The following is a 72,089-nucleotide window of genomic DNA, read 5'->3' on the forward strand; positions in this document are numbered from 1 at the left end:
GTAATAAGAATAATTTTACCTATGATCAACTCTATACTTGAAAACTATTACTCTGTATGTCTCTTAAGACATACAGAAACATCTGCATATCTTATAATGTTAAAATACAGGCTTTCTGCCAGGTTCCTCTGCCTGTCTCAAGTGCATATAAAAAGATCCATGGCAGGAGGCATAGCTCAACTGTGCTAGCTGTGAACAAGTAAGCAGACAGAATGTAAAGCCAAGTTCAAATGCCAGTCGCAGCACTTAAAAAAAAATTAGTTTTTTCTGATGTCAACATTCATAGTAGAAAATGCCTGGGTTCAGAATTCCCTTCCATCTCTGTGATATATCTATTCTCATTTGGAAGAGAGGATAAAGGGCTTGGAGTATTAGTTTATTTCTAGAGTCTTTCAGCCCTTAAAACTAGAAGTGTACAAATAAAATTTTGGAAATGCAAACATGGAGTTTTCAGCTATTTGTTTTAATTATAATCGTCACACCTACAGTCCTAGTGACCCAGGAGAATGAGATCTGAGGATCATGATTTAGAGCCAGCCTCAGGGAAACAAATCCAACACTCTCCAATTAGCCAGTAAAAAGCCAGAGTAGAGGTGTGGCTCAAGTGGCAGAGCACAGCCTTGACTGAATTTCCTACAATTCTCCTAAAGACTTGATCAGATACCTAAATATAAAGAACTATTTTCAAAGCCTTTAAATATATTCCATAGATAACAAAAAATGTAAACTAAACCATTGAAGATGCCATAGGACAATCAATTATTAGCATACTACAAACCTTACAAAACTTAAGTTCTGCTTATGCAGAAGATATATGGAGTTGCTTTGTATAAGGCATGCTTTGTTATTTCAATCATCTTTCTTCTTCCCTATTCCGTATTTCCAACTGCTTACCTCACCCACGAGCATTTCATATATAAGTACACCAAGGCCCCACCAATCTACAGCCCTTGTATATGATGTTTCTGTTAAAACTTCTGGGGCAAGGAATTCAGAAGTGCCACAAGATGTGCTTGTTCGATCTCCATATCCCATTCCTGAAAAACATAAAATTTTAATTCTGTGTTTGCAAAGTAAAACAAACTAGCATGAAAATTAGATCATACCCTTAGGAATCAGAATTAAAGTTGCTATGCCTGGTGATCAAACACAGACATACGAAAGACTTTTTAAAAGTAAGTGTAGGACAGAGGGCGGGAGCGTCTGGCGTGCTGCGCATGCGTACTGCCGGGCTGCCCCGCGTACCTAGCGTGGGGTAGGAGTTTGTGGTGACCGGGCGCGGCCATGGCGGAGGCGACGGATCTGGGCAAAGACCCCAATGGGCCCACCCACTCGTCCACTCTGTTCGTGAGGGAGGACGGCAGCCCCATGTCGTTCTACGTGCGGCCCAGCCCGGCCAAGCGCCCGCTGTCGACGCTGACACTGCACGGCGGCGGCACGGTGTGCCGGGTGCAGGAGCCCGGGGCCGTGCTGCTGGCTCAGCCCGGGGAGGCGGCGGCCGAGGCGGCGGGCGACTTCAGCTCCACGCAGTTCATCCTGGAGTGCGTGGGGCGCAACGAGAGGCTGGAGCTGGAGGCCTACCGGGTGGGCTCGAACACCAAAGCCGGGGCTGCGGCCGAGGGCGCCGCGGAGCCTGAGGAGCCGCCGCCGCAGCTCAACTGGCGGCTGGCCTTCACGGATGCGGACGACATGGCCATCTTGACCTACGTGAAGGAGAACGCCCACTCGCCCAGCCCGGTGACCGGCACCGTCTTGTGGAAAGCCTTGGAGAAGTCCGCGGTCGCGCAGCACTCGTGGCAGTCCATGAAGCACCGCTATCTGAAGCACTTGCGCGGCCAGGAGCACAAGTACCAGCTGGGGGGCGCCCCTGGGAGCCCCGAGGCGCAGAGGCTCAAGCACAAGGCCGAGCCGGACCCCGAGGTGGCCGAGAGCTGGGAACCACAGACTAAGAGGACAGCAGACTTGCCTGAAGAAGAGTGCGCAAAGGAAGGCATAAAGGAGAATGAAGAAACAGTGAAAAACATGCTTGTGGAAGCTACCCAGGGGTTTGAGGAAGCTGTGGTAGATGATACCCCTGATTTTGAAATACACATAACAATGTGTGATGACGACCCTCCTACACCCGAGGAAAACGCAGAAGCACAACCTGAGGAAGAGGAAGAAGAAAAGATTTCTACAGCAGATGTGGGAGCTGCCATTACAATCATCCGGCAATTAATGGAGACATTTAACTTGGATCTGTCAACAGTTACACAGGCCTTCTTGAAAAATAGTGGTGAGCTGGAAGCAACTTCTTCCTTTTTAGAGTCAGGTCAGAGAGCCGATGGCCTACCCCATTTGGTCCCGACAAGATGACCTAGACTTACAAAAAGATGATGAAGATACCAAGAATGCATTGGTCAAAAAATTTGGTGCTCAGAATGTAGCTCGGAGAATCGAATTCCGAAAGAAATGAAGTAAATGAAATGAGAGTAGGAGAAAGTGAGATGGACGAAGCTATGAACAGTTGTAACTATTGAACTTTGCCTTGGAAAGACACCTTCTGACCAGTGCCGCTGCTGTTCCGAGTCTCAGATGCTGTAGCCCAGTAGAGTTATGTAGCTGGCCTAAAACAAATTGGACATAGTGAGAGCTATCAGTGGCAAGAATTTGTTTTATCTTTTTTTCCTGGTGTATGTGTGTGCCTGCCAGTAGTGGGATTTGAACAAGGCTTTTTCATTCAAGACTGGCATTATACTACATGGGCCACAGCTCTGTTTCCAGCTTTTTGTTGGTTAACTGGGATAAGAGTCTCACAGACTTTCCTGCCTCTGTCATTAGATCTCAGTCTCCTGAGCAATCTGTCCCCAACCTACTATCTATTTTTAAAGGAAAATCTAGACCTTCGCTAGAGTGTGTGTTTGTTCTATTGGTGATGAGGGCCTTTTGATAAAGTCAAAGGAGACAAATTAGGAGGCATAAGTTTTGTCAGCCAGCATGAGTGAAGAATCTGTCCTTTGGCAGAAGTTGCTCTAGATTGTGGTAGATTCTAAGTTGAGAATGTAATATGGAAAGAGTTCATTGCAGGTCTTTTACTGTGGACTTTTCCAAATCATCCCATCCTGCAGTGAACTGATTTCTAGATTGCTAGAAACCCCATACTTTTTGGACTTTGTAGTTGTTGGGTGTTATATTCAAGGCCTTTTCAGTCAAATGTCCAGTATGTTTCTTTATCTACCACCTACTTTTTTTTTTTTACACATAAAACCCTATAGTCAAGAATTGTCTTATTTATCTGCTGGTATTAATGTGTTTTTAAATAATATTGAGAATAATTTTGTGCTAACATGGTGTTAGAATTAAAAGACTGGATTGATACCACATTTGTTGTGTTACTTTCATTACTGAAAATAAATATAGCTTTGTATTTGTCTTAAAAAAAAAAAGTAAGTGTAAAGGAAATTGTGTAGTAATGAATGGGAATCTTATGTTAAAAAACCAACAGTGAAGAACAATGAGATTTTAAGAAACAGAAGCATTTATAACAAAAGTGTCCAATACAGAGAAATCTACTTACAAAAAAAAATGTTAGAGGGTACAGTAATTAGGTCAGCGATCATACGTCATGCTACTGATCTTTTAACATTTTTTAAATATGGTGCCAAGCACTATGTTATGCTCTATGGGAACAAGACTGATTAAAGAGCTACTAATATAGAGAAGGAAGAGATAATGTCCCTTATAATTTATTAAATGTAAAGATGAGTAAATCTTATGTATAGCATATTGAATAGTGCGTTCCATATTAAGTACTCATAAAGAGGAAGGACTAAATTCATTTTATAGATGAAGAAATGGATGCAAGGAATCAAATCAAGTTTTTCAAAGACATACAGCAAATGAGTGGGATGGCCAATATTGAAACTTAAAAAAGATGGTTTTGTTTGTTAAGCCTATCATTTATACTTTGTTATGTGAGATATGATTCAAATTTCCTAAGTGTGTTTACTTATTTTTGAGTGTATAGAGAACACTGAGATAGTAACATCTGTACATTTTCCAATTTAAATATTAATAGCTGTAAAAAGTCAGAGAGAAGTTATTTGGCTTATGTAATTCACTCTACACAGCCACAGGAAAGTGAACAATTTGGTGCTTAAAGCTTTCTTAAAGTAGTGACAAAACTATTAGTCATAAAAAGAGAATCTTAGCCTTATGCTATGTTTTCTGAAAGCCTAACCTATTTGTATCCATAAAGTCTTGATGTGTAAATGAGCTTATAGAAACATTATATTTTAAAGAATTAAAATAAAAACACATTGTTTCCACATACAAATCTGAAAACTACCAAAGTATAAAGGAATTATACTTTATTAAAACAGAAATTTAAAACCCAATTACCTATTTTGCAAAGACCAAAATCAGCAATTTTCACAAAGCCCTCTGTATCAAGCAATAAGTTATCCAGTTTCAAATCTCTGTTCAAGATGAAAATATTAACAAACAAAAAAAATTAGATCACATAGTAAAAAAAATTTAACAGAAACCTAATTTTCTCTTTATTAAGAAAAAGCTTTCCAAGTTATAATTTGATATTTAAATATTGAATCACATCAAGTTTCATCCTTCTATCAAATTTATTGCTGTATTAATATGGTTTCTGGGGCTGGGAATGTGGCTTAATGGTAGAGTGCTTGCCCAGCATGCATGAAGCCCTGGGTTTGATTCGTCAGTACCACATAAACAGAAAAGGCCAGAAGGGGTGCTTTGGCTCAAGTAGTAGAGCTCTGACCTTGAGCAAAAAAGAAGCTCAGGGACAGTGCCTTGGCATTGAGTTCAAGTCCCAGGACTGGCAAAAACAAAACAAAAACAAAAATGGTATGATTTCTATGTAACTTTTCTGTTATGCAGAAAAAAATGTACTTTTTCTTATCTTTTTAAATATATACTTTAAAATAAAGATTTCAAATGCTTTTAACTCATCCAGTACTGATTTACTATTTGTGACCATCTGGTGTAGCCTAATGTTGCAGTTTGTCTACATACCATCATAGGAAGAATTAAGCCAACATTATAAATAGGCTATCAGGAATGAGTACCTCTCTGTGCCTCTTGGTACTGCCCAAGGCACAGGGAATGAATACAGTGCCTTGAGCTTGCCAGGAAGGCACTCCACCACTTGAGCCATGCTTCCAGTTTTCTTTCTTTTTGTATGGTTATTTTTGAGGTAGGGTCTTGATTTTTTAATGCCCAAGCTAGTCTGGGCATTGAGTCTTGCCTTTCCCCCCACTGTGTTACTGAGTATCACAGACACAGTCTAGTATATCTAGACACTGATTCAGATAAATTGTTTGGTGCCAGTCATGGGGCTTGAACTCAAGGCCTGGAGTTGTCACAGAGCTTTTGTGTTCAAGGCTAGTGCTCTACCACTTCCAACTTTTCCACTTTCCACTTTTTTGGTACTTAATTGGGGTCTCATGGATTTGCCTTCCCAGGCTAGGTTCAAACTGTGGCCCTTAGATCTCAATCTCCTGAGTAGCCAGGATTATAGGTGTGTGACACTGGTGCCCAAGCCTGGTTCATAAACTTTTGTTAATGGTCTGGCCTCAAACCACACCCATTCCCCTCTTCCCCTCCCTGCATCTCTGCCTCCTAAGTAAGCTAGGATTACAGGCAGGCTCTCTACCACTTGAGACAGCCTCCCCAACAGAGAGAAGACTTAACTTTCTAAAATAATTGGGGAGAGAAAGCTGAGTACTAATTAAGCCAGTTAAAAAGATTTTGTCCTTTAAGCTAAACCGAATCATGAGGAAATCCTAATCTTGAGAACATTATTTATTTGTACTGGTTTCCCCCTAATTTGGTTTGCCTTGCCAGTATTATTTAACCCACTATTTTGTCAAGTGTAGAGCAAGACTATTCAAAGTGTGTTAGAAACTAGTTACTGGGCTATGAACCATGTGCTATGATATGCAGTTTAATAAAGAGCTATGCCAGTATTCATTGGCTATGTCAGTAACACATTTTAAATACAAAGACAGCAAGAAGCCTTTGTGTGTCTTGGGGGAGAGGGAGGTTAAGAGCCTGGGTACGGTCTTTTAGCCTTTTCTCTCAAATCCGGTACTCCACACTTGAGTCACCCCTCCACTTCTAGCTCTTTGATGATTAACTGAGATAAGAATCTCACCAACTGGCTTCAAACTGCAATCCTGAGATCTCAGCCTCCTATGTAACTAAGATTACAAGATATTTTTGATATAGTCTGCGTGTGTGTGTGTGTGTGTGTGTGTGTGTGTGTGTGTAAACTAGAGATCAAACCACAGCAAGTGTTCTGCCACTGAGTTCTACACTTGGTTCTTGAGACTTCTTACCAAAGGAAGTATTGTGGTGGTTTGCACTCTGGCATAAGCTACTTATCACATCACAGTTACATCTCAAGTAGTATAAGAGAGATTTTTCTACAGTGGATTGGTTACATGCAAAACATTCATTAGGATATTGTTAAAGAACTCTGTCATCATAGATGAACTCATCATTTCACTTTTAAAAAAAAACTGTTTTGTTTGTTTTGTGTTTTGCTCATTCAGTTTTTGGTACTGAGGACTGAACCCAGGACATTGTACATGCTAGGCAAGTGCTTTGCAACTGAATTACATCCCAGCCAAATTTCACTACTTCTTAAAGATTTTATTATAAACATGATGCACAGAGGAGTTACAGTTTCATAATTAAGGTACATTTCTTTTTTAACAGTGTTACTTCCTCATTTTCTCCCACTTCCTTTTCACTTCCCTCCCCTCCAAGTTGTAAAACTCATTTCCAGTGAGTATCACTGTTGCATTGGTTGCATTTTGTCCCACGGTTTCTGTGATTCCCTTTCCCTTCCTCAAATCAGATAAACTTACACACAAGACAAAGGGTACAGGGGAAAAAAAAGTGACATCAGGGAATAAACGAAAGGAGGAAAAGAAAGAACTGCAAACAGTACATTTCGATAAGCATAATTTTGTATGTTCATAAACACATAGCTATTGAACTATTGTGATCCTCTGCTAAGAATATCCTAGACATATTCTAGTTATAATAAATGAGGGAAACCATGTAGCCTATTTTCCTTGGGTCTGGCTTACTTTGCTTAATATAAATTTTTCCAACTCTTTCCATTTCCTCACAAATGGGGCAATGCCATTCTTTCTAATGGAAGCATAGGATTCCACTGTGTATATATACCACATTTTCTTGATCCATTTATTTACTGAGGGACATCTGGGCTGATTCCATATCTTAGCTATCATAAATAATGCTGCAATTAACATAGTTTGTGGTCATTTGGATAAATGTCTAGTAATGGGATTGCTGGGCCATAACCCCCCAAAACAAATCACCAAAGAAACAACTCCATTAATAAGTGGGCTAAGGGCTGGGGATATAACCTAGTGGCAAGAGTGCCTGCCTCGGATACACGAGGCCCTAGGTTCGATTCCCCAGCACCACATATACAGAAAACGGCCAGAAGCGGCGCTGTGGCTCAAGTGGCAGAGTGCTAGCCTTGAGCGGGAAGAAGCCAGGGACAGTGCTCAGGCCCTGAGTCCAAGGCCCAGGACTGGCCAAAAAAAAAATAAATAAATAAATAAAAAATAAGTGGGCTAAAAGAGAGATTTCGCCAAAGAAGAAATAAGAGTGCCCAGTAGACATGTGGGAGACACAAAGAAATCTTCAACATCTCTGTCCATAAAAGAAATACAAATCAAAACAACACTTAGATTCCAATACCTTACACTAGTTAGGATCTCCATTATCAAGAAAACTAATAATAAAAGATGCTGGTGGGGATGTACACAAAAGATAAAGCAGGTCTTGCCCCATTAATGGATATGGGCAATTGGGAATGACCAAAAAAGAGTGAGTTACTGTTCACTGGCCTACGTCCACCATCTGTGCAGTAGTCCAAGGATAGGAGTCAACTTTTCTATTGCTCCCTGGATTTGGGTCTTTACCCTTAGAAATGCTTCCCTCGGTTTCCTTCAAAACTGAATAGGTAGCACCTGTACCTATTAAAAATTCAATGTCTCCCCCTTCTCCCCCCAACTCTTACCATGGGCTCTGTGGCCTCACCAACCCTTAAAGTTCAGAATGACCTTTTTAGGTCTTGTCTGTGAATGTTCCTTTCACTGTGGGCATTCTCACTCCCAATGGCCTAGTTCCCTACAGTAAGCATATAGATCTTTCTCCAAATGAATTCTAGGAAGAGTCAGCCTATCCCTAGTGTTGGAACCAAATTCTTGCCTTTTCCTCCTCCAGTAACCTTCCTGTCCCCTCTCTCTCCTTTGCCTCAATAACTGCTAGGACAGTCCTCATAATCCTCCTTTCTTGGGGCTTTTCTACCTGTCTTAATTCTTCCTTTCTCTTTTTAATCTCTACTTCCTTGCGATTTACAAAACCTTTCTGTGCTACTTCCATCAATTCTGACATTACTTTTCTCTCAAAAGCCTCCAATTCCTGTAGTTTCCTTCTAATGTCAGGTGCCAACTGGTTAACAAAAGCCATATTTACAAGCCTTCAATTCTCAGCTAGCTCTGGGTCTAGAGGGATATGGACCTGGTAGGCCTCCATTGGGCATTCTAAGAATGCTGAAGGGGGACTCATGTGGTCCCGAAAGAACTTCTCCTACCTTGGTCATACTGGTTGGCTTACAGGTAGCCTGCCTAATGCCTATTACGAGCCTGGTGGTAACTGGGGATCACCTCCTGACCTTAGTCCTCATTGCAGTCCATGTGAGGTTAAGTCAAAGGGAACACCTAGGCCAGGCATTCAGGATCTGAAGAAGGGGAACCATCAGTGTCAAGAACATGGACTGGGCTTAGCTCCTATGTATATGACTGGGTGTATTTGCTTACTTATGACCCCGATAACCAAGTCCCATTATCAGATTTTCTTGCTGCCCCCGACTGCCATCCTGACCTACAAGGTTGTTTCCTTTTGATGTGCTATAGATATATTTCAGAATTCAAGTGAATTGACCCAACGTGCTTGACTTTCTGATCACCACTCAAATGTTGGGAGTTACCTAATGAAGTTAAATTGATGAGGAAAAAACATCTGAGAATTCTTAGCAATCTATTCCTTTCATTTTTTATTTTATGCTCAATTTTGCAGGGGGCTGCTGAAGTAGCAAAGGAAATTATGGCTGGAAGAGGTCTGTAACCTAGACTCCTGGGCTCCTGCTTATTATTAGTGACAATCAGCTTTGTGTAATGTTAAACTTTTGGTGGGGGGCAGAGGGGCTGGAGAAGGTAAGTGTAGATATCCATGTTCATGTTGTGATGCATGCTATAACCTAGATTCAGGTAAAGTCCTCTGGGTCTCAAGTCACAGCAAGCAGTGTGGGGGGTAGACTCTTCATTTTCAGGTTCACTGTTCTAAGGAGGCACCCACTGAGGGAAATGGGCAAATCCCTGGATGTGTACAATGGAGTACCTGATTGTTCCCACACAGGTCTTCTGCAAAAGACCTGTCCTTTAAATTTTTAATTGAAGGCCTTTTGGGCATTAGAAGATGACCACAAACTTTAAATTTTGCTCTTTAGGACCTTTGTCTTTGTCAGAGACATGGTTTTCACGTAAGGGCCCAGAAATCCTCAGCAGACCACAGTGATTTAAATATAATGGATGACACAGAACTGCTAGAGATGGTCTCAGTAAGAACTGCGCTGTAAAATACATGCATAATCATGAACTATTTTGTTGCTGGAACCTTTTTTTAAAAAAATTTCCTGATCAAGGCCGTATGTAATGTATTAAAGGCAGACTTGTTATATTTAAAACTGTAATGGCTAGACAAAAGCTAGATGTCCACAAACTTTGCACAATTCAAATAGTCTTGGGACTCCTGTGCATGCCCAGGAGGATGTGTGTATGGGGGAAACCAGAGTGTCCCTATACTCTGACCTCTGGCTCGCCTCAAGACTCAGCATAGAATAAAGGCTCAAGCAGTATTCCGACTGCCCTGCCCTAGAAGAGGCAGACAGTCCCTCAGAAAGTTCTTGAAGTCTTATTGATTGCAGGCATTTAAGGAAATGTGTCCTATCTGTGTCTAACCACTTAGATAGCAGAAAAGACTTCAGTGGTCATATAAAACTAGCATGCATATTGCAGAACAAGCAATGGGATACATCTTACTTCCAGATTTGCCACATTATTAATACCCAGTTTAAAAATGCCAAAAAAGCAATAGCAAAATTGAGACAACCCAGGTTTTCGAATTACCATAATGATGGTGCATCATGGATTTAAATTCTTTTCCAAGAAGGAAACTATATGCTTAACAAAAATCCTAAATGAGAAAGATGTCTTAATAGAAAACTTAAAGGTTATTTTCAAAGTTAAGTTCTGTAAAAGTCGACTTCAGCAGAGAGGTAATAGCAGATATGAATGGCAGGGGGAAGAATCTGTAAACTTAAAGACAGAAGAATTGAAGATGGGATTATATAAAAATCTTTTGATTGAAGGCTGAGGCAGGAGGTTCAAGGCCTAGCCTTGAGGGGACTGGAAATATGCCCTAGTGGCAAGAGTACTTGCCTTGCATACATGAAGCCCTGGATTCAAATACTCAGCACCACATATATAGAAAAGGCCAGAAGTTGCATTGTGGCCCAAGTGGTAGAGTGCTGGCCTTGAGCAAAAAGAAGTCAGGCCAGTGCTCACACCTTGAGTCCAAGCTCCAGGACTCGCCAAAAAAAAAAAAAAAGGTTAGCCTTGAAACCTATTCAGGCTCTTCTCAAAAAGAAATGTGGTTTCACAGCCTTGTGAATATACTGAAAATCCTTAATTTGTATAGTTTTTTAAACGGTGAGTTTTATGGCATATGTTGTAGCTCAAGAAAAAGAGAACTATAACAACTTAGATCCTACAAAGTATAAGTAAAAAGGAAACTTCGCTGCATGAGATGCAAGAATTAAGTAAAGCTATCTTACCATGTTTGCATCTCATGCTGGTGACAACGCTACTGGCATACACACGTTTTGTGGGTGTTGGCCTAAGTTGATTGTTTGCAAGGCAGTCCAGTAGTATCAACCATTAACAAATTCTAGTAATTTCTAGCAGTTCATAGCAGAGATACTAGGTTGAATATCTACCATCTAAATAACTGGAAAAAAGATTTGATAGCAAACAGATAAAATAGAATAAAATAGCAATACTGTGATTATAATCATGGTACCAATATACTCCTTCTAATTTGCCACAAAGTTTCACAAAACTTTCCAATGAAAAATTAAAGCAATATTTTAGCATAATATAGCTATGTTGTATTACTAATATCACAACCTCCTTTGCTACTGGCAGACTTCGAGTGTCCCTAAATTGTATCTAAAATATTTATTAAAAGGTCCGGGGAGAAACCTGGGTTATGCACTTGTTCTTTTTTTTAAAATTTAATTTATTTATTAATTGAACACAAATTTTTTGACAAGGTGTTGTGCAAAAAGGGTACAGTTACATAGTAGGGCAGTGTGTACATTTCTTTTTTTTTAAGTTTTTATTATAAAACTGATGTACAGAGAGGTTACAGTTTCATACGTTAGGCATTGGATACATTTCTTGTACTGTTTGTTACCTTGTCCCTCATACCCCCCTCCTCCCTCCCCCTTTACCCCCCTGAGGTGTTCAGTTCACTTACACCAAAGAGTTTTGCAAGTATTGCTTTTGTTGTTGTTTCTCTTATTTTATCCTTTGTCTCTCAATTTTGGTATTCCCTTTGAATTTCCTAATTCTAATACCAGTACACACTGTTTCCCATACACTCAGATAAGATTACAGAGATCGTGTAGATAAAATCACAAGAAGGTGATACACGAACATCATCAATAGTAGAAACTAGAGATACACATGGGATGTTGAAAGTAGTTACAACTCTGATATAACAATCATTTCCATAAAATAGAGTTCATTTCACTTAGCATCATCTTATGTGATCGTAAGTGTATAGCTATTGGGCTCTTGTGATCCTCTGCTGTGACTTGCCTAAACCTGTGCTAATTATTCCCTATAAGGGAGACCATAGAGTACATGTTTCTTTGGGTCTGGCTCACTTCACTTAGTATAATTTTTTCCAAGTCCTTCCATTTCCTTACAAATGGGGCAATGTCATTCTTTCTGATAGAGGCATAAAATTCCATTGTGTATATGTACCACATTTTCCTGATCCATTCGTCTACTGAGGGGCATCTGAGTTGGTTCCAGATTCTCGCTATGACAAATTGCGCTGCAATGAACATTGTTGTGCTGGTGGCTTTACTGTGATTTTGTTTATAGTTTTTTGGATAAATACCCCAAACTGGGGTTGCTGGGTCATAGGGGAGTTCTACATTTAGCCTTCTGAGGAATCTCCATACTGCTTGCCAGAGTGGCTGAACCAGTTTACATTCCCACCAACAATGAAGTAGGGTTCCCTTTTGGTCACATCCCCTCCAACAACTGTTATTGTTAGTTTTCTTGATATATGACATTCTTATTGGGGTGAGATGGAATCTCAATGTTGTTTTGATTTGCATTTCCTTTATGGCCAGTGATGTAGAGCATTTTTTCATATGTCTCTTGGCCATTCTCATTTCCTCATCAGAGAAGTCTCTTTGTAGGTCTTTAGCCCACTTGATGAGTGGGCTATTAGTTCTTTGCGGTTTTGTTTTGGAGGAAAGTAATTTTTTTAGTTCTGCATATATTTTAGATATGAGGCCTTTGTCCGTTGAATGGCCGGTAAAGATTTTCTCCCAGTCTGTGGGCTTTCTGTTTATCATGCAAGCTATGTGCTTTGCCATGCAGAAGCTCTGCAGTTTGATGCAGACCCATTTGTCCAACCTTTCTTTGATTTGTAGCCTTTCTGGGTCTTTGTTCAGGAAGTTCCGTCCTGCACCAAGGAGCCCAAGTGTTTCTCCTACTTCTTCCTTTAGTGTTTTCAGGGTGTCTGTTTTGATTTCGAGGTCGTTAATCCATTTGGAATTGATTTTGGTGCAGGGTGATATATAAGGATCTAGTTTTAGTTTGTTGCATGTGTTGAGCCAGTTTTTCCAGCACAATTTGTTAAAGAGGATAACTTTCTTCCAAACTATTGTCTTAGCCCCTTTATCAAAGATTAAGGAGGCGTGGTTCTGTGGGTTCATTCCCGGGTCTTCAATTCTGTTCCATTGGTCTTCAGGCCTGTTCCGGTGCCAATAACAAGCTGTTTTTGTTACTATAGCTTTATAATACAGCTTGAAGTTGGGTATTGTAATTCCTCCAGCACTGTTCTTTCTGCTTAGGATTGTTTTTGCTATTCTAGGTCTTTTATTATTCCATATGAATTTCTGGATTGCTTCCTCTATTTCATCAAAAATGGTGTTGGGATATTAATGGGTATTGCATTGAATTTGTAGATAGCCTTTGGCAATATTGCCATTTTGATAATATTAATCCTCCCAATCCAGGAGCATGGGAGGTTTTTCCATTTCCTTAGTTCTGACTTAATTTCGTTTTTCAAAGTTTTAAAGTTCTCCTCAAAGAGATCTTTCACTACTTTGGTTAAGGTTATTCCTAGGTATTTTATGTTTTTGGAGGCTATTGCAAAGGGGGTTGCTTTCCTGATATCAGCCTCAGTCTTCGGGTTGTTAGTGTAGAGAAAGGCCGTTGATTTTTGAGAATTTATTTTATATCCTGCAACTTTGCCAAAGTTTTGGATCAGCTCTAGTAGTTTGGGGGTAGAGTGTATGGGATTCTTTAGGTATAGGATCATGTCATCTGCAAAGAGAGAGAGTTTAACTTCATCTTTACCTACTTGGATCTCCTTTATATTTTCTTCTTGCCTGATTGCTCTGGCTAGGAATTCTAGTACTATGTTGAAGAGCAGGGGAGAGAGTGGACATCCCTGCCTTGTTCCTGATTTTAAGGGGAATGGCTTTAGTTTTTCACCATTTAGAGTTATGCTTGCTGTTGGTTTGTCATAAACTGCCTTGATTATATTCAGGAATGTTCCCTGGAATCCCAGTTTTTCCAGGGCTTTTAGCATAAGTGGGTGCTGGATTATATCAAACGCTTTTTCCGCATCCAGAGATAAAACCATGTGGTTCTTTACCTTGCTCCAGTTGATGTGGTGGATTACATTAACTGACTTGCGTATATTAAACCAGCTTTGCATCCCTGGGATGAATCCAGTTTGATCGTGGTGTATGATTTTTTTGATGACCTGTTGAAGTCGATTGGCCAGAATTTTGTTGAGAATTTTTGCGTCTATGTTCATCAGGGAGATCGGTCTATAGTCCTCTTTCTGTGATGAGTCCCAGCCTGGTTTGGGGATGAGGGTTATACTGGCTTCATAGAATGAGTCTGGAAGTGAACGTTCTCTTTCAATTTCATTGAAGAGTTTGAGAAATATTGGTGTGAGTTCTGTTTGGAAGGTCTTGTAGAATTCTGCTGTGAATCCGTCTGGACCTGGGCTTTTCTTGGATGGGAGATCCTTTATTGCTTTTTCTATTTCAATACTGGATATGGGTCTGTTTAGGAGGTTTAAATCTTCATGGTTCAGTTTGGGGATAGGAATTTTTTCTAGGAAAGCGTCCATTTCTTCCAAGTTCTCGAATTTGTTGGCATAAAGGTTTGCAAAATAGTCCCTTATTATTTTCTGAATTTCGGTTATTTCTGTGGTGATGTTACCTGTTTTATCTGTTATCTTGTTTATTTGAGCGTGCTGCCTTTGTTTTTTGGTCAGGTTTGCCAGGGGTCTATCTATCTTCTTGATTTTTTCAAAGAACCAACTCTTTGTTTTGTTGATTTTTTCGATGGTTTTTATCGTCTCTATTTGATTTATTTCTGATTTGATTTTAATTATTTGCTTCCATCTATTGACTTGGGGTTTGGCTTGTTGTTCTCTCTCAAGGAAATTAAGGTGGTTCCTTAAATTATTGAGTTGCTGTTTCTCCAGTTTGTTGATGTATGCACTCAGAGATATAAATTTTCCTCTGAGTACTGCCTTTGCTGTGTCCCAAGGGAGCTGTTACTTTGTGTCCTCAACTTGGTTGAATTCCATAAACATTTGAATTTCCGTTTTAATTTCTTCAATGACCCTCTGATGGTTCAGCAGTGTGTTGTTTAGTCTCCATGAATTGTAGCAATTTCTGTGGTGGCTGGTTGAGTTGAGCTCTAATTTTATTCCGTTGTGGTCTGAGAGAATGCAGGGAATGGTTTTGATACTTCTGAATTTGTACAGATTTTCTTTGTGCCCTAAGATGTGATCTATTTTGGAGAATGTTCCATGTGCTGCCGAAAAGAATGTGTATTCTGTCCTTGCTGGGTGGAATATTCTGTAGATGTCGATTAAGTCTAGTTGGTCTATGCAATTGTTTAGTTCTGTGGTTTCTTTGTTCAGTTTTTGGCGTGTTGATCTGTCCAGAGGTGATAGTGGAGTGTTAAAGTCCCCAACTATCAATGTGTTTGGGTCTATGAGTGATTTTAGAGCCAGTAGTGTTTGTTTGATGAAGTTGGGTGCTCCTGCATTTGGTGTGTAGATGTTTAGAATGGTTATTTCTTCCTGTAGGAGAGATCCTTTTACTAGTATGTAGTAACCTTCTTTGTCTCTTCTTACCTTTTTTAGCTTGAAGTCAACTTTGTCTGATACTAGGATTGCAACTCCAGCCTGCTTATGGGGGCCATTTGCTTGATAGATTTGTTTCCAGCCTTTCACTTTTAGAAGATGTTTACTTTTGCTGGATAGATGTGTCTCTTGGAGGCAGCAGAAAGATGGATCTTGATTTTTGATCCAACTTATGAGCCTATGTCGTTTGATTGGAGAATTAAGTCCATTAATGTTGTCAGTTAGGATTGAGAGATGGTCGTTTGTTCCTTTCATTATCACTATCTTGTTTAAAGCTGTGTCTTCCCATTTCTTGATCTGATGTTTACTAATTAGGGTTCATTTCTCTGTCTGTATTGGGATCTTGATTATTTTCCCTGTGTAGTACATCTTTAAGGATTTTGTGTAAACCTGGTTTGGTGGAGATATATTGTTTCAGTTTTTCCTTATTGTGGAAGACTTTTATTTGACCTTCGGCTATGAAGGAGAGTTTGGCTGGGTACAGAATTCTTGGTTGGTAGTTATTTTTATTTAGAGTTTGGTATACTTCATTCCAGGCTCTCCTTGCTTTCATGGTCTCTGCTGAGAAGTCTGGGGTAATTCTGATTGGTTTTCCTTTATATGTGATTGTTTTCTTTGCCCTAACAGCTTTGAGTATTTTTTCCTTGTACTCTGCTGAAGCTGTTTTGATCACAATGTGCCGGTGGGATGTCCTATTCTGGTCTGGTCGATTTGGGGTTCTAAATGCTTCTTGTATCTGTATAGGCCTTTCCTTCTGGATATTTGGGAAGTTCTCAGCTAATATTCTGTTAAATAGGTTGCCTATCCCATTAACCTCTTTCTCCAAGTTTTCCTCAATACCTATTATCCTTAAATTGGGCTTCCTGATCGTGTCTTGAATCTCCTGTAGCGATCTGTTTTGTTGATTGGACTGGATTTATATTGATTTTTTATCTTTCTCCATAGAATCTAAGGAATCTTCAGCTCCCTAAATTCGATCCTCTGCTTCAGTTAGTCGGGACTGTAGGCTAGTTACTTGATTTCGAATCTCTTTTGCTTCTGACTGGTCTTTCCTGATAATTTCCATGTCATTTCTTAGGTCTTGTATGGACTTCTTTACTTCATTAACTTCATTACTTTGGTTTTGAGAGTTGTCTCTCAAATCTTTAAGCTGGTTAGCTATCTTTTCATTTGACTCTTGAAGTTCATTTATCTTTCTATTTGTGTATGCCATGAAATTCTCCATTAATTTTTGCTTTGCCTCCTCACGCTCTAGAATAATTGACTGAAGAGATTCGAACTTTTCATTTATCATGTTTATCAGTAGACTTTGTAGAGCATTTTGAGGGTTCTCTTCTATGTCTTTCATTGGCTGCTCTGCTTCCTGCTTGTTTTGAGTGGGAGATAAGACTTCATTGTTTGCCATCCTTCTTGTGTTTCTTCTGCCCATTTGAATTGGGGATGCCAGCCTACCAGCACCTGTGAGCACCGGTTAAGACCCAAAGCAGCCCTTACCAAGCACTGTTGTGTAAATCTTACAAGTTCACAATTATGAACAGTTAGCCTGTATACTTGTCTATAAAATTAGATTTGGTGTTCCTATAGAATACAATTTCAATATAACAACTGATCCTGGGCCCTGTATTCAGTAGTTACTTATTTACTGTTACAACCCTATACACAATTCTTGTTTTTATATTAAGTTCTTTTAGGACTGGCTTTCTCTATGAACCCCTTCGATTCACTTGTATTAAGCTGGGATACCCTCTATCCAATAACCAGGAGTCATTGGAGACTGGAGGTCCAGGCAGTAAGTCAGGAGGGTAAGTTGGAGGTAGTAAAGAGAATAGAGTAAACTGTATTGGGGAGGGGAGGTGGTGATTTTGGTTTAGTTTCAGTGACGTGGAAGTGTCCAAAAAAGTAGAATCAGTAGAGAGAATGAGGTTGCAATGATAGATAATGGAGAGTTAGCAGAAAAGAGTGGAGGTGTTCTTCATAGGAAAGTACGTTTTAAAGAAAGAGAACGCAAAGAGAGAAATAAAATAAAAATAGTGGGAGACAGATGCACGCAACAGAGAAAAATTATTTTAAAAAGAAAATAAACTAAAAAGGAAAAAAATCAGAAAAGGAACAACCCAAACAAACAGAAAAGAAAAATAAAACTTTATAAAACAAACAGGTAAAAATAGAAAACATGGAAAAAAAACAAAAAAAACAAAAAATCAAAAACAAACAAACAAAAAAAACTGACGACATTTCCGAATTGAAAAAGAAAAAAAGTTAAAAAAGTTTAAGAAATGTTAAAAAGATAAAAAAAAAAATGGAGTCTTCCTTGTTTAGGTGGTCTTTCCCCAGTCTCTGGTTTCCTTGTGATGGTCTGCAGTCTATATGCCTGATTGTCTGAGTTTGGCAGAATTCAGCTTGCTCCTCTGTCTGCTGCAGAGCCGCAGCCTTTAATACCTGCCTTTGAATAGGCTGTGGACTGAGCAGGGCGGGGCGCCTCTGGCCTGTTTTACCCGGCTGAGAGTTGCTTGCCTGTGTGAGGCTTCTGCCTCCTGGGCGGGCCGACCTCCTTGGCTATGGAAAGCAGCTCCTTTTCGGGCTGGGAATTGGGCTTCCTCTGTGATGGGACCATTGAACTGTCTCAGGATCCTCCGTCTGCTCTTTCCCTGATGCGGGGAGCTGCTGGCTGCTTTCGTGTTAAATTTAGAGGTTCCGGCGGGCAGGGAGGGGCACCTCTAGCTGAGCCGTGGCCCAGGACGCACCTCCCACCTGGGCAGGGGGCTTTCTCCTGGGCGGAGCTGACTCTCACTGTTCCATCCCTCTTGCCCTTTTCAAAGATGGCTACTTTGACCTCACTTTTCCCAGGCCTGTTTAAGTTCCAATCTGGTCTGACCCTATGCCAGTGGCAAAGATGGTGCTTTGCTCTGGTGATGGGGGAAGGGATGCCTTGCCGAACCTGCTCTGTGTGTGTGAGTGAAAATATCTTTCATAGGGTACTCCCGCTTTCTCTGCGATCAGGTCGTCCGTGCTGAGCTGCCGCCTGGTCTCCGCTGTGTGCTTTACCTGCTTGTAGTGCAGGTTGTTGTGCCCGGGCACTGTGCCAGCGCCGGCACCGGCGCTGGGACCTGCATGGCGGTGGGATAACGCCCAGAGCTCGAATCTGTGTTTTCAGACGGGCAAAGTCGATTTTTCCTTTCTGGCCAGAGTCCCTGTACTGTTACAACTTACGCTGGTTGTCTTTCTAGTAGTAAAAGTTTCTATGGGGTGAGAAAACTGCGATGCTGGAGGGAGCTGAGCTAGTGCACTGCTGCTGCTCTGCTGTCTTCCCAGAAGTCCTCTACTTTCAACTTCTTAAACTTTATTTAAAAAAACATTTTTAGTCTACCAAATATTATGATCTACAGGACCTAAACTGTTGATATATGGCAAGCAACTCAAAATTGCTTTCTTCTCGAGGTTACTAAGTTTTAAATTGCCATTTATACATGAAATTTTATGCTAGAAAGTATGAAGATGTGTGTGTGTGTGTGTGTGTGTGTGTTTGCATGCATGTGTATATATATGTGTGTGTGCTCTCATGTGCACATGTAAGCGTGTGCACTAATGCTGAGCTTTGATCTGGGGACTTATGCATTGTCCTTAAATTTTTTTTTGCCCAAGGCTAGCAATCTACTACTTGAGCCACAGCTCCACTTCCAACTTTTTTGTGGTTAATTGTAGATTAGTCTCATGGATTTTCCTGCCTGGGTTGGCTTTAAACTCACATATTCACATCTCAGCCTTCTGAGTTGCTAGGGTTAGAAACATAAGCCACTGGTGCCTGGCTCTGAAGATGGGTCTTTAATGAAGAAAAACTATATGAAGATATAAAATACAGTTTTTGATGGTCAATTTAAAAAAAATAAATTTTCTCTAATTTTCCAAGTTTTAAAAGGATTCTTTAGATTTCTATTTAGTTAGCTAGCTAGCTAGTTATTTTGCTAGTCCTGGGGCTTGAGCTTCTTTTGCTCAAAGCTATCCCTCTACCACTTCAGCCACAGTGACACTTCCGGCTTTTTCTGTTTATGTGGTCTTGAGGAATGGAACCCAGGGTTTCCTGCATGCTAGGCCAGCACTCTACAACTAAGCCACATTCTGAGTCTAAAATGATTCTTTAAAAATGTAAATTGGAAAAAGAATGAAAAAAGATGGAAGGAGCCAGTTTAAAAAAAAAAAGCACAGATAAATACGGAAAAATAAGTTATAAGGATATGTTTTGAGTTAAACATTACCCCCCCAAAATAGAATTTTTCTCTGAGAAAAATTTTATGTCATAAAATAAGATTTTTTTCCTAAAGTAAAATAACAAATGAGAACAGAACTCTAGGTCTAAACAGACTAAAAGGAAGACTTAAAAAAAAACAAAACTAAATAAGTGGGGTGCCAGTGGCTCATGCCTGTAATCCTAGCTATTCAGGGAGGCTGAGATCTGAAGATCATGGTTCAAAGCCAGCCCAGGCAGGAAAGTCCATGAGACCTTTATCTCCAGTAAACTACTCAGAAAAAGCTGGAAGTGGCACTGTGGTTCAAGTGGTAAAGTGCTAGCAAGAGCAGAAAGAGGCTCAGGGTCAAAGCTGAGGCTCTGAGTTTAAGCCCCAAGACCAGCAGAAACAATAAAACAAAACAAAAAAAACAAAACTAAACTAAACTAAATAGCACAGAAAACCTACTTCCTGTTTTACTGCTTCATAGTGTTTCTGAGATAGAAAGGAAACTCCAGATCTTGGCTATAGATTCAGACTCAACCTTTCTCAAATGGTAGAGACTATTCTTCAGGCTTTCAACACCAAGATATATAACAACAGAGGAGGGAGGAAGGTAAGATAGGCTTCCCAATTGATAGTTATGCTCCAGATATCTCAAAAGAAAGAAAAAAGTCATCTCAAATGATCATCCCAGCTGCCAGTATGGCACTATGGGCCACTGGTATAGCTAGGGCCAAATCAGCGAGTGTTAGCAAGGAGGAGAGGGAGGGTAGGAAACCAACCTGCCTCCTTCAGTTCCCTCTGCTAAAAGAGGAGGATTAACAAGACCCTAGGCTTTCCTCTTTGGCTCATTTAGTGAAATCCAGATTTACTCTGAGGAGTAATGAGTTACCTCAAAAGTAACTGGAGGGCTGGGAATATGGCCTAGTGGCAAGAGTGCTTGCAACATATACATGAGGCCCTGGCTTCAATTCCTCAGCACCACATATATAGAAAACGGCCAGAAGTGGCGCTGTGGCTCAAGTGGCAGAGTGCTAGCCTTGAGCAAAAAAGAAGCCAGGGACAGTGCTCAGGCCCTGAGTTCACGGCCCAGGACTGGCCAAAAAAAAAAAAAAGTAACTGGAGAGAAATACTAAGTTTTGTCAAAATTAGAGCCACATACTGTACACTGGCAAAGATAATTTAACGTAAAAGAAGGTATCAGGGAAGCAAGATATAAAATGATTTCTTCAACCTCTGACCTACAAAATCAATTTGAAGGTTTAGAAACATTTATTTCTGTATGTTTCTAAGTTTCCCAGCCCTGCTGAGAAAAAGACAAATGATAGGACAGACACTGACTGACAGTCTGGATCCCAGCCAGAGTTCCTATGTTCTGTAGACAAAGGCCATTGTTAGTTGACAAGCAGCTGAAAGGTGTAGTGCCGGGCTCAGTAGTTAGATACCACCATCTGACACCAGAACCTTGCCAGACACTTGGCCCTGTGATTCTGCTGCCTGTATCACAAAAACCTGTAAGATCCCAAGAAACAAGCAAACCCGACCTTCAGAGAAAGTCCCTTCCAAACGCTAAAATGTATGATTTGTTAATGGGCAAAATTCCATAAGGCTCCATGTCTGGCTCTTAAACATTGAGACTACTGAAGCAGAAGGCTTCTCTCATCTAGAAATTCACCTCAAGAACCTGAGATAACTGTCCTGAACTGTGTGGTAAAATTAAGATAAAGAGCTGGGCACTGGTGGCTCATGCCTGTATCCTACCTCCTCATGAGGCTGAGATCTGAGGCTCATAGTTCAAAGCCAGGATGAATAGGAAAGTCTTTGAGACTCTTATCCCCAATTAATCTAAGAAAAAGTCAGAAATGGCACTGTGATTCAAGTAGTAGAACAGTAGCCTTGTGCAAAAAGAAAGAGCTCAGGAACAATGCCCAGGCCCAGAATTCAAGCCCTAGGACTGGCAAAAACATTAATTAATTTAATTAAGAAAAAGGACAGGGTGGAAGGTATGGTTTATGTAATAAAATTTCCCCATAGTCTCACATAAAGAAAAAAATGAGAGTAAGTGTATGAACAGATTCTAGATATGTTTTCTTGGTGATCCATGCTCATGGTGGAGAAAAGAGAGAGGTCTTCTCAGTGCCACCAACCAAGCAATTAAAGATGGAAAGGAGATCCTTAGAATCCTTCAGCCAGTAAATACCCTAAGAAACTGGGCACTAGGAGTTCACACATGTGTTCCTTGCTACTCAGGAGGCTGTCATATGAAGGATCACAGTCTGAAGCCAGTCCAAGCAGAAAAGCCCACAGGACTCCATCTACAAAATAGTCAAGCAAAAGCAGAGTTAGGTGTGGCTCAAGTGGTAGAGTGCAAAACTAGCAAGTACAGGATCTTGAGTTCAAGCCCCGGTACCACCAAAAAGAGAGACAGAGAAACAAAGAGAGTAAAGAGAAGTAAGTAGTTGTACACTATAGGAGTCATCAGAAAGAAAACTTTTTTTAAAAAAAAAGCCTTAGCGACTATTAAATTTACTACTCATAGTTGAACTCACTCTGGAAAAGAAATTATACAATTGGATTCTTGGAATAATTAGGGCTTCAAGGTTAAAGGAGATCACAGCTAAATGAACGGCACAATGTATATACTGCCAGAAAAGTGGCATTCAAATTAGGCCACTCATACCTACATTAGAAAGGGCAGAACAAGCCACAGACATGCACCTTAGAGAGGGGTGATGGATTACAGTCATGCCAACCACTGTGGGAGGAATTAATATCTGTTTCTGTAGATACTTTTTCTGGGTAGAGAGAAGTCTTCCTTACTAATCTAGTAAAAAGCAGAAGCAATAAACAAAATTTTACAAAGAAATGAGCCCAGGTCAGTTACCCCAATCAATCCAGTCATAATGGCCCCACATTTGTTTTATTGGAGACTCCATGCAGCACAGATATACCTGCCATCACTCAAACGGAAAGTGTTCGTCATATACTTAATGTTACCTTGACCAAGCAGTGTCAAAAGGCTAATAAAAACTCACCCTTTATTTCTGACTTACATCAGCACTTTATGCTCCATGGAAGGGGCTTTCCAGAAGGAACAGGCTCTAAAGTACACCCTGAACTGGAGAATGCACTGGCAATAAAACAATCATCTGATAAGGTGGATAATACTGACTCTTCCTTCTTTGGTAGAGATGAGACTTCATCCTATGAACCACAACATTAGATATATTTAAAATCTTAGAAGTCAAAGTTCTGTCAGGACCAGGCCAGCCCAATTTGGACAGGACCTTATTTAACCCCACTAACTGCACCCACTTGTCCGTTAAATTGCAAGACAGGACTCAAGTCCCTGGATTCAGCAGCTGAAGAAAGAGGCTGTAAGAACCAAAAAAATGGGGCTGGGGCTATAGCCTAGTGGCAAGAGTGCCTGCCTCGGATACACGAGGCCCTAGGTTCGATTCCCCAGCACCACATATACAGAAAACGGCCAGAAGCGGCGCTGTGGCTCAAGTGGCAGAGTGCTAGCCTTGAGCGGGAAGAAGCCAGGGACAGTGCTCAGGCCCTGAGTCCAAGGCCCAGGACTGGCCAAAAAAAAAAAAAAAAAGAACCAAAAAAATTCAAGTGAAATTTCAGTCCTCCTCCTCCTCCTCCTCCTCCTCCTCCTCCTCCTCCTTCTCCTTTTTCTCCTTCTTCTCCTTCTTCTCCTTCCTCCATCCTCCTCCTCCTCCTCCTCCTCCTCCTCCTCCTCCTCCTCCTCCTCCTCCTCCTCCTCCTCCTCCTCCTCCTCCTCCTTCTCCTCCTCCTTCTCCTCCTCTTCCTTTCTTGGGCCTTGAACTCAGGGCATGGACACTGTCCCTGAGCTGCTTTTGCTTAAGGCTAGTGCTCAAGCACTTGAGCCACACTCAAGTGAAATTTCAAATGCCTACTGCTGTGAACCAGGAACCATAATTAAGAGAAATCAAGTCAAATAAGAAGAGTTAAGCAATAAATGACTCTCTTGGTCTGATTGTTGTTATAGATTTAATCTTCTGAAAGTTTATGTTCTTTTATGTTTCCCTCAGATGTTCAAAATCAATATCATCTCTTTTACCATGTTCAGTGCACTTTTATAATAAGACACAGCAATGAAATTTCCTTCCTCCTTGGCCTGTCTGCCTAAAGCACTTTGGCCTAGATACACCAGAAGGTTGTCTCTACTTTCTGAGCTAAAATCTGTTTACTGATAATCTACACTGTAATTAGATGTAGCTTAAGGTGTTTCAGCATATAGTAAAAGAACTCAAGATGGGATTAGACTGCCACTTACAATCCTGAAATATATCTTACATTAACATAAAGTCCAGGGCTGGGAATAAGGCTTAGTGGCAAGAGAGCTTGCCTCGTATACATGAAGCCCTGGGTTCAATTCCCCAGCACCACATATATAGAAAACAGCCAGAAGTGGCGCTGTGGCTCAAGTGGCAGAGTGCTAGCCTTGAGCAAAAGGAAGCCAGGGACAGTGCTCAGGCCCTGAGTCCAAGGCCCAGGACTGGCAAAATAAATAAATAAATAAATAAATATCATAAAGTCCAACTCTCTAAATGGGAAAAAAACAGTCCTGTCCCACACTGAATTCCAGCCAGAAGTACTTTCAGAAGAATAACTCTCATCCCTGAATTCTTCATGAATGAGAATTAAATGTCTCAGGGGGCATTGCAAGCAGGAAACACCAGTGCCTGGCAAGTTTTTTCATTTTTGAATAGTACTTAAATTGAAAGTGTAGATTAATCATTTCAAATCTGTCATCATTTTTATAGTACCACCTCTAAGACTTAGTATATATACAGCTTATCAAAATTTTATATTAAATTCATTGCAGTGAGATACAGAATCATTACTTTTATATCTGTATAATTTCAGTGGCTTCATCACCTATGTGCAATTATTTTCATATATGTCAATAATGACTAGTTCAAAATCCAGTAACAGTATAACCATGAATTTGTATTATTTTGTCATTTAAAGAAGCTGAAGGAGAAAGTATAAATTTGCTGAATTCCCTTAATTACAATTTCTTGGTCTTCATATTTCTTCTCGGTCAATATTTGGTGTCATTTCTTCATCAAAAACTGTTTTGAGGGCTGGGGATATGGCCTAGTGGCAAGAGTGCTTGCCTCTTATACATGAGGCCCTGGGTTCAATTCCCCAGCACCACATATACAGAAAATGGCCAGAAGTGGCGCTGTGGCTCAAGTGGCAGAGTGCTAGCCTTGAGCAAAAAGAAGCCAGGGACAGTGCTCAGGTCCTGAGTCCAAGCCCCAGGAATGCCCCCCCCCAAACAAAACAAAACAAAACAAAACAAAAACTGTTTTGATCTGACTACCTACTTTGTACTATCATGAATATATCACACGCTTCTTATGTCAAAGGCCCTGCAACACAATTATATTTTTTCCACATGATAATTTTAAATAGAAGGAGAGAGAAGAGATGTGGTCTTTTACATTAACCCAATTCCCTTAATAATGTTTTCTATTTTTCTTGTGGATTTGTATTAAAGCCAGTAAATGAAAGACACCTTTAGAGGCAGACTCCTATACTAAACCATCTTCAAAGTATCATTTCTGACAGCCTCTTCAATAAATGGTGCTGGCTACACATGTGTAGAGAACTCATTAGATCCTTATGTATCACCATGTACCAAAATCAACTACAAATGAATCAAAGACCTTGAAGTAAGAGTAGATACCCTGAAAACATTACAGAAAGCGATAGAGGATACATTAGGGCTCAAGTAGAAACTTCCTACATAAAGATCCAGAAACACAACAAATCAAAGAAAGGCTGAATAAATGGGATCACATTAAGCTACAGAACTGCAGAGCAAAGGACATAACTAGCAAGATAAATAGAAAGCTCACAGATTGGGAGAGGATCTTCACTAGCCATACAACAGACAGTGGCCTCATATCAAAAATATACCTAGAGCTCAAAAAAATAAACCTCCCAATAACAAATCAAATAATAAATCAATAACAAAGAAACAACCACCCCACTAATAAGTGGGCTGAAAAATTAAAAAGAGACTTCTCAAAAGATGAAATTGGAATAGCCAATAGACACATGAAGAAATGATCAACATCTGTGGCCATAAAAGAAATGCAAATCAAAACCACATTGAGATCCCACCTCATCCCAGCTAGAAGGACCATTTATCAGGAAAACAAATAATAGTAGATGCTGGCAGTGATGTGGCCAAAAGGGAACGCTAATACACACTTGGTAGGAATGTAAACTTATTCAACCACTCTGGAATCAACCTACATGCCCCTCAGTAGATGAATGGATGAAGAAAACGTAGTATATATACACAATAGAATTCTATGCTTCCATCAGAAAGAATGACATTGCTCCATTATTAAAGAAATGGAAAGACTTGAAAAAAAATCATACTAAGTGAAGTAAGCCAGATGGAAAGAAACATAGGCGCCATGGTTTCCCTCATTTGTAATAATTAGTGTATGTCTAGGATAGTCCTAACAGAGGATCACACTAGCTCAATAGCTATGTACAAATGGTCATATAAGATGATGCTAATAGAAATGAACTCCAAGATATGGAAAAAAGAGTTTATTTTTTTAAGTGTATGGTGTGAGGTTCTTTTTTATTCCTTTGGCTTATTCCCTGTTGTATCCTTTTTTTATTTTGGTACTTTGTATATTTGTTTATCTGATTTGAGGAAGGGTAATAACAAAATGTTAAAACAAAGGACAAAGTGTACAATGCAACAGCAACACTCACAAGACAATATGTTGGAAATGAACTTTATAACCTGGTGGGGAGGGGAGTGAGGGGAAAGGGGAGGGAAAATGGGAGAAAACCAGGGAGGGGTAACACTGTTCAACAACAAATGTACTCATTATCTTACTTATACCACTGTAACTCCTCTGTGCATCACCTTATATATCCTTTTTTTCAACTAAAACTTTATTGTGCAAGCACAGCATGCCCAGATCAGCCCCCAAAATCTGTCTGCCATCTTTTCTTCTTAAATTATAACCATCAACTGGTTATAGTCAGGAATATATTCTTTAATAGGCCTGGTCAGGAATGTATCCAACCCCAAAAGTGCCTTCTTATGTAACTATGTATTTCAGTCTCCTGAAATACAATCTCAGATTCCTTTGTTAGAATCATTTTTGCAGTGCATACCATACTTTACTTACACACAGTTGTGATGTAGGGCACCTGAATATACTGAGAATAGGTACAAGATTAAGGTGTTCAATGAGTGTGTGAGACATTCACTTTCCCTCACTTACTGAATCTCAGAATCAATAACATCTCTACTATGAATGGCTGTTATTCTTGGAATTAGACTTTAAAAAGAAATATGTTAACTGGGTGCTGGTGTCTCATGCCTGTCATCCTAAGTACTCAAGAGGCTGAGATCTGAGGATCACAGTTCAAAGCCAGCCTGGGTGGAAAAGTCTGCAAAACTCGTACACAGGCCCTGAGTTTTAGCCCCACAAAGAAACATGTTGCTTCCTTGATCTTGGATACTTGAGCTGACTCTTACTTTTGATAATCTTTCCCTATATTAATTTCTGATGGTTTTTTTATTGTCTCTTCTAACAAAATATTTCAGGGGTTTGGTTGAGAAGTCCTGTGAAACACTTTCACTGGGGTTGCTACATTGCCCTGGACTAAGCACTTTCAGTTTTCTACAAGTAACCAATAACAAAGGTCACTGTACTTTCTTAACCTTATCTAGATGATTTATAAATGATGTTATTCATTATAGGATTCATTTTTATATTCAGATACTGAGTGAAATCTAATGCTAGACTGAGAGAGTAAAAGTCAACCTACCCAGACGGAGGGAAAATCTCAGGTAAAAATGCTATATTCTCTCTAGCCATTTCTGAAGGAGCTCTATCAGGGACATGGGGACTATATGGTTGGGATAGAAGTGAGGAAGATTTTTTAAGGGATATTTAGTAATCCTTTTTAAATACTACCGGGGCCACAAGAGGCTGCAGCTGAGACTTAAGTAGGACACAGTGCAGTGCAGGATTAAGGACAGAAACTTTCTTTACCTTGGTCTCTCCATGACCTCAGACTTTTCATGCCTTCTATCTGAACCCCTGTCCAGACACTAGTCTCATTTATCACTTCTTGACTAACAGATCAATCACTCTTTCTCTCTGTCTCAATCTCTCTGTCTCTGCCTCTCCTCTCCTCCTTTCTCCCTTCCTCCCTTCTTCTCTCCTGATCCTTTGCTTTCTCTACTTCTTCCCTTCCTCCTCTTCACATTTCTCCCTGGTCCATTCCTCAAACAATAAAAAAGAAAAGAAAACCTAAAAGTGTGATGCTGAAAATAATCCATTTCTTTGAACAACTTCCTCAATGTTGTTTTAGCAACATCTAGCCTTTGTAACCCAGTACTCAAGGCCTCATTTTCTGTGATGCTAATGAAGCTTAAGTTACTAGCCACTGCTCTTCCATGTATTTCCTACCAGTCCTAGTTACCCGTTTTATATGTTCTCATGGTCAAATATTTTCATTAACTTTGTAAAAGCAAGATATGTTGGTTCTATTCTAGTATTGTTACATGAGAATTCAAGGATCTTCATGCTAGGGCAATAATCCTCACAACATGGGAACGCCATGGGAAATAATTGAAAACTTCTGAAAATTATCTCATTTATCAGACAAAAAAGTATTTATTTATCAGGATCTTTAGAATGAGTGAATCAATCAATATTAAGTATCTTCCATATATCCTGAAACAAAGAGAAATTCACTAAATTCTATATTTAGAGAAACTTTACTTCAAAAATAATGTTTTCTAAATTTTCTAAGTAGAATTTAAATTATTTTTAATTTCTTTCTTTTCTATTTTATGTTTAGTATAAATTTTTGCATAAAATGTCAAAAAAGAATGGCTAGGAACATGACTCAAATGGTAGAGCACCAGTCTGTGAGCAAGAGTGTGAGGCACTAAATTCAAGCCCCAGTCCCAACAAAAAATAAAAATAAAAAATAAGAAGAGGGGCTGGAAATGTGGCCTAGTGGTAGAGTGCTTGCCTTCTATACATGAAGCCCTGGGTTCAATTCCTCAGCACCACATAAATAGAGAAAGCCGGAGTGGTGCTGTGGCTCAAGAGGTAGAGTGCTAGCCCTGAGCAAAAAGAAGCCAGGGACAGTGCTCAGGCCCTGAGTTCAAGCCCCAGGACTGGCAAAAGAAGAAGAAGGAGGAGGAGGGAGGAGAAGAAGTATCCAAAAAGAAAAAAAGTCCATGGTAAATTATGGCAGATTTTGCCTAGTATAGTTGTTGAATTTGGATAATTCACTTTCTTATTAACTTTTAGTCTAATAGGCTCCTTTCCCATAGCTTAGCATGCTCTTCTCCCAGGCAACATGAGGTCCATTTGGTACAGGCAGTAAGTAATAGGCATGGATGTGAAAGAGTGCTAGGGGGCAGAAGGAAGTCACAAGGTGGCTGTCTGGGTCTGGCAGAGGTGACTCTCTGGGTGAAAGGGTAACTAGCACTGGGGTGATTTGGAACCAGGCTTCTCTGACAGCTCAGAGTTCCCCAACCCCCACCCCAGAGTTAGGGAGAGAGCAAAATTTACCCGCCATTGGCATCTAGATCAGAGTAACAGCACCATATGTTAGTCCCTGCCATGAAACCACACAGACATCCAGGCACAGAGAACAAAGGGTTTTTGCGAGCAAAGGAACTGGAAGGGCCCTTTCTTACTAAATGAAAAGAAGCACCAGCTATTATCTGAGATGACCTATGTAACCTACAATGCTAGGAGACAGGAACCCAGGTGTGGATGTGTGGACCATGGGTTTCATCATGGTGAACTGAGATTTATGGCTGCTGCCCAAGTGGCAGATAAGCAGCCTGCAGCTGCCCAGACTGAAGATCACTTTAAGGGATCTTGTCGCCTTATATGGCTGTAACTGCCCCAAAAGAGTAACATCTCAAGGTAAAGTGGGGAGGAGGCTGATTATTTACTGCCTGTATCATATGTGCCTATTCTTTGTTGCCTGGGAGAAGAGCATGCTAAGCCATGGGAAAGGAGCATATTGGACTAACATTAACATTTAAAAATCAACTCCACATTGTCATGAGAAAGGGAGAACAGATTTTCCCAACTCATTTAAACACATAAAACTTTTGCTCTTGCTGGAGAATTTTATGACCCCACTTCCTGAAACTGGAAATTTTAATTCTTCCATCTCTTCCTTAAAGACAAGGGACAACATTGGATATGGCCTCTGGAATGCACATGTCAAGCCCTATGTGCCTCATTGAGAACTTTAGAGGGAAATTACAGGTTAATCAAAAAGCTCTGGAAATCCTGTCTGCCATCATGCAACCTGTGGTGGTGGTGGCTATCGTGGGCCTCTACCGCACAGGCAAATCCTACCTGATGAACAAGATGGCTGAGAAGGAAAGAGGCCACCATAGTGGGTCTTGTGTCTTAGAGATGAGCATCATTCACTAGCTCTGCACCCTGTGCCTTACACACACTTTAAAAAGTATAAATTATTCCTTTGAATAAGTAAGAATGCTTATTTCATATAGCCAGAAATTATAAAGCTTTCATTAAAATGTCACATAGATGTATATTTCCTTTTTCTTTTCTTTTCCTTCTTTCTTTCTTTTCTTTTCTTTCTTTCTTTTTTTTTTTTTTTTTTTTTTTTTTGTGCTTTAACTCAGAGTCTGGGTGCTATCCCTGAGCTTCTTTAGTTCAAGGCTAGCACTCTATAACTTGAGCACAGCGCCACTTCTGGCCTTTTCTGAGTAGTTTATTGGAGATCAGAGTATCAGAGTCTCTCATGGACTTTCCTTCCCTGGCTGTAGATGACTATTTTCTATGTCTATTCATATCTAGTCATTTGTTGAAGAGATGATCCTTTCATCATTAAATGATCTTGGCACCATTATAAATATCATTGGGTCACATAAATGATAGTTCATAATTTGGTTCTCCAAGTAGGACCACTGGTTTATGTGTTGGTCTGTTACACTAGTATCACACTATTTTGATTACCACAATTTAAAAATAAGTTTAAGAAATCAAAAGGTAAGACATCTACAACTTTGTTCTTTCTTTTTGAGACTCCTTTGGCTCTTTTATGATCTCTTGAAATGTCAAATAAAAATTTGGACGGACTTAGTTCTACTTCTATTAAAATAAGCCACCATTGGAATCCTCATAGAGATTGCATGGATCTCTCTATCATTTTAAGATATACTAACATTTAAGATAATTAAGTCTTCCTAGCCATAAAAGTATCTTTCTATGTACTAGTTATTTGTATCCAATTTCCAGACAGGAAAGTATGAAGTTTAACTGCTATTAAAACTCCATCTTGAATATCTCCTCTTTGCATTACAGGTTTTTCTATGGGCTCCACTGTACAGTCTCACACAAAAGGAATCTGGATGTGGTGTGTGCCTCACCCCAAGAAGCTAAAACACACCCTAGTTCTGCTTGACACCGAGGGACTGGGCGATGCTGAGAAAGTAAGGATGGAGGGCTCAATTTTAGATTAAGCCCCTTTTCTGAATAATTATTTGTTGTCAAAGTTATGTACAGAGGGGTTACAGTTTCATACATAAGGCAGTGGGTACATTTCTTGTACAATTTGTTACCTCCTCCCTCATTTCCCCCCTCCCTCTCCCCCTTTCTTTCTCCCCGCATGAGTTGTTCAGGTGGTTTACACCAAATGGTTTTGTAAGTATTGCTTTTGGAGTCATTTGTCTTTTTTATCCTTTGTCTCTCAATTTTGATGGTCCCTTTCCCTTCCCTAGTTCTAATACAAGTATATACAGTATCCAGTTTACTCAGATGAGATACAGTGATAGCGAGGGGACAACCACAGGAGGGGGATACAAGAGGAACAACAACAACAAAAAAGCTACGGTTTCACCTGGCATGTTGAAAATGATTACAACAGTGATATAACACTCGTTTCCATAACATGGAATTCATTTCGCTTAGCATCATCTTATGTGTTCATAAGGGTATAGCTATTGGGCTCTTGTGATCCTCTGCTGTGACTAGCCTAAACCTGTACTAATTATTCCCTATGAGGTAAACCACAGAGTCCATGTTTCTTTGAGTCTGGTTCACTTCACTTAGTATAATTTTTTCCAAGTCCTTCCATTTCCTTACGAATGGGGCAATGTCATTCTTTCTGATAGAGGCATAAAATTCCATTGTGTATATGTATCACATTTTCCTGATTCACTTGTCTACTGAGGGGCACCTGGGTTGGTTCCACATTTTAGCAATGACAAATTGTGCTGCAATGAACATTGTTGTGCTGGTGGCTTTAGTGTGTTCTTGCTTGTAATCTTTTGGGTAGATGCCCAAAAGTAGGGCTGCTGGGTCGTAGGGGAGCTCTGTGTTTAGCCTTCTGAGGAATCTCCATGCTGCTTTCCAGAGTGGCTGAACAAGTTTACATTCCCACCAACAATGTAGTAGGGTTCCCTTTTGGCCACACCCCCTCCAGCATTTGTTATTGTTAGTTTTCCTGATAATGGACATTCTTACTGGGGTGAGGTGGAATCTCAATGTTGTTTTGATTTGCATTTCTTTTATGGCCAGTGATGTAGAGCCCCCTTTTCTTTAGGTGTCTGCAATTTTCACTTTAGCTTACTTCGTAGGAGACTAAATTTAGCAACCAGGGTTAAGGAAATTAAGGCAAAAATCCTACAGTGACAAAATAGTCCATGTACCATATTCTAATATTCTAATGTGATACTATTAAGTAAGTTACTTAAATTTCTTTGAACTCAGCTTTTTGATCTGTCAAGTGAATAGAAGAGTTCTATATTTGCTTCCCAATAATGTTTTGCCTAATTGGTAAGTTAAATAAATTTCAGGTTTGTTCAACAAAACAGGTGCAATAGGCTGAGATGCTCTTCACTGGTAGAGCACTTGCCTAACATGAATAAGCTCCTGTGTTCTATGCAAAGACTGTCAAAAAGTTTTTAAAGAGAAAGAACAATACTATAAATCATACATAATTTAAAGTTGCCATAAAAATGAAAAATTTGTTTAAACCTTAAATTGTATTTAAGATTGTAGAATAACTACCAACATTCATGTTCATTTTGCAATCATTTGCCAACAATTGTAAGAAAGCCTCCTGACAATCAATGTAAATTAACATTATGAGTCAAAAACATCCAAAGTCTGAGTATTATGGACAGTGTTTTTTTTAATCGCATAAGTCCATTCTGTAGATTGTAAAGATATTGTAGGCTTTTCTAGTTAATATAGAAAACCCTTGAGTACATGAACCTAGTTTTACCATTGCTCACCTAGAAAGATCTTGAGAAAGAATTAAGCCTAATCCTGGTTTCAAACTTCTTTGATTCCCAGGGGGACAACCAGAATGACTGCGGGATCTTTGCCCTGGCCATACTTCTGAGCAGTACCTTTGTGTACAACAGCATGGGTCCCATCAACCAGCAGGCCATGGACCAGCTGCAGTATCCTTTTTGTGGTCTGGAGTAGCACAAAGTCAGAAGGGATACCTAGCTGAACAAACAAGCCGCAGGACTCTGGATCCCAGCCCCAAAAGACAAAACATAAAATTAACTAACCCACAGTGATCTGTTAAGTACCTATTGAAGGATTTACACTTAGGCCAGACTAAAGGCAAAATTAAGTGTAGGAATATATGGAATCAAAATATGGTGGAAGACTCTGATATTTGTCCTCATTTTCCTGTGTGTGTGTATATGTGTGCACACACAAGCATGCCCATGTGCAAGCACCAATACTGGGTTTGAACTCAGAGCCTGAGCACTGCTATCCTTAAGTCCTTTTGTGCTCAAGACTAGCATTCTACCCCTTGAGTCATAGCTCTACTTCAGACCTTCCGGTGGTTAATTGGAGATGAGTCTCTCCAACTTCCCTTCCCTGGGCTGGCTTTGAACCCCGATCCTCAGATCTCCGCCTCCTGAGTAGCTAGGATTCAGGCAATTTCTCATTTTCTTTTTAAAAAATATTTTACTTTATTTTATTGTAAGGGTGATGTCAGAGAGGTTAAAGTTACATAAGTAAAGTAATGAGTACATTTCTTGTCGAGCAGTGTTAACCCCACCTTGTTTTCTCCCATTTTCCCTAACCTCCCACTCCCCCTCAAGTTGTTAAGTTCATTTCCAACAGTGTCTTGTGAGTATCACTGTTGCATTGGTTCATTCTTTGTCCTTTGTCTCACCATTTTGTTATTCCCTTTCCATTCCCCCAATCAGATAAACAAATATATGAGACACAGGGTACCAAAATCAAGAAAATGGAAAGACTTAGAAAAAAATCATATTAAGTAAAGTAATCCAGACCCAAAGAAACATAGGCTCCATGGTTTCCCTCATTTGTAATAATTAGTATATGTCTAGGATAGTCCTAGAAGAGGGTCATAATAGCTCAATAGCTATGTACATATGACCATATAAAATGATGCTAATCAAAATGAACTTCAAGATATGGTAACATAAGGGCTTTTTGTTGTTGTTGTTTCTTGTTTTTTTTTTTTAATATACTGTGTGAAATTATTTCTTTTTCCTTTCATTTCGTCCCTTTGGTTTATCCTCTGTTTTTTATTTTGGTACCCTGTATCTTGTATATACATTATCTTTATTTTCTTTAATTAGCTACTCAGCTATGTGACAGAGTTGACCAAGCAAATCAGAGCAAAGTCTTCACCGGATGAGAATGAGGCAGAGGACTCAGCTGACTTTGTGAGCTTCTTTCCAGACTTTGTGTGGAGTTTGAGAGATATGACCCTGAAGTTAGAAGTCAATGGACAATCCATCACAGCAGATGAGTACTTGGAGAACTCCTTGAAGCTAAAGCAAGGTAAAGGGACTACTGATTGGAAAACAGAAAAAAAAAAAAGGAAAATCATAGTTTATGTATACTTACATTCAATTTCCTATTTCTATGTTGTGTTCTATTCCTAAGAAGTAATTCTTCATTATTCTAAGTCTTCATATACTCAATTTTAACTACATTAAGTGGCAAGCTTCTTTTGCTTTCCTTTTCCCTATTAGATTGCCTTCATCTCTCTTCTTAGGTTTTATAAAGCTATACTTAGCCAATCATAGGTGTTGAAAGGAACCTTTACTTGAAGACAGTTTAAAATGGCACCTTGAAATACTGTTTTAAAAAATACTCTACTAGCTATTTCCACTCATTTTTGTATGTGTTTGTCCAGGTACCAGTGAGGAAGCTGAAAAATTCCACTTGCCCCGACTCTGTATTCGAAAGTTCTTTCCAAGTAAGAAATGCTTTATCTTCTATCCACTCACTGAATGGAAGAAGCTTAGAAACTTGGAGAACCTGCATGATAATGAGCTAGATTCTGATTTCGTGCATCAAATAACAGAATTCTGTTCATACATCCTCAATCACTCAAAAATTAAAACTCTTCCAGGAGGCATCAAAGTCATTGGACCTGGTGAGTCACCTTCTCAATCCTTCTGTTTATTGTAAGGAGATGTGAAGGTAAACACTCCTTTAGTTTCAGCTTTGGGAAATGTCGAGTCTCAATTAAGACCTAATGCTCTAGATTAAACAAAAATGAAGTAAAATTCAAATTACACAATCTTCTATCCAACTTCAAGAGCTATAATGGAAATATATACACTGAGCAAATTATTTATCTCATTTTTCTTTGGGCAGTACTGATCATGAATAAACCAAAGCAAAAATTCCTTTTGATTAAAATGTCTTGTTTTACAAAGATTAATCAAAGATTAATAGGGCATGGTACAATGGACTGAACACAGACATACAAAGGGAGGATCTTATGCTTAGGGTGCTTGAGGATAAATTAGATTCACATTCTGCAGCTCATACCGCATGTAGATCTTTACCTGGGTGTCTCTCTCTTCCATCATGTCTGACTTAAAACCTATGATTAGTCTGCCTTTATACCAGGCTCCTCAAGGATGTTTAAAGCCATTAATGAGACAAATAACTGGCCACAGACAGGCTCTGCATATCAAAGAACAGAGAATGTTTTTCACTCTGACAGAAGTAAATGTCTTTTTCTTTCCTATTTTCAGGTCTAGTGAGCCTGGTGCAGACATATGTTGGTGCTATCAAAAGTGGGGAGCTGCCCTGCATAGAGAACGCAGTCCTGGATTTGGCCTGGGTAGAGAACTGGGCTGCAGTGCAAAAGGCCATTGCTCACTATGACCAGGAGAAGAGCCGGAAGGTGCAGCTCCCCACAGACACACTCCAGGAGCTGCTGGAACTGCACAGGGCCTGTGAGGAAAAGGCCATTGAGGTCTTCATGGAGAATTCTTTCCAGAATATGGACCATTTGTTTCAAAAGGAATTAGTGGTAATTTTCTCTCAAGTTTTATGGATGAATTTTACAGATGTTGAAACAGTACTAGCGTTTATTTTGAAGAAAGCAATTCTACAAAGGTTGTACAATGATGTAAATAATCTTTTGTGATCAAAATGCTAATTTTGTAAGCTAATTTTGTGAATTACTTTTGTAAACTCGAAACACTAAGGCAATTTTCTAATACTCTTTAAATTAAACATATGAAATGATGATAAAAATCTTCAATGCTTACAATCAACTTACATACCCACTGTTATCAGAGATTTGTTATCATACTAAACAAAAGAAATGAAATCTGAACTCTCAGTTCCCTTCAATGGGCTTATGCTTGACTGTATATTCCATTTAGTCCAATCACCAATTTGAAAAGCAAAATTTAAACATGTAAGTTTAACACACATTTTAAAATTTCTGCTCTGAGCATCAGTGCTAAGTCAAAGGGACTTCCAAGAAATAAAAATGATGGCCCATGTCTGTATTCCTTAGATGTCAGAAAGATTAAAGTTTAAGGCCAACCTGGGGTGGGGGAGGGGGATGAAGAAAAAGAAAAAAGAAATTAACAGACACCATTTCAACAAGCCAGTCATGTTAGTACATGATTGAATTGCAAGCTATATGTGAAGCATGGATAGGAGAATTATAGTCCTAAGCAACTCAGGAAAAAAATATGGGAGACCTGAAGTGAAAGATGATGTAAAGTTAAAGGAGCAAGAATAGTAGATCAAGTGGCTTAGAGAAAGCCCTAAATTTAAGTCCTGATATGGCTAAACAGAAAAAAGTTCAGGTCAAAAGCAGAACATAGTTCTTATTTATGTTTAGATTTCTGGGGTACATTACATTTTTTTCAAAGACATTTGTAAAACTTCTGAAGCCTTGCTAACATTTTACCTGGTCATAATCTTACTCCTATTTTTTTTTTTTTAATTGAAGTCTCAACTAGAAAAAAGGTGTGATGAGTTTTGCAAACGCAATATGGATGCTTCCTCAAGTCGGTTCAGGGCGTTACTTCAGGATCTTTTCAGTCCTCTAGAAGAAGATCTGAAGCAAGGACTTTTTGCTCGGCCAGGAGGTTACAATCTCCTCATAAAAAAGACAAAAATGTTGACGGAAAAGTACCTTGAAGAACCGAGGTGGAAGGGTATCCAAGTAAGCAAGATTCTAACTCGTATGTTCTGGGAAACTGCTGAGCATGCTTCCTTGAAACCAGTGTGCCCACAGCCACATGTAGCGAAGTTTGGCTTCCTATTCAGACAGCACACTCTCCTGTTGGCTAAATGTTATAGAACTCTGGTTTTAATCGATACATCAAAGAGAATATGCTTAACTAAAATTTAACTATAATTCAATTTTGAGATTAAACACTATGCTAGCACATGATTATAACTAAACATTTGACATTTCAGTGACATAAGCCACAGATTGTTGTTTAAGTGAATGTAGTAGTATCTAGTGAATTTAGTGATTTCAGCTATAAAACAGGCTTTTAAATAAGCCAGCTCCAAACATTCAAATAACATAATCTTTTCCTTCTCTATCTGATACTTACATTTACTACCACATTTCCTTCTCTTTCTTCTTCCTTCCCCATCTCTCTGATTTTCTTTCTTTATGAACACTTCCTACCCTAGTATATTAAGCGCCTATAAGACTAAGACACCAATAACTCTAGTCTTATAAGCCTGGGTAAAAAATGAACAGTCTCTTTGTTCATTTCCAAAGATCAATCTTCTATTAAGGATAAATCTTAGTAGGTTAATCTCATTGACAACTGAAAGAAGTTGCCTATTCTTGTGGCAGATAAATATGGAACACTAAGAGAAGCATTCCCTAAAAGGTAGGAGCAGATAGACAGGCACAAATGTTGGCAACATTTCCTCCTGCTAACTCCTTGTTCTCTGGACTCTAAGGCTGAAGAGATCCTGCAGACTTACTTGAAGTCCAAGGAAACTATAACTAATGCAATTCAACAAACAGATCAGGCTCTCACAGCCAAAGAGAAGGATATTGAAAGTGAGATGACCCCAAATACTAACTATTCACGAAGTTTCTTCCAAGTTTCAATGTTTGTCTAGATTAAAACTGAGATCATTATCTACAACAAGAATAATAAATATAGCATAGCTCATTTGAACTCATTTTCCAGTGCAGCATAGGTAGTCACTGACATAAATAGTTTCTTCTAGGAAAAAAGTGGTCCCAGGAAATTTTCTTCAAATACTAACAAAAACAAGAATTATGGAAGGAAGAGAGGCCATACAATGTCTCTTTCCTCATGAACTGCTATAAGAGAATGCCCCAGATATGAGGTTGAGTCCAATGTCAAGGTACCATTATGGTCAAATTCTTGTTGATGTATGCCTTGTTACTCTATCCTCAGATGGGGGGGGGGAGAGAGAGCTCTAATCTAATCTTCTCTCTCTCTTTCTCTCTCTTTCCCTCTCTTTCTCCCTCTGATCTCTCTTTCTCTCTTACTATTATGTAACAGTATATATTAATTGAACAGAGGAGATTTATCATGCTATTTCCATATATAAAATGTAATTTGATCAAATTCACCTCTTCTATTACTATTTCTTATGCTTTCCCTCATTTTTTTTGTCAGTCATGGGACTTGAACTCTGGGCCTGGGTGCTGTTCCTGAGCTTTTCAGCTCAAAGCTAGTGCACTACCACTTGAGCCACAGTGCTGCTTCCAGTTTTCTGGTGGTTAATTGGAGATAAGAGTCTCACAGACTTTCCTGCCCAGGCTGGCTTTGTACCATGATCCTCAGACCTCAACCTCAAAAGCAGCTAGAATTACAGGCATGAGCCACTGGCACCCAGCCCTTTCCTTCCTTTTTAAAACATGTTTGATGAGTTTTGGTATTCTATAAATATGCATTGGTATAAAGTATTTCAAACAAATTAAAACTCTCTCAATGTTTCCAGTCACCCTTCCACAAATAACCAATAGAAGCAGGAAGGAAGAAATGCCTTGCATCTTTAACCATAGAGGAAATGTAAATAAAAACTACACTGAGATTTAATCTCACCATAGTTAGCACCAATGTCTCAAGAGGAAAAAAAAAAGAACCCGCCTACATAATTGGTTGGAACTTAAATTAGTGTACCCACTCTGAGAATCAGTGTGTACATTCCTCAAAAAACAAATAGAACAACCATATGATCCTGCTATATCACCCTGTGGACATATATTCAAAGGAATATTAGTCTTTGTTTTCTTACAATCATAATGATCTCATTGCAGAGACTTTGATCTCATGATTTCATACAAATCTATAAAAATACAAGTGCCCAATGACAAAGATTTATTGTATTTTTAAACTGCTTTGTTGAATGGTAACTTCTTTGTACAACTACTTAAAGATAATAAAAATATAATTTTATATTTTGCCAATACTTTGAGAATAAGGTTTCAAAATATGGTTTGGAGGGGGCACTGATATTCAGCCTGTAACACACTACAATCCTACATAACATTTCTCTGCCTTTTCCTTTTCAGTGGAACGTAAAAAAGCTGAAAGTGTACAGGCTACTGCAAAACTGCTGGAAGAAAGAATAAAGAAGAATGAGCAGATAATGGAACAGAGAGGAGTCATCAGGAACATATAAAACAGCTGATTCAGAAAATGGAGAGGGAACGGGAACAGTTACAGCAGATCAAGAGAAGACTATTGCTCTTAAGCTCCAGGTATTTCATTATATCCTTAGCACTCAAAATCTATATTAAAACCATAGTAGAAAGGTTACAGAATCATACAGAGTAAAAAGTGCTCATGCCCATGTATTCTAGTACCACTTTTTATTGCTTTCCTATGCCAACTCTGGCTATTACAAGCTATTTGGTTGTAGAATATAATCGTGTGCAAACCATTTTTTAATAAAATCAATCATTTAGATTGTAATGAATTATATTTATATTTGAAAATTCCAGAATTCAGTTTTACAACAAAAACATTTAAGGGTTTATAAAAAAAAACCGCATTCTTAACCTAACAGAAAATTATAACAAGTGTAGAAGACTTCAGAGAGAAAGATGAGTAATGGACTGATGGAAGACAGAATTTAAAGTCAAATGGCAAAGTTCTTCAGCAAATATTGGAAGCAATGTGGAATGTATCCATGAGGTTTATAATCTTCAATATTCCCATTCCCTCTTAGGAACAGAAACAACTACTGGAGGAGGGATTCAGAGAAGAGAACAGAAGATTTCAGGAGGATATTCAGAAGATGGAGAGGAGACACAGAGAAACATGTAATAACATCTACATCGTAATTATCACAAAATGTTTAGGACAGGGATTTAGTTTACATTCCTAGAACTTCACATCCAAATTTAATGAAAACACTGAAAACTCACATGATTCTACTTATCTACATTTGAAATTGACACTTGTATATTCGTTGAGCTACAAAATTTGCAAAGATGAAACAAAACAGTTATCATCTAACATTTTCTGTTTAATGCTTATCTACATTTTAATTGATTGATATGAACTTTCCTGGATTCTATATTTAAAACCATCAACGTTTTCTATTACATAATAAATTATTTAACTGAGATATATTTTATAATGGCAAGCTATTGGGTTCCTCCTGATAGTAGATTACTTCTTCATCCATAGCATACTTCTAGATTCCTCAACCTAATCTCTTGATTCCTCAACTCCATGTTCTTCCTCAAAGAAACATGTGTGTCATAAGGAGTTAAAAAACTTTTGGGGTACAGTAGTGTACTACTACTGCCAGTGGCCAATACATCATAGGCTATTGCATTTAATAGGCAGTCCTTATTAGCCATCAATGCCAGAACATACTAGTTTTAGTTTATAGACTATGTACAGTTAATAACTGCATAGTCAGGGCCGGGATGTAGCTCTATGGTAAAGCACTTGCCTAGCAAGTGCAACATCCTAAGTTCAATCCCCAGTACCAAAAAGGAAATGACAAAAATAAATAACTGCATGGTCAGTGGGGAAATGTCCTACATGGACTCTGGATGAAGACAGAGCTGGCATCTGTGTAAGTACTTATATCACAGAAGGTTTATCCATCTTTCTATATTAGTCTTTGGAGTTATTAGTGCTTAAGTCACCTTGGACGTTTGAACTAGAGCAAAACAAGAAATACATGTCCTTACCCCTCACATCATGTCTCCATGTGAAATAGTAAGTCAGAGGCATTGTGGTCACCCCATAGAAACATTTCTCCTGGTGAAACTCTTCTATATAGTAGCAACCAGACAATAAGTGTTTAAAGAAAGAGGAAACAACATTGTTAATTCTATATAACTTCATTTCTTCATTTGTTTTTCTTTTCTTCAGTGGATCAGATGAAAGCTGAATCTGCACAAGCAAGTGAGAAAGTGTTGGAGGAAATGCAAGGGAAGTATGACAAGATAATGGAAGCTAAAGAAAGGAATTTTCAGGAACTCATCGAACAGTTGAAAGCAGAACAGGAAAGATCTCAGTTAATGGTACAACAAGGCAGGAATCTAGCTCTAAAACTTCAGGTACTTTATGTGTTTGCCTCATTTTCTTTAATCTGATGGTTATAATACACAAATAAAAGATTAAAGATCTTAAACAGCCAGGCATTTTGCTATAGATTTAATTTTCTTTACATATTTACTCCTGTGTGTGTTCATTAAATGTCTTCCTCACAGGAGCTTCCCTCCTGGAGCTTGTGTTATAACATCATGGCAGACATATTAGCCATCAATTGAAAAGAGCCTTGACAAAATGCTCTGCATGTGCTATACAGATTTGTATTCTCTACTAGCAGCACAGAAACTATTGTATGATCACTTTTCAAATGACAAAGTAATAACTGCAGGAGAAATTAAGGGCTGTCTCATACCTCATAGAACAATAGCATTTGTTTTATACCTAGTGGATTCCATAGTGCTTTTCTTTTTAGTTACCTAATGTGACATCAGATCATGGTATACCCTGAAGATATACAAAGACTTTCTCTGAAACTGTCTCTTCCCTTGAACACATTGGTTAAATGCCCAGACCACTACTCCCTGCCTGTTCTCTGATTAGAAATGGGGAAATATTGGTATTCGCAGGGAAATGGTCAGAACTTGAACAAATAATGTTGAGCGAGACAAGCCTAAAACAAAGAAAACAAAGGGGAATGATCTCCTTGATATATGACTGTTAAGGTGGGGGTAGGGGGAGACAGTAGAGACCAGGTCTGCGAAACAAAAAACTTCTTGTCAAATGGTATTTCCCACAGGTTTGGGTCAGCGACCTTAAAATATGTAACTAAAACCAAACAACTACTCCACATATAAAGGTAAAAAATAGACCTCTCAGTGGATCACAATAGCTCAAAACCTATGTATGTATGATCATATAAGACAAGGATAAGCAAACTCTATTGTTGACATTATATTTAAAGTCCTAGGTGAATTTCCTTTGGCATATGCCAAAGTGCCATATGTGGCATATGCCACTGTGGCTACTGTATATGTTTTTGGTACACTGTGTATTGTATATATGTCTACCTGATCTAGGGAAGGAAAAGAAAAACAGGGTGCAAGATATCACAGGAAATGTATACACTGCCCTATTATGTAACTGTACCCCTTTTGCACACCTTATCAAAAAATTAATTAATAAATAAATTAAATATATATATGTAATATCTGTCTCTGTCTCTGTCAGTCTGTCTGTCTCTGTCTGTCTCTGTCTCTCTCTGTGTCTCTCTGTCTCTCTCTCTTTCTCCATCACTCTTCTCATCCCCACACTTCTCTTCCTTTTTTTTGTGTGTGTGCCTGTCCTGGGGCTTGAACTTGGAGTCAAAGAGATGTCCCTGAATTGCTTTTGCTCAAGGCTAACACTCTACCACTTGAGCCACAGTGCCACTTTGGGCTTTTTCTGTTTATGTGGTACTGAGTAACTGAACCCAGGGCTTCATGCATGCTAGGAAAGCAGTCTATCATTAAGCAATCTTCCCAACCTCTTTTCCTTTCCTACTTCTTTCTCTGATCTTTCCCCATGAGGGCTTCATCCTCTAGTATGCTAACCAGATACAGAATACCATACCACGAATCCCACTTATAGCCTTCTGTCTGAGGAAGAGAGAAGCCATTTTCCCTAGTACAGAATCCTTATAAAGGGCATTGTTAAGTGCTCAAACTAGCCAGGCTAGATCATATGACCATTCCTGTGACAGGAAATCTTGGCCACTCGACACATCAAGGGCAAAAGGTGCAATTAGGAAAGAAATGCTAGGGAGACAGGATGGATGGCTCTTTTTTGATGCTGATCCCATATTCTCTGGACTTTAAGGCTGAAGAGATTCTGCAGCAATACTTACAGTCTAAGCAAGATGTGAGTGATGCACTCCTACAAACAGACCAAACTCTGTCTGAAAAGGAAGAGGAGATTGAAGGTAAGGAACAAATCTCAAGACTAGATGGTCTAGAAAGATCTGAAAAAGTTAAAGGAAACATGGCAGCACCCTTTACATTTTCTTCCTTTTCCTCTTCAGTGGAACGTGTGAAAGCTGAGGCTGCACAAGTGTCAGTAAAAATGTTGGAGGAAATGAAAAGGAAATATCAGCAGGTGATAGAACAGAGTGAGAGGAGTCATCAAGAGCATGTGTAACAGTTGACTTTCAATGTACCACCTTCAGGTTTCTTTTTGTTTTCTCTTTATTGTACAAACTGAATGTGAGAGGGAGAGCTTAAAACACCCCAAATGACCTTGTCTGCTCTCTTGTGAATGCAATTAGGTCCATTATGTCAAACTCCACTTTTTTTCAGTACTTCCTTTATGGATAGAATTCTCTGCTCTGAAACATGAAAATTTTTCATTTGCTTAATACTACCTGAAGCAAGAAATTTATCTTTATTATGTAAGAGAACAAACACAGATTTAGATAAGAATAAATAACTTTTATAAGGCCATAGAGCTGCCTACATATTTGAAGCTATCTTTACCACATGGTAGAATCCACAAGGAATTTTTCTGTCATAATTTCCATGACCTACCTCTAAGGAAATCTTTGTGAGAAAAACTTCTCAATCTCCATGATTGTTTGCCATTATTACCTGTCTTCTATGTCCTGCTCCCCCTTTGTGTTGGGTTGGGAGTTAAGTGCAGAAATTCAGTCTTCTCATTCTGTAATTCCGAGTGCCCTTTCTATCTTATCCCACCCATGGGACCAAGGCATTAGGCTTAGAGCAAATTTCCTAGACTAAGATACATGGATGCAATCAGAAGTAGCTGGATGCTGGTGGCTCACACCTATAATCCTAGCTACTCAGGAGGCTGAGAGCTGAGGATCATGGATTGAAGCCAGCCCAGGGAGAAAAGTCCTCATGAGAATTTCCTCTCCAATGAACTAGTGAAAAACCAGAAGTAGAGCTGTGGCTCAAAGCAGAGCACTAGCCTTGAGCAGAAGAGCTCAGGGACAGTGCCCAAGTCCTGAGTTCAAGCCCCACAACTAACAAAACAAAACAAAATATTTGAAGCCAAACATATGACTAAGACTTCTCACACAGGTTATATACAATTAGTGGGGGGGGGGAGGGGGGGAAATCAATACTGGTAATTTTAGGTTCATCAGTATATTAGAAGGTGCAGCCAGAACAATTTTGTAGCTACAGGACATTCAGAAGATGTCATCACATTGCCCAGCTTTCCAAGAAGTGTAATAAAAATTAAGAATAAAGAAAATGTCACTTAAAAATTACGTCGTATAAATAAGTAATTATAAAAAATGTATAGTTTATTTAATGTCATGGCGCTCAATTATCCATTTATCTTCCTTTTATTTTTTTTAATTTAGGAACCGGCCCAACTACTGAAAGAGGAATTTCAATCAGAGAGCAGACAGCTTCATAACGAGATACAAAATCTCCAGAAGAAGCTGTCAGCATCAAAGCCTTTATGTGTCATAAGTTGAAGACCTAAAGAGTACATTTTTAAAAATTTCTTTTGTGTTTTGTGAATCAGGACCATGATAATTAGTTTGCATATGCAAAATTATCTTGACTAGACAGATAATACCTGGACAATTTTCAGATAACGGCATACTCATTATTGTACCATACACTAATCCTTTTGTTTTGCTTGTCTCGCAGATATTTCTTTCCTTTTCTGGGACAATGGGGTGGGATCACCTCTGGGGTGTTTGTCATGGATAACAACACCTGGTGCCTCCAATTTCTTTATGCCAGGAGCACCTACCCCCAAGTTTGGCAGCCCAAATACCCCAGATATGGCTCAGAAGTCCTGCTACCTTGGGAGTGAGTGCAGTCTGCTGCCCTGGCACCAGGTGAACACCTCGTCGCATCAGCCCAACTTTCTAGATTGGCCACCCCAACACCCAGGGTCTACTTAGACAAGATTTGCTCTCTAGGGCTGGGAATATGGCCTCGTGGCAAAAGTGCTTTCCTCATATACATGAATCCCTGGGTTCAATTCCCCAGCACTACATATATAGAAAACAGCCAGAAGTGGTGCTGTGGCTCAAGTGCCAGAGTGCTAGAATTGAGCAAAAAGAAGCCAGGGCCAGTGCTCAGGCCTTGAGTCCAATGCCCATGGCTGGCAAAACAACAAACAAACAAACAAACAAAAACCCCAAAACAAAGATTTGCTCTCTAGCCTGCCAGGTTAATCTTAGCTATTCAGGAAGCTGAGGTTGGAATCATGTTTGGAAGCTGTTAGGTTTTTAAAATAAGTAGCTGATAAAGGAGAACACCACATGGTATTCAGGCAGGAAAGAAAGTTCATTACAGAACTTCTGGCCTGTGGCTGAGGTGATGCAAGGCTGGAGAGAAGGGCAAGAGTACATTATTTTTTTAAAATATCAACCTATCTCAAGACATAGATAAAGCAAGTTCAGAATTTGAAACATATGTCAGTTCCCTTAGTAGTAAGTAGGTCTCCTATCATAACAGCAAAAACATTCAGAACAATAGCTGAAAGTATGTTGACCTTCTTTAAAAGATGGCAAATTGTGCAAAGATGCATTTTACCTCTGTGTCCATACAAGGAGTATCCGTGAGATCATCCACGAGAAACAGAAGCCTACAATGACCACCAGTAGGCAGACCTTGAACAAAGTCTTAAGTAGAAACCTTGGTAGATTGGCACCAATTTAACCCAATCCATGGGTCCAAAATGCCAGGGAAGCCATCCTAGTTCTTACTAAAGATATACAGTTCTCTGTTACATCAAGACTGCTTAATCTATGAGAAAATGTGATTTCTAAACATAGATAATGCTCACTGATGGTTTCCAAACTGAACTAATCCACATTATATAGAAATACGAAATGACTATTCAGTCTCCACAAAAAGATGGGGGGAGCACATTAGCATAAGGAGTTTGATTATAAAGACTTCTTTCTTCTTGCGCAGTTCATCTACATTATAACTTTAATGGGATGGTTTAGACAGTTGACAATGGGTAAACAGTAACACAATATTAATCATATATAGTTTATTCCTAGCAAGGTATGAGTTGGAAAGATGTATTTTACCTTTTATGCAGTATTGAGATTCAAACACAGGGCCTTTTCTTGTTAAGCAAGTACTCTATGCCTCCAACCCTGCAAAAGTAGATTTTTTTAAATGAGTATAGTTAAGAGGGAGGGGAGTGGGAGAAGAAACTGGGAGAAAATGAGGGAGGGGGTAACAGCATACAAAAAGAAATGTACTCATTATCTTACTAATGTAACTGAAATACCCCTGTTCATCACCTTTACAATAAATAATAAAATAGAAGAAAAAGAAAAAAAATCTATTTAATAGTTTGTTTGTAATTGGAAAGCCTAATTAGGCCAGTCTTTTTCTAGTTATTATTACTAAAGTTCAAAATTCTATTGATTTTTCCAGAGAGACTTTGCTTTGATATATTGTGGCCAATAAAATATTGCTCTTATTATTTCATATTCTAATTGCTAAGATTCCAAAGTAAATGGTTGAAGTTGTAAATTTGTTATATGTTTCTTCCCAAGACTTTTCTTTTTCTGTTTTGCACTAAAAATAAAGATTTTAATTTTCATAACAATGGTTGGCTTTTGTGTGAAAAACTAGACAGCAACTATTCACAGCTTTGCAAGCTATAGGCTTAGTCTTCTCAACTCTGCCTCTAACACAAACACAGCCATGGACAATACATAATTTGGCTGTATTCCAGTAAAACATTGTCTTCCAAATAGATACCCATAGATTGTACACCTCTACTTTACAGAAACGCTGATCAAAGTTCTGTATAGCCACTTTACATTGTTTAAATTTAGACAAACCACATGAAGGCTGGGAGCCATCTTACATTGTTTACATTGAGACAAACCACATGAAGGCCCAGCATGATGGCATATGACTGTAATCTCACCGGGATGGCTAAAGCAAGAGGATCACAAGAGACCAGCCTGGGCTACAAAGTGAGATTTTATGGTAGGCTGCCTATATTAGGAACCTGGAAAAAAATCATATGATATTTCAAAGTATTATTTGCTCAGGGAAAAAATGCAGAGAGATAGTTAATACCATCACTAAAAGCCCTGCTTCTCTTTCCCCCCTAATTTCTTTAGGGCATTTCTTTACCTTAAGCTTCCTTCCCCTTCTGTTCCATTCCCTCACCTCCCTTACCCTCCTCTCCTTCCCTGCCAAATGCCTCTCACAGTTAACTAGGATGTTGCCATTCAGTATCTCGTCACTTGAACTTGAACTTCATAGTGGTCCAAGCAAGACTACAGCACTAGATGGAATATTTATGTAGATACATTTTATCTTTTCTTTCTCAACTGGCATTGTTACAAAGGAGTAAGCTTATTATTAATAATAATTGAAAAACGTTTATGGTAGAAAAGAGTAATACTGCCTTCAAAACCAACAATGATCTGGGTGCTGTTGATTTGTACCTGTATCCTAGCTACTCAGGAAACTGAAATCAAAGGACTTCACTTTGAAACCAGATCAGGCAGAAAAGTCTGCTAAATTCCATCTCAAAAAGAAAAAAAAATCCAGGAAAAAGTAAGGATAGAGAGGCATGGCTCAAGTAACACAGCATGAATCAAGCAAGTAAAAGTCGCTAAGTTCAAACTCTCAGAAGAAGAAGATAAACCCAACAAAATTTAAGCCCCTTGTTTCCTAGATTAGAGCACAAATGTCCAGCTAAATTTCAAATCCTCTGTCTTCTGTTTTTTTTCCTTCTTGACAATATTTTTTAAGAGCGGGGGTGGGGGGGGGGAAATCCCCTCTTTCTTTAGGGATGCATTGCTGTGCTGTTTCCAATCCTGCTGTGCATTAGCATCAACTTAGTAACTATAAAGATTCCCTCCTGGGGCTGGGAATGTGGCTTAGCTGTAGAGTGCTTGCTTTGCATGCACGAAATCCTGGGTTCAATTCCTCAGCACCACATAAACAGAAAAAGCCAGAAGTGGCTTTGTGGCTTTGTGGCTCAAGTGGTAGAGTGTTAGCCTTGAGCAAAAAGAAGCCAGGGACAGTGCTCAGGCCCTGAGTTCAAGTACCAGTACTGGCAAGAAAACAAAACAAAACAAAAGATTCCCTCCACTCTGCCCTTCCCTGGCACACAATAGGTGTGAGAGTCCCTGGGAACAATAAACACATGGAGAGGAAAAGGAATGACTTCACTTGGTTGCTGCTACACAGGCTGCACTGCCTAACACTCAGGTTGCTTTAGTGTCAAAAATGTTCTGAATTTTAATATTCTTTTTTAAAAAAAGTTTAGCTTAGTTAAGTATATCTTCTCTTGTTTAATCTACAAGGTGCTACTTTTCATTCTGTTGTGTATGTTTTTTCTTTTTTTTTCTTTTTAGTGAAAAGAAATACAAGTTCCTTTGATGTAGGGAGCAAAGCAACATATCAAACATTGAGGTACCAATGAAAGAACAGAAATTTCTCAAAGTCTAAGCTCAAGAATCAAGCAGACCAAGTAGAATGTACTTACCAAAAACTAATAATCGGCATAAATATTTAGCAAAATATTTCAGTCTTTTATACATCCAATAGGCAAACAAAAAAACCCAACATTTGTCAGTCTTTTATTTCAAATCCAAATACTGAAAAATGAAACAGCAACTTCTTAGGCTACAGGGACTTATTCACTTAATAGATACTGACTATCTATAACGTATTCTGCCAAAGATTGGATGCATGGTTGTGGTCTATCTCATAAGGAGCTAACAGTCTAGTGTGGAATATAGATATTAAGACAAGCAAACATATATGTACATATAAGAAATTAAGAGAAAGACATCTGTGACTTAGGAAGGATTTACTCTACTTACCCTACACTACTACCCTCACGATTACACAGCTCCTTTGTACATCTTAATCCTATCTCAACTTGTCAGTTAATTGGCTGAAGTGGGAGGTGAGAGTAAGAGAAAAAAACCTACCACCTTCACCCCCACACAGCTTTACTAAGCTGGTAGCATCTGGTCAGGGTTGAGTGAAATAGGTAGGGGAAAGAAATTAAGAAAGCAAGGAACTCATCTACTGACCTGGTTTTTAATCTATCCTCAAGTAATTATACATTTATTTATTTTTATTATATATCATTCATCACTATCTTTATTATATGCACACTTATTTATTATCTTTATTATATATCTACTGGCTTCTGTTTTATTCTTCCTGACCATTATTATTGTGCACCACTTGCTGCCTGTATCCCCCATGATGACATCAACACTGGTGAGCTGTTTATGATGGAGATTGTATCCCATGGATACTTTGGAACTTCCAGGGTGCCTGAGGTGCCTGGGCTCTTCCCCATGCTCAGGCCTAGGCAGGCCTGTGCTTTTCACCCAGGTCACAGTGCTGCCCTGAGATATCAAAGTGGGCCAGAGCAGCCAAATTCGATGATGGAAACCAAAGGAACTTAGCAATCTCAACAAAACCAACATCAGGTAAAGTCGTTCTGTGATCATAAATGAAATGACCAAAAATAGCAAATAGTCTTGCCTACAGACGGAGAAACAAATGCATCTTGCCAACTGCAGGATGCTCCTCCATCTAACACTGGTTTTGCTCATTCCTAGAGGTCTCAATTCTCATGTCACCCTACCTCCTACCATACCTAATCTTCTTAAAATACAAGAGGAAGAAAATGAAAAAAAAAAAAAGGCCACTTAAAAGAAACTCACCTTTTGGAACAGGGCCCTTTCTTACCTAAAGAAAGCAGTCTGAAGGGAACAAGGATTCCAGGTTCTTCATAAACAAATGATGCTTTTTTGACTAAGAAAACAAAAGCTGTTAGCTCATCTCAAACGTGAATCCTAGTGGAGTTCAAAGTTTTAAACGGACAAAAAGCAAGCCAGTCTTGCCCCTGAGAAGGTAGCAAAAAAAAGCTACAGGTCTGAGCCTCCACACACAGAAGTCCTTCCTTCATCCAACAGGTGGACATGAGGAGAGAAGTGTGGGGGCAACCTCACCGCCACACCAGACACCCCACCCCATTGCAGGCCAGCTGTTAAATCCTACCTCATGTACGAAGTCCTAGGAATTGCATGCCATGATGAGGTGCTCAGATTGCACCAGGAAGCCAGCCATGGTCTTCCTTTGGAGAAACTAATTACAAAAATCCCATTTCACTTGAGCAGTTCAGTAATTTCTGGATGGACCCCCTTCAATCTTGTGAGGATTAACTTCAGCAGAAATGTTCCCTAACAACGTGGTTTTGACGCTTCTTCTTCTTACCTTACTTACTTTTCCAGCCAGCATTTTGCTCACCTCTTAGATGCTCTCTGTTGTAACCATACATTCTAGAAGTGGACTAACTGGAGTAGCATGAAGTGAACATAGTCTTGCTTAGTTATTCTTTTAATGAATATGGTTTGAAGTACTTATCCCATTGTGCAGTTATCTGGTGGTAATCTGGCTTTAGTTTACAGTTAACCTGAGCCTCCTGGAATTGTCAAACAAAAGCCTTTTCAGCCTACTCCATATATATATGCATACACTATATATGCATATATATGAAAATGAATGCTTGATATTGATCATTTAAATTTAAACCTAGAGCATTAAACATTAAAACCTTATTAATTGTCCACCATAACGGGTTTCATTATGACCTTACTATATTTGACTACTACTTTCTTCTGTCATTCATATACCTCCCATTTTACTCTCTGGTCACTTTCTGCTGGTCTCTCACTTCTTTCCCCCAAACACTCCCTTTTTCTTTTATGCTTTATTATTTGTTTTATTTAGGTGTCACATATGAGACAAAATATAATTTTGTCTTTCTGAGGTTGGCTGATTTCACTTAATATAATAATGTTCAGTCTGATTTTTCTGAAAAATGATATAGTTTTGCTCTTTGTGATTCACTAAATCTCCACTGTGTATATATGCAATGCACTACTTTTTCTCTATCTACTCATTTCTAATGAGCGCTTAGGCCGAGTCCACAATTAATTTGGTCCTTTTGAATAGTGACCGGTAAACACCAATATGAAAATATGTGGGTTTATGTGTGTATACACATATATATGTTAACTTTGATTCCCTCAAGTATGTCCATACTTGAGAGTAGTGTAGCGGGATCATAAGGTAATTAGTTCTATTTTCAATTTTCTGATGAATCTCCATACTAACTTCAGCAATGGCCACACTAATTTATATTTCTACCCATAGAAAGAATGTAAAAGTCCTCTACCCCATCTTTACCAGCATTTGTTATTGGGTTTCTTGATTATAACATTCAAACTGAGGTGATTTGGTTTACATGTCTTTTGTAACTAAAAATGTTGACCATTTTCTGAATTAAAAAAATAGTTTTTGTCATTTTTACTTTTGAGGTCTGCTCAATTCATTTGACCATTTGGTTGGACTGTTTGTTCTCTTGGTATTTAATTTTTGAGTTCTTTATGTATTCTGGATATTAGTCACTTTGCCAGCTAACGTAGATGTTCTTCCATTATGTAAACTATGTTCACTCTGGTAATTATTTCCTTTGCTGTGAAAAGACTTTTTACTTTGATGAAATCCTATTTGTCAATTCTTGCTTATATTTCCTGAGCTATTGGGATTCAGAAAATTCATTGCCTATGTCTCTACCTTCAAGTGTTTTCTCTGTGTTATCCTCCAGTAGTTTCAAAGTTATCAATCACTTGCTAAGTTCTGATGCATTTTGACTTGAGTTTTGTAAACAGTTAAAGAGAAAAAAATGTAGTTTTAGTCTTCTATATGTGGCTATCTAGTTTACCCAACCCCATTTCTTGTAGATGTCTTCCCTCCAATGTGTTCTTTCAGCAATACTGTTGACAATCAGATGGCTGAAACAAATTCTAAATTTTAATCCATTGATCTATCTGCTTTGTGCCACTACCATATTATGTTATGTCTCTGAAGTATAAGTTGAAATCAGGTACTGCAACCCCCTGCAAGGTTGCTTAGTCTATTATTCAGTGTCTTTTGTGCTTCCATATAAACTCAAGGATTGTTTTTCCCAGTTTTGTGAAGAATGACAAAGAAATTTTGATGGACAGGCACTATATCTTAGATCACTTTTGGTCGTACAGCCATTTTTACAATATTTATTGTTCTCATCAGTGAGCATGGGAGGTCTTTCCATTTCCTAATGTTTTTAATTTTATTTCTTCAGAGTTTCATAGTTTTAATGGGCTTTGGATCCTTCCTATAACCATTCACCAGTCTTCCTACTTCCCAGTTGTCCTCAAATGTGTCAGGCATGCCTTTTAACTATTATAAAATGTATATAAGGTAAACATTATATACACTACATCATTATTACATTGAATGTATCAGCCTGATTCATAGTTGCCTGATTTTTATCAAAGAACATTACTTTTGGGGAAAAGCTAGAAGGATACAGTGAAAATATTAACATTCAAAGGCAGATGGGGCTGGGGATATGGCCTAGTGGCAAGAATGCCTGCCTCATATACATGAGGCCCTGGGTTCGATTCCCCAGAACCACATATACAGAAAATGGCCAGAAGTGGTGCTGTGGCTAAAGTGGCAGAGTGCTGGCCTTGAGCAAAAAGAAGCCAGAGACAGTGCTCAGGCCTAGAGTCCAAGCCCCAGGACTGGCCAAAAAAAAAAAAAAAAAAAAGGCAGATGGGGCTGGGGATATGGCCTAGTGGCAAGAGTGCTTGCCTCCTATACATGAGGCCCTGGGTTCAATTCCCCAGCACCACATATACAGAAAACGGCCAGAAGTGGCACTGTGGCTCAAGTGGCAGAGTGCTAGCCTTGAGCAAAAAAAAGAAGCCAGGGACAGTGCTCAGGTCCTGAGTCTAGTCCGCAGGACTGGCCAAAAAAAAAAAAAAAAGGCAGATAACTTCAGGTTCTTTCCAACTTTTCCTGGAATTCTAATGTATCTGTTTGTGTAGCTTATTAGTGAATATAGGCACATTCACTATAATTCTAATTGCATTAGAAAATGTTTATCAAACACATTTGCTTCGTGCACAGGAGAAACCTGGTTTGCTTCAAAGATTCTCAATGTAGAACTGAACACAATGGGTTCTTCCCTTGGTGAGAAAAAGCCTAGAGATGAAAGTTAGGAGACTTGAAGCAAGTTAGGAGCACACTAGAAATAGTTCACAAAATAGTGCCTTCCCAGACAAAGAAAGCAAAGAACTTTCAAAGGAAAAATATGCACCTCCATATAAGAAAGGCCTATCAGCCCATGTGTAGGCATGTGTATTCCTGCGCATACTCAGTTTATACATCACATGCTTAAAAAATTTTTTTAAAAAGGCAGACAGGAGTGCCTCTGTGTGGGGCATTTACTATTATAATCAAGTTTACTCTAGGTCATGTAAAAAGAGTAAATTAAAGACTAAATGATTTGGGCTATTGTTTGTTGAAGAAACCAAACATTTGGGGGAAAAACACACAAAATAAAACTTTTTTTTTTGTTTTGGCCAGTCCTGGGCCTTGGACTCAGGGCCTGAGCACTGTCCCTGGCTTCTTTTTGCTCAAGGCTAGCACTCTGCCACTTGAGCCACAGCGCCACTTCTGGCCATTTTCTATATATGTGGTGCTGGGGAATTGAACCCAGGGCTTCATGTATACGAGGTAAGCGCTCTTGCCACTAGGCCACATTCCCAGCCCCAAAATAAAACTTTAAAAGAGCATTAACAGCCAACTGATGGTGCCTCAACCTGTAATCCTAGCTACTCAGGAGGTTGAGATTTGAGGATCAAGGTTCAAAACCAGCCTGTACAGTAAAGTCTGTGAGACTCCTTTTTCCAGTTACTCACCAAAAGCTGGAAGTAGTAGAAATGGAGCTGTGGCCCAAATGGTTTTATCAGCCCACTCTGATTTCTTTCTTAGATTGTGCCACTTTTCCCAGTTCCACCAGGAGGTTACCCAGGAACCAAGTGAAGTGTAGAAAGTATGGTGGTACTGGCTCTGAGTGTTGAATGGTGGATAGGTGAGAGATACAAGGAGAAAGAGGGATTATAATGTGGCAGAAGCCAAGGGAGGATGATGTTTCTGGGAGGAAGGGAGCTGGACTATCAATCTCTTACACTTCACAGCCTCAAAGAAGGTGAGAATTGCTAAATGTCCACCAGACTTAACAACTTGGTAGTCAAAACTAACTTTGGCAAGAACTGCTTCAAGGAAGTAATGTTATAGAAGTCAGGGTACACTAGATTGAGAGAAAGGACACAACTCAGGAAATAAGCCATGGGAGAGTTTTTTGCTTGTTTTTGGTTTCTTGTGGAGCTGGTCCTAGACTTGAACTCAGGGCTGGAGCGTTACCATTGAGTTTCTTTTGTTCAAGGCTAGCACTCTACCATTTGAGCCACAGCACGATCAGCTTATTTGGTACTTTAGTGGACCTAAGATTCTTACAAATTTTCCTGCCCAGAGTGGCTTTGAACTGTCATCCTCAGATCTCAGAAGGCTGAGTCATCAGTGCCCTGCTCTGTGTTCTTTTTTAATTTGAAAGAGCATGAGGTTGAATATAGAAAACAAAGTAATAATAACTGAAATAGGTCACTGTAGAGTTATGAGATGCGATTTGACTTTGAGTGCAGTTATGTACTGATAAGTCAAAAATGCCACCAGCCATTGTACACTATACAGCATGATACACTGTAGAGTGTGGGTTGAGTCTCTCCTGGCGGTGTGGCTGCTCGGAGCTGTGGCTGGCCGCTGCTGCCTCATATCACTTATCCTTAACCTAGAAAAACAAAAAATGGCAAGTAGTTTCTGCCAAATACATCCTGCTCTCACTTCATCATTGAGTTGAAAACTCATAACCCAAGCCATGGAGCAATGGAGAGCATCTGGAGGCAGGGCAGGTGGAGGGGTGATGCTGTTGTAAGAGGGTCCTTTCCTTTATTGTAAGATGGCAGTGGCAGAGGGGTGTGGAAGGGACTTCAGGGTTGGGCTTTTAGAGTTGAACTATTGATGACGTAATGATTTCCCTGGGATAGGAAGCAAGGTCACCTGCATAGACTGAGAAGAATGGTGGAAGTTCTTGGGTTAGAGTGTGGAAAAGGTATAATCATTTGGACTGTGAGAGAGCAGTATTGACTACAAAATTTAACTGGAATCCTGGGGTCAGTTTGAGATTGATGTCTCTTGTGGTCACTTGTCCAAGGCAGCAGTGTTCAAAGGTTTCAGAGCATGGTGAAATTATGGGATCATGAGGTGTCTGATCTTATCAGTGGATAAGTTCATAGTTTCATGTGCTATCAAGCTTAAAGGCCTGCCTAGCTGCAGTTGAAAGCTCTGCCTATCTGCAGTTGAAAGCTCTTGAAGCATGACTTTGAATAGTATAGTTTGCTAGTTTCCTCTGCCTCTTTCTCTGTTTCTCTCTGTCTCTGTCTCTCTCTCTCTCTTTGCTCCCTGACTGCCATGAGATGAGCAGCCTTGTCTACCACAGCTTCCTACTGCTATGATATTCTGCCTGACCCCAGGCCCAAAGAAATGGAGCCAGCTGATGTTGGCCTAAAACCTCTAAGCCATGAGCTAAAGTACAAGTTTTTCTTTTTAAATGAATTTTTTTTCAGGTATTTGTCTTTCACGGTAATGGAATGCTACATAAAAGGATGACCATCAGTTGTTAGGTAAACCAATTCTACTACCTCAAGTGGCTTTCTCTAGCAGCCAACTACATAGCATACCTATAGGAGAGGCCTGCGGAGCTTTGGCTTTGAGAGATCCAGGTGGCCACAGGTCATTTTGGTAGCTGTTCCCTAAGAAGATGGGCACATGGGCTGGTGACTACAGGGCTTGGCTCACCAAACCTGCAGAGCTATATTTAAGCCCACAAATGACTGTCCAGTAGCTTGACAATGCCTTCTAGCAGGAATTGATTTTTTTTTCTGTTTAAGAAAAATTGATAACACTGTAGAGGTGGGGAATCCATTTATTCATTTGTCTTAAGGAAAAAATGATAGATCATATCAAGTTCAGTGAGTCTGACTTGCCAAAGGTAGAATATCGTGACACTTAGCCCATTTATCTCAAGAAGCTAAAATATGTTTCTCTCACTTATCTACAATACAAAAAAAGAATTCCACTTAACGTTTGTTTAAATACCTAGGAAATCAGGTTGAGTTAAATTAAATTGGCATTTATTTGATGAAAAGGGTATCATCCCGAAGTACTCATGATAGTTCAAGCTGCTTTCTTTTTTCCTTAAGACTTTCCTTTCACCTAATCTATTTAGTCTCTTTTCCAGAATAGCTTTTCCAGAGTAGCTAGTGCTACAAGAATATGTATATATGGATTTAAGAAAATTTGGTCTTAGGGGATGGGAATATGGCCTAGTGGTAGAGTGCTTGCCTAGCATGCATGAAGCCCTGGGTTCGGTTCCTCAGCACCACGTAAACAGAAAAAGCTGGAAGTGGTGCTGTGGCTCAAGAGATAGAGTGCTAGCCTTGAGCAAAAAGAAGCCAGGGACAGTGCTCAGGCCCTGAGTCCGAGCCCTAGGACTAGCAAAAAAAAGAAAGAAAGAAAGAAAACTTGTTCTTAGACCTGAAGACATAAAATATAAGGGGACAACTATTTACTTTTTAAAAAGTCAATCTTTTATAAGAAAATCTTCATAAATAGCTCACTTAAATCATTATAATTATGTGTATGCGTGTGCACATGCATGTATGTGCCTGACCTGGAGTTTGAACTCTGGGCCTGAGCACTGTCCCTGAAGTGTTGGGTTTTTTTGTTTGCCCCAAGACTACTGCTCTGCCACTTGAGCCACAGCTGTACTTCCCAGCTTTCTGCTGGTTAACAAAGATAAAATCTCATGGACTCTCCTGCCCCACCTTGTTTTAAACCATATTCCTTAGATCTCAGCCTCTTGAGTAGCATTATAGGCTTGAGCCACCAAGTGCCCAGCATTAAATCATTCATATTTTTTAAAATGTGAGTTATTCAACCTTCAACAGTTACTTAATAGACTGCTTACTGTGTGTGCTAGAGAATACAGTGGCAAGTAGGACACACCAGCTCCCTCCTAATGAAACTGATAAACAAAAATGTTCTGCAGAGAAATGATAATAGGCATATGGAACTGTAACCCCTCTGTACTTCACTTTGACAATAAAGGAGAGGAAAAACTTTAAAAAAAGAAATAATAATGGGCTAGTTATGCAGCTAGTAATGGTTATCTAGCTGGGGAAGGCCTTTATAGGGACAGTCATTTAAGTTTACATTATATTGATGAGCAGGATTTTGTGTTCTTTTATTTATTTATTAATGCTGAACATTTGGACCCACATCTTTAAGCATGCTAAGTATATACTCTATCAAGGAGCTCTCTACATTTTAAGGATCATCTCCAATATTATTATTGTTATTTTTATTTTTATTTTCATTATTATTGTTAGCCAGTCCTGCGGTTTAAACACATAGCCTGGATAATGTCCCTGAGCTTCCTTTACTCAAGTTTAGTGCTCTACTACTTGACCCACAGTGCCACTTCTGGCTTTTTCTGTTTATGTGGTATTGAGGAATGGAACCCAGGGCTTCATGCATACTGGGCCAACACTCTACCACTAAGCCACATTCCCAGCCCCCTGTGTTATTCTTTACAGTTTTCTGCAGCAGAAGTGTTTTGGTAGCTTAGGAAGATTCATCATGAGCTTCAGTATTCTTTTGAACACACAGATTTCATCTGCTTGGCTAAGGTTGGATGAACTGTTGGAGAAATGCCATCCTCGACACAGCAGCGATAGGTACTGAAGAGAACAGCCAACTCAGAAAAAATCTTCACAGGACATTGCTGTTTTAACCTAGCTGGCTTTGTGAGGTTTCATTGCTTTGATCTAACTGTACTTACTCATGACTTGTAACTGGTTCCTGCAAGTAGAGAAGCAGTTCCAAAATGCCTATCTGTTCTGTGACTGGAATCAGTTGAAATTGCTCCCTAGCTGTCTATGGAGTTGTTGAGGGAAAGTTGCCTTTGAAAAAAATAACGTAAGATTCACCCATGTAGTTTCTCTGTTTACAGAGCACTTGTCATCCACCTTTCCTAACAACTGAATAACCTGTTCCTAAGCACTTTTGCCATGTTGTTATAAGCTGTGCTTGCAGGTTTATAACCAGGCTGAACTTGAACTCATGAACCTCTAATCTCAGTAGCTGAGATTATAAGTGTGAGCCACCACACCCTGTGTATATATGCGTATACATGCATACCTGCTTTCAGTGGTTTCTATTATCCAGGATTCTGAAATTTGAGTAGATCCTACATTGATGTGTTCATTATACTAAAGATGCTAGAAGTTAACATTGTATTTACTGAAATCTATTGCTCTTAACTAGATAAAAGTAGGTAAAAGCTTTGCTTTTTTATTGCATTCATTTTCTTTTTCTTTTTTAAAAATTTTACTTGTATTTATTCTTATTTGTTGGGTTCCAAGCATATTGCATTCATATATACACATATAATATATATAACATATTACATATGTTGAGTTTTTATACAAAATATTGATTAGAACTATATGAATATTTGTCCCTGAGTTATTACAACTTGACAAATACTGTCTTATTTTTTAAATTTTTTATTGTCAAACTGATGTACAGACAGGTTACAGTTTCATACATTAGGAATTGGATACATTTCTTGTACTGTTTGTTATCTCCTCCCTCATTCCCCCTCCCCCTCCCCTTTTCCCTCTCCTCCCATGAGTTGTTCAGTTGATTTACACCAAACAGTTTTTTTTTTTTTTTTTTTTTTTTGGCCAGTCCTGGGCCTTGGACTCAGGGCCTGAGTACTGTCCCTGGCTTCTTCCCGCTCAAGGCTAGCACTCTGCCACTTGAGCCACAGCGCCGCTTCTGGCCGTTTTCTGTATATGTGGTGCTGGGGAATCGAACCTAGGGCCTCGTGTATCCGAGGCAGGCACTCTTGCCACTAGGCTATATCCCCAGCCCGACACCAAACAGTTTTGTAGGTATTGCTTTTTAAATTCAAAATTTCTGTAAAGACCTCTAGTTTAAATGACATAAGTATTGTTGACCTAATTATAACATCAGTGTATCACAGAGACATTCTCCAAGAATACTGATGTTTATTTGGGAATGGCAGAGAATTGTGATAAGAATGCCTACATAGGAAACTACAGACAAAACCAAAAATAATCAGACAAGGAGGGTTTGAAAAACAAATAAGAATTACATCACATATTTTGAAAGGATAATCAGCCATAAATGATTAATAACAAGAGTTCCCTTAGTTCTAGGTTGAACCAACAATTATTCAAACAAGTATTTTTTCCATTTATTGTCAAAGTGATGTACAGAGAGGTTACAGTTTCATATTTTAGGCCTTGGATAAAGTTCTTGTACTGTTTGTTACCTCCTCCCTCAGTCCCCCCTCCCCACTCCTCCTTTCTCTCTCCTGCAATGAGTACTTCAGTTGGTTTACACCAGATGGTTTTGCAAGTATTGCTTTTGGAGTCATCAAACAAGTACTTTTTGTATGGTTGTAGTAGAGTATGGGAAAGCTTATGGTTCTGTCTTATGTAATATAATTCCCATTAGACACCAAGTGTAAATCTCTTCTTTTTTAAACTTCTAAGTATAGAAAGTCTGTGTCAGTCTTTGTACAATCTCTTTAAAGAAGACAAAGACCCTCTAGAGCACCAGCCCTTCCCCATGCCTGGCCCTGTGAGAGCCACTGTGTCCATGTGATAAAGGGGGAAGGTGACTACCACCTGCTCCTAATTCACACTCCTCTACCTATGGCTGCAGTTCAAAAGGCTATACTGACTGCAAAGGAGGTGGAGGGGGGGTGGAGAATACTGGGGATTTCTAACATTTTCCTGTCCTACAAGACAAAGGAAACTGGCAGTAAGGTATTCTAAATTTTAAGGAATTAAATGAAATTAAGATTTCCACTGCTCAATATGGGGCAACTGCTCCCTTTACTTTATCTGTAATTTGGCCCAGCAGGCATTATGCCCAAGGGATTGGAAGACAGTTGCTTGGGCCTGCCTCAATGGGGGCGATTATTTGTTATGGAGGGCAGAATGGATGGAAAGGTCTGATCAGATGGCAAAATACAATAATCACACCAACATCCCTGTATCCCATGACATGCTGGTGGGTGCAGGTGAATATTCTGACGTTCAGCAACAGGTCAATTACCCAGAATTTGCTTATGGGAAAATTAATAAATGTGCAACCAAAGCCTGGAAAAAGCTTCCTACTTCTGGGGCCAGGGCTGAGGAGTTGTCTAAGATCAGATGGGCTGAATGGTGGTTTTTAAAGACTTTTCTTTCTGCATCAGTAGGGTTAGTAATGAGCAGGTCAAGGGCTGGGAATATGGCCTAGTGGCAAGAGTGCTTGCCTCTTATGAAGCCTGAAGCCCTGGGTTCAATTCCCCAGCACCACATATATAGTAAACAGCCAGAAGTGGCTCAAGTGGCAGAGTGCTAGCCTTGAGCAAACAGAAGCCAGGGACACTGCTCAGGCCCTGAGTCCAAGGTCCAGGACTGGCGACTGGCAAAAAAAAAAAAAAAAAAAAAAAAAAAGAAAAAAAAAGAATCCCATAGACTCTACCCCCAAACTACTAGAGCTGATCCAAAACTTTGGCAAAGTTGCAGGATATAAAATAAACCTTCAAAAATCAACGGCCTTTCTCTATGCTAACAACCCGAAGACCGAGGCTGAAATCAGGAAAGCAACTCCTTTTGCAATAGCCCCCAAAAACATAAAATACCTAGGAATAACCTTAACCAAAGAAGTGAAAGACCTCTTTGAAGAGAACTTTAAAAGCTTGAAAAATGAAATTAAGTCAGAACTAAGAAAATGGAAAAACCTCCCATGCTCCTGGATTGGGAGGATTAATGTAATCAAAATGGCAATATTGCCAAAGGCTATCTACAAATTCAATGCAATACCCATTAATATCCCAACACCATTCTTTAATGAAATAGAGGAAGCAATCCAGAAATTCATATGGAACAATAAAAGACCTAGAATAGCAAAAACACTCCTAAGCAGAAAGAACAGTGCTGGAGGAATTACAATACCCAACTTCAAGCTGTATTATAAAGCTATAGTAATAAAAACAGCTTGGTATTGGCACCGGAACAGGCCTGAAGACCAATGGAACAGAATTGAAGACCCAGAATTGAACCCACAGAACTACGCCTACTTAATCTTTGATAAAGGAGCTAAAACAATAGTATGGAAGAAAGATAGCCTCTTTAACAAGTGGTGCTGGCAAAACTGGCTCAACACATGCAACAAACTAAAACTAGATCCTTACATATCACCCTGCACCAAAATCAATTCTAAATGGATTAAAGACCTTGAAATCAAAACACGCACCCTGAAAACACTAAAGGAAGGAGTAGGAGAAACACTTGGGATCCTTGGCACAGGACAGAACTTCCTTAACAAAGACCCTGAAAGGCCACAAATCAAAGAAAGGTTGGACAAATGGGACTGCATCAAACAGCAGAGCTTCTGCACGGCAAAGGACATAGCTCGCAAGATAAACAGAAAGCCCACAGACTGGGAGAAGATCTTTACCGGACATTCAACAGACAAAGGCCTCATCTCTAAAATATATGCAGAACTAAAAAAATTACCTTCTTCCAAAACAAAACCGCAAAGAACCAATAGCCCCCTCATCAAGTGGGCTAAAGACTTACAAAGAAACTTCTCTGATGAGGAAATGAGAATGGCCAATAGACATATGAAAAAATGCTCTACATCACTGGCCATAAAGGAAATGCAAATCAAAACAACATTGAGATTCCATCTCACCCCAGCAAGAATGTCATATATCAAGAAAACTAATAATAACAATTGTTGGAGGGGATGTGGCCAAAAGGGAACCCTACTTCATTGTTGGTGGGAATGTAAACTGGTTCAGCCACTCTGGCAAGCAGTATGGAGATTCCTCAGAAGGCTCAATATAGAACTCCCCTATGACCCAGCAGCCCCACTGTTGGGTATCTATCCAAAAGCCCACAAACAAAATCACAGTAATGCCACCAGCACAACAATGTTCATCGCAGCACAATTTGTCATAGCGAGAATCTGGAACCAACCCAGATGCCCCTCCATAGATGAATGGATCAGGAAAATGTGGTACATATACACAATGGAATTTTATGCCTCTATCAGAAAGAATGACATTGTTCCATTTGTAAGGAAATGGAAGGACTTGGAAAAAGTTATACTAAGTGAAGTGAGCCAGACCCAAAGAAACATGGACTCTATGGCCTCCCTTATTGGGAATAATTAGTACAGGTTTAGGCAAGCCATAGCAGAGCATCACAAGGCCCAATAGCTATACCCTTAGGAACACATAAGATGATGCTAAGTGAAATGAACTCCATGTTATGGAAATAATTGATATATCACAGTTGTAACTACTTTCAACGTCCTATGTGTATGTGTAGTTTCTATTATTGATGATGTTCTTGTATCACCTTCCTATGGTTGTACCTACACTATCTCTGTAATCTTATCTGAGTATATTGGAAACCGTGTTTACTGGTATTGGAAGTAGGAAACTCAAAGGGAATACCAAATTTGAGAGACACAGGGTAAAAAAAAGAGAAAAAACTACAAAAAAAAAAAAAGAAAAAGAAAGAAAGCAATGAGCAGGTCCAGCTGGACTATGAATGGACTGTCTATTCAGGTGTTATTGATAATAATTATACAGGAAAAATTTAAATCATGGCTGGATCGGAAAGGGGAACCTTGCTTGTTCCTGCACATTACTCAATTTTACTTCCTTTAGTTCCACTTTTTACTGAGTCTCTTCAACCTAACCAGGGAAAGAGAGGCTTTGACTCTCCAAATAAAGCCTTTTGGCTTCAGAGATTTGGACAGGAGCAACCCATATTAAAACTTTATATGGGATAAAAGCTTTTTACAAGCTGAGTTGACACCAGAGCTAATGTTTCTGTTATACTTGGTCTACAGTGGCCCCCCTCCTGGCCAAAAGAAGATAGCTTCACCCTGCTGCAGGGTATAGGAATGTCCAAAGTTACTCAAAGTTCTGCCACGCTATGGTGGCTAACCAAGGAGTCATTCAAGTGTTTTTCTTTTTTTTTTTTTTTTGGCCAGTCCTGGGCCTTGGACTCAGGGCCTGAGCACTGTCCCTGGCTTCTTCCCGCTCAAGGCTAGCACTCTGCCACTTGAGCCACAGCGCCGCTTCTGGCCGTTTTCTGTATATGTGGTGCTGGGGAATCGAACCTAGGGCCTCGTGTATCCGAGGCAGGCACTCTTGCCACTAGGCTATATCCCCAGCCCCAAGTGTTTTTCAATCCTTTGTTTTGCTTGACTTCCCAGTAAATCTATGGGGCAGTGGTGTGCTGTCTCAGATGGTTGCTTACATTCACAGTCCCAGTCCATTTGTTACTCAACATATGCTTAATCAAGGGTATGATGGATGTCAAGTCTAGGACCAGAAGAGAAAGGAGACTGAACAGTTGCAAACTCTTAATAATTTTTAAAAGTTACTGGGGGACATTAATTGGATTTGCCCCTCATTAAAAATTACTTCCAAACAGTTACAACCTCTTTTTCAGATTTTACAGGGAGACTCTAATCCAGCCTCTCCAAGATTTCTTACACCTAAAGTGGTTGAGGCCTTAAAAGTCATTGAGTGTACAATTAGTGAGACCTAACTTGTACATGTAGATTATTCTCAATCTATGTTTTATATATTTTAAATCCTAGTAAATTCCCTATTGCTATTCTTTGGCAGGATGCTCTCATTGCATGGATTTTCTGACTTTACATTCCATGAGTGTAATTGACCCTTTGATTGCTTTGATTTCCTCACTTATTTCTAAGGGATGCAGGCTCGTATTCAGTTGGCTGTGTGTGAGCCTGATGCCTTAGGCCTACGTATAAGTAGTACTAAGTTTCATAGTCTGTTACAAACTTCCTTGGAATGGCAAATTGCCATGACCTATTTTCACTTGCCTGCATTACCATTATTATAGTTTGCTGATGAATACTATATTACTATCTGCTCCTTTATTTCCCCCAGGCCTATTGCTAATTCTCCCAATGTGTTTATTGGTGGGTCTAAAAAAAAGGAAAAGTAGGGCTTGTGTTGCAATGCCCTCTTCATACTTTTACCACACAGGTTCAACATAATAGAGCTCCTGCACAAAGGATGGAGCTGTTTGCCACCATTTTGGCTTTACTGCAGTATTCTTTTGCTATAAATTTGTACCCAGAGTCAGGATGTTGTTTCTGTTTTAGAACACACCCAATATGCCATTATTCTTACTTCAGATGAGGAGCTCATTCTCTTTTGCCTGGACCTTTAACATAGGACAATGCCCTTGCAAATGAGTTAACTCAGCTTGACATGCTTATTTAATTTCCTATTGAAGCTGCCTGTGATGCCTATCAAAACTTTCATCAAAATGCAGCCACCCTTTGTAAACAGGTTAGATTGACACATGAGCAAGCTGGTGCTATCCTTCATTCACCAAGTGCCCATTGTCCATTTGTTCATGCTGTTCCCATCATTGGGGTTAATCCACAGGGTTTCCTGTCTAGACAGTTGTGGCAAATGGATATGACCCATGTTTTTTCTTTTGGCTGATTGTCCTAAGTTTATGTTTCTATAGACAACTGCTTTTTACCTCCTGTCACACAGGAGAGGCTTATGAAGATGTTATTACACATTTATTTATGACTATTGCTTTGTAAATTTGCCTCAACAAATTAAAACTGATAATGTTCCTCCCTATACTTCTCAGGCCTGTAAAACATTGTGCTCACAGCTACATAGTACTCTTCCACAGATATTCCCTACAATCCCTAGGGTTAAGGTATGGTAGGAAGGACTTATAAAACGTTAAAGGCTTAAATACAAAAAGAAGGGGGAACTCAGGGAAGAACTCCCCCAAAAGTACTTACTTCCACACTATTTACTTTATATTTCTTGACTTTTGACGCATCTGTCCTTACAGGAGCTTACAGACATTGGGGCCTGATGTTATGTATTGCCATGAGATTCTATCACGCAACAATGGCAGGAACCCGCTCCCCTTTTAACACAAGGAAGAGGGTTTTCTTGGATCTTTCCAGAGACAGAGGACAAGCCCCTGTGGATACCTGCTCCAGATGTCTGGCCAGTACCCACCACGGGAGAAGGAGATCCGGGAAAAACAGCAGGAGATGACGCTGGAGGAGACGGAGGAGCTGGAGGACACCACGACAACTCATCCACCATCACGCAAGGGGGGACGTAAAGGATGCAGACCTAGAGGACATATGGCTCAACATCACATGCAGAAACATCAAGAATCTCGTGAATATGGCTCAAGAGATGGCACCTGATGCTAATCCTGTAGCTGGGACTCTGTTTTTGCTTATGTGTACAAAACACATAAGAAACAGTAAATTCTCTTTCCGCTGATATGGCAGAGGTTTTTAAAAAAACAGGAACTGATAAGCCAACAAGTAATGACTGGGATGGGGATAATCCAACAGCAATTGGACTTGGTCAGGGAGGAGTTTGATCAGCAGTGTAGGATTGCTATGCTATCCTGCCATCCAAGATATACAGCTATCTGTGTCATACCTTATAAGGTGCATGTTAGTGCAAAAACAAATCTTAAAAAATATGTCTTTATTCATGCGAGAGCCTTGGAATTAAATGTTCCAGCAATTCATGCTACAAATGCAACAAGATATTTTAATGGTCAATAATAACGGAGTGGATATAGGAGATACTGCTGAGGCTTTGCATGGGTTTTTTGGCGAGGTGTGGAATGCTTTGACTGGATGGTTTAGTTGCTTCAAATTAGTGCTATCTGCCTTGCTTGGCTTAGTTATTTTAGTGTTGCTGCTGTTATGGAAATGTTTCTTACAATTTAAATGAGCCCAGGAAATAAACACAGCCTTATAATCAGAAGTAATGCTTGCTCAAATACAAAAGGAAGGGGAAGATGTGGGAGGCAAGCGTGGCCTTGGAGTGTATGCTGCTGCCCTAACAGACATGGCGTGACAGCACACTGCATGGCCCTTAAACCACACAGAACACTGTGTGTTGTTTGCCCTGGGTCATGAGCTCCTCCATATCAGGTATTACCACACCTTTCTCATTCTTGAGAACTGAGCCAAAGAACCTGGTAAACAACTTAACCTTTAAGGTAATAAGTTTCATTGGATTGCTAGGGTGAGTAGGGTATTATAATTAGTTTAAAATGTATATAGGCTGCTGTGCTTCTGCAATGAAGTAGACTTGTCCCTTGAGACCTGTCTTCGGTGTCTACATCATGACTCATTGTCCTTACCCCCTGAGGAAAAGAACAACGATCTGATGAAAGAACAACAGTCATTGGTAATGTTATGACTAGATTTGGTAAGCAGAAGCTGCATGGTCTATGCACACTGACAAGACAATGGCAGCTACTCTTCCTAGTGTTAGCCACCTCAGATCTAGGGAAAGTCTAGCATAGATGTGACTTCATTGTAAATGGGACAGGAGCCTGAAATATATGTTGGGGTCAATTAATAATTACCCCAATAAAAACACTATTTCCTGTATAAAGCAGCAACATAAATAAGCATGGAGGAGACATAATGAAAAATAACTTTTTTCGTCTTTAATATTTCAGGTTGAAAAAGCAAAAGCTGATCATTCAGAAAAAATGAGAAAATTATTGGAAGAAGTGGAAAAGGAGTTTATACTGCAGCCATGCAAAGACAGAAATTGGCAAAGAGGCACAGTAGTAAGGTGCCCCTCGCCCCCACTTACCGGCCAGTGCAACTGTGCTGGGTCCCTGAAGATACACAACTGGGGACAAAAGAATAAAAAAAGGCAAGAAGAGAATCTCGTGACTGGCACATCCAAACTCACGAGTACCTTACTGGAGACCCCTGCCTTGGGGGACCTCCTCCTGTGATGATCCAGAGTGCCTGGACCAGATCCCCCACTTGAGAAGGGGGGCTCTATAGAGGGCCGAGAAACAAGCTCTTTTCCCATCCCTTATCTGGCTACCCATGAAAGACCACTGGGACAAAGCCCAGCTCCTGCACCAAGGGAACAAGACCAAGGAGTCCTAAAAACTCCAGCCCTTCAACAGCACCCCATGGAGTGCCCATAGCAGGGAGGCCCCTGGGAAGGGAAATCCAGGTACTTGACCTGCACCCAGACCGAGAAAGACTGCTGAAAGTGTTATACTGCTAACCCTACCTGTGCTGTCTGAAAAATCATCAGTGTAGCAACTGTCAGAGAGGACTTCTAACCCTGAATTAAGGAACTTAATCTGACACTGCCCCCACTAACAGGAGACCTGCAGATCATAGAGGGGAACAAAAACAACACCCCAGTCCTCTAGAAACTATCTCAGAGCAGCTCCTATCTCTGATACACTAAGTAGAAGAGACCATTTTTTTTCTTCAATTTTTTTGGGGTGGGGCACAGAGTGGCTAGTCCTGGGACTTGAATTCAGGGCCTATGTGTGGGTCCTGAGCTCAAGATAGCACTCAACCACTTGAATCACAGTGCCACTTCCAGCTTTTTCTACATCGTTTAATGCAGTTAAGATTCTCACAGACTTTCCTGCCCAGGCTGGTTTCAAACCATGATCCTCAGATTTCAGCCTCCTGAGTAGCTAGAACTATAGACCAGAGCCCCACAACAACTGACTTTTCTTCATTTTTTAGAGAATGGAATCTCCAACTTGATTGTTCTGTATTTAATGATGTTTGTTTGAGATGTGTATATATGTATTATATCATATATAATTATGTCATATCATATTATAATATAACCCTACTATAATATGTAATTATATGATATATAATATTATATAACAATATATAATGCATATTGTATATGATATAATTATACAATATACTAATTATATATAACTGTATATTATGTTATATATGTATATATATACAAAATCCTTTTCTTTTCAATATTCCATTTATCTTTTCAAAGATGGAGGTGTAGTTATGTAGGAAAGCATAAGCAATTGCCTTAGGCTTTTTGAGTACTTAGGATTAGTGTGCAGGGTGTTTTTTTCCATTTTCTCTCTAGTTGATGTTTTCCTTCAGTGTAGAATATAAGGTTTCTCTTCCTCATTTGTGTCTTTCATTGCACTCATTCCCTATCCTCCCTTGCTTCTCCTCTCTTGTAATCCCTCTATAAATGTAGACCTCTCTGACTCATAGATATGTATGGAAAATTCTGCTCTTCATCTTAACATTGCCTGACAACCTCATCTCTTTTATTTGAGAGACAAATTTTAACAGCATAGCTCCACACCACAAATGAACTCTACTTCTGTACTGAGTAGTCTGATAAACCATAGTATAAATACCTTTGAAGTTACAAATACCAACATGTGATACAGTTTTGCATGCAAGTGACAAATGACTTCCTTATCTTTGGTAGTAGAGGTAAGCAATGAATATCTTCAAATTTGCTTAAGCTTTTATCTACCCCCATGCTCCCAGACAGCTTGGGGCCTGACCAACTCGCACTTTGGGTAGGAATGTGAATTTCTGTACAGCCAGGATGGTTTGATCTTTCCAGGGCAACCCCCAGCATTCTGAGAGTCTTGTTAGAGAATGGTGTTCCAATTTGCTTTCCCTATCAGACCTCACTGTTTGGTTTCCAGAGATTCCTGCAACCTTCAAAGGAGAATTATCACCCATTCTCCTCAAACTCTTCAATGAAATAGACTGGGAGGGAACACTACCAAACTCATTGTATTTCACTCACCCTCAAACCAGATAAGGAGAACTTTAGACCTATTTCCTTGATGAACATTGGTGCAAAACTTCTCAACAAATTACTGACCAGTCCAGTCCAACAACTGATCAAGAACATCGTACACTGATATCAGACAGGATTTATTCCAGTTGTGTAAAAGCTGGTTTAACATACATAAGCCAATTAACCTATTATAACACATCAACAGAAGCAAGGATAAGAACCACATGATCGTCTTGATAGATCCCCCCAAAAAGTCTTTGTGAAGATCCAACATCCTATTATGATAAAGAGCTCTGAGGAAACCAGGAATATATGGAACATTTATCAATATTATAAAGGCTGGATATGACAAGGCTACATTTAGCATTATACTTCATCATGAAAAACTAAAGCCATTTCCCCTGAAATCAGGAGTGAAACAAGGATGTCCCCTCTCTTCACTCCTCTCCAGTATAGTATTGGGATTCCTAGCAAGAACAATAAGGCAAGAGGGAAAAGGGATCCAAAATGGAAGAAAGAAGTAAATCTATCCCTTTTTGCAGAGGACATGATCCTATACTCACAGGACCCCAAAATCTCTTCTCCAAACTAAATATAAAATAGTGTCACATTTTTGCCATCCAGAATATTAAAAAAATGGAAGTGTATGGACAAGAGTAAAATGTCTATTCAAAGCATTTATCTACTAAGTAAGACTTCTGAAGTTTATATGTTACTTCTCTGCAAATTAGATGTATTGAATGATTTTTTTTTTAAATCAGTTGTGGGGCTTGAACAGGGCTTAAGGTCTGTTCCTAAGCCTCTTTGTGCTCAAGACTAGTGCTCTACCTCTTGAGCAACACTGCCACTTCCTTGAATGCTTTTTTGGTGTATGTGCCTATACTGGGGTTTATACTCAGGGCCTGGACATGACAGTCTCTTAGCTTTTTCATTCAAGGCCAGTGCTCTATGAATTGAGCCACACCTCTACTTTAGAATTTTGCTACTTAGTGGAGATAAGAGTCTTTTAAATTTGCCTGCCTAGGCTGACTTTGAATCTTGCTCCACAGACCTCAGCTTCCTGAGAGACTAGAATTAGAGCTGTGATTCACCAGTATTCCGTTTCATAATGGTATTTTTAAGGTAATTTTATTTCATTGTCTGTAATCTTTCCTAAGCATATTTACATAATCCTTTATAAAGTCACTTATCTCATTTTTTTTCAGGATCGATTATTACCTTTACTTGTGTCACAGTGACTTAAAGTATTTTAAATCTCCACTTTTGTCCTAAAGGAAGGCATAAAAATTTGAAACATTTCTCAAACATCTCAGGTAAGAATAGCAAGTCTGTCAATCGAGTCACAGGCTGCTTATTTCTATCCCCAGGTCTTTAGCCCATTAATTAATGGGGTAGTTGTTTCTTTGAGGGCTTTTGGGGGGAGAACCTAATTTCCTAGCAGAGGATCACAATAGCTCAATGACTATGTACATAAGATCATTCAATATGATACTAGGCAAAATGAACTCCAAGATATGGAAACAAGTGGTTTTTCATTTTTCTTGTTATTTTTAACATACTATGTGAAATTCTTCTCTTATATTTTTCTTCTCTATGACCCCCTTATCTCTGTATTTGAATCTGGTACCCTGGGTGCTATATATATGTTTATCTGAATTAAGGAAGGGAAGGGGAACACCAAAATAGTGAGATAAAGGACAAACCAATGCAATAGCAGTACTTACAAGACAATATGTTGTAAACTAATTTACTAATTGAAGGTGGGAGAAACATGAGAGAGATGGTAACAACTTTGACAAGAAATGTGCTTATTACCTTAAGTATGTAAATGTAACCCCTCTGTACATCACCTTGACAATAAAATTAAATTACAAAAACAAAAAAGATGCACTGTATTCATAAACTGCCTCAGTGAATGCCGACTACACTGTGCAACTTCTTAAAGATATTAAAATATGTTTAAAAGCAGTATTGGAGCAATTGTGGAGAGACTGGAGCTTTAGTGTATGCTGATGGGAATGCATAATGACATGGACACTAACAAACAATATGGAAGTGTTTCCAGAGGTGCAATAAGCCATTTCTGTGTTATCCAAAAGTTCCACTCCCAAGTAAATAAAGAATAATGAAACAGAATGTCCACTTCTGGGTCTTCTATTCTGTTCTATTGAACCTTGGGCCTATTTTTGTGTCAGTACCATGCAGTACATTCAATTTAGGTAAAGAAAATTTGAAGGCAGAATATCTACTACAGTATTCATTATCTTCATGGTTCTTTCTATGCAAATGGGTGATTGCCAGAGGTCTTTTACAAAGAAATTATACTCCATGGAGTTTGTGTTATTATACCCATTAATATACAAAATAAAAGTATTGTTGAGCCAAACACACAATGCCTTACATGCATTTCATACTGTGTCTTTGATGTCACAGAGCTATTATATTTTTTCAACTAAAGGTATGATTATTGACATAGAAACTATTCTGGAACATAATTCAGAAAAATGTCCAACATGTGTATCCTAAGTAACAGGGTCCCTGTGATATTTTGCTCTATTATAGATGTCTTCTTGGAAGGCACTCTAAGAAACAGGAAGAGTAGGAATATAGACAACATATTTCTGAAGCTTTAAAGTAGTTTAGTCCAGAAAAAATATAGTAATAATATTAATGAAATGAATGGGAACTTGTTGGAGTCTGTTGAACAAATTTAGAGATTTCATTCCACCAAG

General features: G+C 39.3%; 2 protein-coding genes and 1 long non-coding RNA gene across 6 annotated transcripts in view; 2 read left to right on the forward strand and 1 right to left on the reverse strand.

Annotated features, from left to right (window-relative positions):
* The window catches only part of LOC125367208, a 2,808-nt gene extending 1,817 nt beyond the window's left edge, over window positions 1–991 (reverse strand). Inside the window, exon 1 of the long non-coding RNA XR_007214007.1 lies at window positions 895–991. This is a non-coding gene — a long non-coding RNA (uncharacterized LOC125367208). The remainder of the gene's footprint in view (window positions 1–894) is intronic.
* Window positions 992–1,211: 220 nt separating this feature from the next.
* On the forward strand, window positions 1,212–2,700 carry LOC125367209 (telomeric repeat-binding factor 2-interacting protein 1-like). Its single transcript, XM_048367823.1, is given in 2 exon segments — window positions 1,212–2,328; window positions 2,330–2,700. Coding segments are annotated over 2 exon segments (1,170 nt in total). The 5' UTR covers window positions 1,212–1,284; the 3' UTR covers window positions 2,456–2,700.
* Window positions 2,701–30,085: 27,385 nt separating this feature from the next.
* Window positions 30,086–46,136, forward strand: LOC125367117 (guanylate-binding protein 1-like). Of its 4 annotated transcripts, XM_048367729.1 has the most exons (11): window positions 30,089–30,278; window positions 31,223–31,350; window positions 33,218–33,327; window positions 34,503–34,699; window positions 35,058–35,300; window positions 35,911–36,191; window positions 37,131–37,346; window positions 38,108–38,210; window positions 41,524–41,711; window positions 45,005–45,132; window positions 46,006–46,136. In XM_048367729.1, the coding sequence occupies exons 1-10, from the start codon at window positions 30,089–30,091 to the stop codon at window positions 45,119–45,121; spliced, it is 1,773 nt and encodes a 590-aa protein (XP_048223686.1). In that variant the 3' UTR covers window positions 45,122–45,132; window positions 46,006–46,136. The 4 variants fall into 4 exon arrangements, with proteins under 4 accessions (XP_048223689.1, XP_048223686.1, XP_048223687.1 ...); XM_048367732.1 differs by lacking the exon at window positions 46,006–46,136 and having other exon boundaries at window positions 30,086–30,278; window positions 45,005–45,154; XM_048367730.1 differs by lacking the exons at window positions 41,524–41,711; window positions 45,005–45,132; window positions 46,006–46,136 and adding an exon at window positions 43,703–43,818.
* The last annotated feature ends 25,953 nt before the right edge of the window (window positions 46,137–72,089 follow it).

The sequence above is a fragment of the Perognathus longimembris genome, chromosome 18 (genome assembly GCF_023159225.1).
Source record: "Perognathus longimembris pacificus isolate PPM17 chromosome 18, ASM2315922v1, whole genome shotgun sequence".
NCBI classification, from domain to species: domain Eukaryota; kingdom Metazoa; phylum Chordata; class Mammalia; order Rodentia; family Heteromyidae; genus Perognathus; species Perognathus longimembris.

What these genes read in the sequence shown, in the direction of transcription:
- LOC125367117 (XM_048367732.1), top strand. Translation starts at nt 30,089, where the DNA reads ATGGCCTCTGGAATGCACATGTCAAGCCCTATGTGCCTCATTGAGAAC. An exon ending in GATGGCTGAGAAGGAAAGAG is followed by an intron (nt 30,279 to 31,222) that starts GCCACCATAGTG and finishes TTTGCATTACAG; the next exon opens with GTTTTTCTATGGGCTCCACT. An exon ending in CGAGGTGGAAGGGTATCCAA is followed by an intron (nt 37,347 to 38,107) that starts GTAAGCAAGATT and finishes CTGGACTCTAAG; the next exon opens with GCTGAAGAGATCCTGCAGAC.